This window comes from Carex rostrata, chromosome 10 (genome assembly GCF_964058835.1).
Source record: "Carex rostrata chromosome 10, lpCarRost1.2, whole genome shotgun sequence".
In the NCBI taxonomy this organism is placed as follows: Eukaryota; Viridiplantae; Streptophyta; class Magnoliopsida; order Poales; family Cyperaceae; genus Carex; species Carex rostrata.
This window is the reverse complement of record NC_135927.1, coordinates 12,326,471-12,398,559: the sequence shown is the minus strand read 5'-3', so window position 1 is coordinate 12,398,559 and position 72,089 is coordinate 12,326,471. Positions and strand designations below refer to the sequence as shown.

The 72,089-nt window shown below is 32.9% G+C and overlaps 5 protein-coding genes and 1 non-coding gene across 7 annotated transcripts; 2 read left to right on the top strand and 4 right to left on the bottom strand.

Annotated features, from left to right (window-relative positions):
• Positions 1–14,025: 14,025 nt before the first annotated feature.
• Positions 14,026–20,518, bottom strand: LOC144561070 (putative LRR receptor-like serine/threonine-protein kinase At1g67720). Its single transcript, XM_078310279.1, has 15 exons — positions 20,372–20,518; positions 19,396–19,933; positions 18,477–18,982; positions 18,248–18,380; positions 18,015–18,086; positions 17,697–17,765; positions 17,529–17,600; positions 16,961–17,029; positions 16,683–16,828; positions 16,159–16,388; positions 15,825–15,951; positions 15,652–15,717; positions 15,227–15,410; positions 14,919–15,054; positions 14,026–14,575 (listed from the first exon to the last, which is right to left on the bottom strand). Exons 1-15 carry the CDS (start codon positions 20,439–20,441, stop codon positions 14,258–14,260), a joined length of 2,736 nt encoding a protein of 911 aa, XP_078166405.1. The 5' UTR covers positions 20,442–20,518; the 3' UTR covers positions 14,026–14,257.
• A 10,883-nt stretch (positions 20,519–31,401) lies between these two features.
• LOC144561143 (small nucleolar RNA Z199) lies at positions 31,402–31,480 on the top strand. Its single transcript, XR_013513625.1, has one exon. It is a non-coding gene; the product is annotated as a small nucleolar RNA Z199 (small nucleolar RNA).
• Positions 31,481–39,839: 8,359 nt separating this feature from the next.
• Positions 39,840–41,164, bottom strand: LOC144561069 (uncharacterized). Its single transcript, XM_078310278.1, has one exon. The coding sequence runs from the start codon at positions 41,052–41,054 to the stop codon at positions 40,386–40,388; it is 669 nt and encodes a 222-aa protein (XP_078166404.1). The 5' UTR covers positions 41,055–41,164; the 3' UTR covers positions 39,840–40,385.
• A 1,414-nt stretch (positions 41,165–42,578) lies between these two features.
• LOC144560984 (uncharacterized) lies at positions 42,579–44,338 on the top strand. The gene is made up of 2 exons (XM_078310203.1): positions 42,579–42,974; positions 43,908–44,338. The coding sequence occupies exons 1-2, from the start codon at positions 42,688–42,690 to the stop codon at positions 44,176–44,178; spliced, it is 558 nt and encodes a 185-aa protein (XP_078166329.1). The 5' UTR covers positions 42,579–42,687; the 3' UTR covers positions 44,179–44,338.
• A 7,895-nt stretch (positions 44,339–52,233) lies between these two features.
• On the bottom strand, positions 52,234–57,921 carry LOC144561067 (uncharacterized). Of its 2 annotated transcripts, none has more exons than XM_078310276.1 (8): positions 57,669–57,921; positions 55,896–56,672; positions 55,396–55,675; positions 54,720–54,923; positions 54,106–54,279; positions 53,426–53,638; positions 52,879–52,992; positions 52,234–52,743 (listed from the first exon to the last, which is right to left on the bottom strand). In XM_078310276.1, exons 2-8 carry the CDS (start codon positions 56,630–56,632, stop codon positions 52,411–52,413), a joined length of 2,055 nt encoding a protein of 684 aa, XP_078166402.1. In that variant the 5' UTR covers positions 56,633–56,672; positions 57,669–57,921; the 3' UTR covers positions 52,234–52,410. The 2 variants fall into 2 exon arrangements, with proteins under 2 accessions (XP_078166402.1, XP_078166403.1); XM_078310277.1 differs by having other exon boundaries at positions 57,678–57,796.
• A 12,640-nt stretch (positions 57,922–70,561) lies between these two features.
• LOC144561066 (uncharacterized) lies at positions 70,562–71,250 on the bottom strand. The gene has a single exon (XM_078310275.1). It carries the CDS (start codon positions 71,158–71,160, stop codon positions 70,816–70,818), a length of 345 nt encoding a protein of 114 aa, XP_078166401.1. The 5' UTR covers positions 71,161–71,250; the 3' UTR covers positions 70,562–70,815.
• Between the last annotated feature and the right edge of the window lie 839 nt (positions 71,251–72,089).

Here is a 72,089-nt window from a genome sequence, read left to right as displayed (position 1 = left end):
GAATAAGGAGCATATTAAGAAGGTGAAAAAACAATTAAGCTCTCAATTTGAAATGAAGGAGTTGGGGCCAGCTAAGAAGATTTTTGAGATGGAGATAACGCTACTAATGATTAAGGTACGGTTCAAACTCGGCTCAGCTCAATAAGACAAGCACAAAGATCCGGCTCTTAACTCGACTCGATTCGGCCCATATAAACACTTGACTCAACTCGGCCCGGTTCGCAAGTTCACGACTCAAATTTTTGATACATATTTCGGCTCATATAAACACTAAAAATTTGGACCTAGTCACCAGCGTGACTGCGTCTAAATTTGTGGTTTTTGTTTTATGTGAATTTATCTATGTTACTTCCGTGCAACAGATGACGATAAGGCAACATCTCACTCTGTGGATTTAGAAATGTCGACCCAGCAGATATAAATTAGAACACAAGTTAGAGTCATCTATCTTTTTCAGCTCAGATGAAGTGAGAATTCGAACTGGGAATTCTTTTTCGATTGATAGATTGAAGGAAGATGTGGAGATTGTTTGGCTCATGAGACACGTGGATGGAAATGAATGGCTAACGAGGAATCCCCTGTTTACAACAGTGTACCCAATTCATGCACTGTCTCATACTCTCAGGAGCGTATCTAGATTAGCTTTGAGAACCAAACAAAACAGTAATCAGATTTCATCACACACAAAAAAAAAAAAATTCATCAAAAAAAAAGTTTCAATGGATTTTATTTATTATAATTTTATACTTATTTAATCATTTCTATGCGTACGTGGAGTGGTGAGTTGAATATCAATACGAACTCTTTCTATGCGTACGTGGTCACGCTGGTGACTAGACCCAAATTTTGAGAGTGTTTACATGAGCCGAAATATATATGTACCAAAAATTTGAGCCGGCTTGTGAGCTGAGCTTAGTCAAGTCAAATGTTTACATGAGTCGAGCCGAGTTAAGCCGAGTCGACCTTTTTCTTTCAAAATCGAGCTGAATCGAGTTTGGATTTTTTTTCAGTTTTGAATCCGATTCGTTATGAAATATTGAGCCGCTCAACTCATCGATTCGCTAGCCGGTTTGACTCATTAGCAATCCTAGATTGAGATCATCAAAGATAGAGCAAATGGGAAATTGTATCTTTCACAAAAGGGCTTTATTGAGAAAATATTAGATCACTTTAAGATGAAAGATGCGAAACCAGTATCTACTCTTCTTGCTGGAAAATTCAGATTGTCAAGACAATTGAGTCCAAAAACTGAGAAGAAGATGAGCTACATGTCAGGAGTTAATTCCATACTCTAGTGCTGTTAGGAATATTATGTACCTGATGGTCTTTATCAGACCTGATATTGCTCATGCTGTCATGCATGTGGTAAGTCGCTACCTGTCATGTCTCGGTAGAGTGCATTGGGAGGCAGTGAAGTAGATTCTTCGCTACCTGAAAGGTACTGCAAATTTTCATTTGGAGTTCGGGAGATCCAATGCAAATCTGATGGGTCATGTTGATTCTGATTTTATGGGAGATGTTGATAAAAGGAGATCATTTACAGCTTATGTTTTCACTTTGGATGGATGTGCAATTAGTTGGAAGGCTACTTTGCAATAATCCACTATTGTTTTGTAAACAACAGAGGCCGAGTACATGGCAGTCATCGAAGGTGTTAAGGAGGCAATTTGGCTTGAAGGCTTGTTTGGAGAAATTTCGGCAAAACCTGGTCCTATTACTGTTTTATGTGATAGTCAAAGTGATATTCACTTGGCAAAGGATCAGATGTATCATGACAGAAGTAAGCACATCGATATCAAGTTTCATTTTGTTCGGAAGGTGACTTCATGGGGCATAGTAGAGATTAAGAAGATTGCTACAACTCACAACCCTGCTGACATAATGACGAAGCCTATTCCTACTACAAAGTTCAACTATTGTGCTGAGTTGATTTCAGTTTGTTCTTAGTTTGGCTTCTGTGTTTTGTTTTGTTGTTGTTTTGTTTATCTTTAATTTTTGGGTGAGATTTCGAGCCAGGTGGAGATTGTTGGAAATGTCTCTTATCTCACCTTTATGCAATTAATTTTACTTATAAGCTTATATTTGTAAGTTTCTATATTTTAGTCTATAAGACTTCTCTGAACCAAATCAAATAAAGAGAGAGTTATTCTATTAAGTAAAATAACGTCTCTTTGTATTCCTGATTCTCCTCCCATTTTCTAACACCAAGAGTAGTAATATAACACAGTGTTTTAAATAGCGCGCTATAGCGTTTTCCGACCAAAAAAGCTATGGCGCTATGCCCAAATAGCGCCGCTATAGCGCGCTATTCCGCGCTATAGCGCCGCTATTTGAGCATAGCGCGATTTTTTTAACCCGTACGCTATTTCGCGATAAACGCTATTTAAACCATTGATATAACATCATGATTAAATACCAAATTATTAAGAGGAGAGCACCAAATGTATGTTCTTTTATCATTTATGTACTGCTTTTTATCATTCATAAGAAAAGATGATTAATTCTACAAAATATCATTTTAATTTAGTTGCAAAAATTCAACAAATTAATAAATGTCAAGATTATATGCACAGAATAAAACTAAAAGAATAACTTTGAAAGGATGAGTTAATTGGCGCTTCATAAGAACAAAGGGAATTGGATAACCGAAGGAAAGATGAGATAAAAAGGTATTTTAGTTTTGTCATTAATTTGTCAATAATCTTTTAAGAAATCGGCACTAGAAACTACATGTGCAGAGTTAAAGACTTAAGACTTTCTTTTTTGGAAATAAAAGATGTGCCAAAAAAAAAAAATTATGCAACAATATAGATTTCAGATCCTGCACCAGGCACTTGAGCTTTTGTCACCGGCACTAGAAAGACTAGAAGAATAGCCAGAAGACATGAACTCTCCATTGCTCTTCTGATCTGTCTCTCCCTCTCCTCGATCTTTCTCTCTCTCTCTCTTTGTTTTGAAAATAAGGCAGGACCTGTGTTATTTTTTGAGAAATGTAAAGCTGAGTGACAAGAAAATTTGTATATTTGAAAAGTTGTATATTTTATGTTACACAGTGCCTATATATATATATATATATATATATATATATGTTACAGAGTCAATATGACCGTTGGAGGCTATCTCTATTTTTGCTACAGTAACTGTCTAAATTATTCTATACATTTTACATATAAGCCCTCAACTTATAATAAATTGTTTCTAAGATCATTTATTTAACAACCTGCCTTATGCTTTATGCATAGAATTCTCCATTACTATCTTTGCCTAAAACATGGAGAGGGCCAAGGGCTGCTCAGTGATTGCCTCTCTCTCTCTTTGTTTCTATAAACTATCTTTCAATTAAAAACAGTGTGAAATTAATAATTTGTTTGTATTGTACAGTGCATATTGATTTCTTCAATTAAACAAAATATCTTTGTAGGACAAATAATATATTTTTTTTTCCTAATTTGACTGCTTTAAAAAAAAAATTATTCAACTTTATCTAATCCATCTATGAAAGCCATGTTTACTAAACAAAGAGTATCATTTTTGTTAGACAAAATGATATTAAATATTTCAAATGTTTCATTTTCACTTTTTATTTTATTTTTTATGGTGGAAGGCATAAGCCAACAACAGATATATTGATAAGAAAACAAGGTTTATATCCAGATACAAAAAGTGAAGTACAGTAAAGTAATACTAATTCCTTTATGTACAGATACATTTTCACCTTTAACTAATACGTCTACAAAAAAAATAAAAAAAACCATGTTAATAAACTAAGAGAATACCATACATTGCAATGCTAGTCATTTTTGTGCATTCTACTATAAATCATGAGATTCAAAGTCCAAATGACCGATCCAAACAGTTCATCTTGTTCTCCATATTAATATGTGTTTGGAGACCAAATTTTATTTTTTTTCAGAAATTTTTTACTATTTATTAAGCCACTTAAAAATCGTTGATCCAGCGATAACAGTAAAATCAAAATGCACCGCTTCAATTGTCTGGAAGAGAAAAACAGTGAGAGAATGAGAGAGTGACAATGGTCTGGAAGAGAGAGATAATGAAAAATAGAAAGACTGAAAACAATGAGAGAGAAAGTGAGTAAAGAGACTTCTAGAAAAAAAAAAGGGCAAAGAAAAGAAACTGGAGTTTGGAGTTTTTCAAAGAAAACGAAAAATGCTGAAAAATAAAAAGACTGAGAGAGATTTGAGATGACAAAATCTAGAAAGTAAATAAAAAAAAAGAGGAGGGTTCAAATGACTCCATTTTTTGTGCCTCTATCATGCCTCCATTTTTAAAAACTTTAATAACTCAAAATTTAAATCTTAAAATACAAAATAAAACCATTGGATATGAACTACATTTTATCTATGCACATGTAAAAAATTATGGCATTTCAACTTTGTTTTGGTTGTTATCTTGAGCTTGTAAAAATGTATACTAATGTAGATAATTTCAAGACGTTGATTTTTTAACTTATTGATTCATATAAAAGCAAAATTAAGATGTGATAAATTTTTAAGAGCACATAGAGAAAATAACATAAATCACATCTAATGGTTTTATTTTAATGTTTAAGTTTTAATCTTTGAGTTATTTAAGTTTTAAAAATAAATGCATAATAAAAGCACAAAAAATAAAGACATTTGAACTCTCCTCTAAAAAAAAATCCTATTGTTTAGGGCCGCATGTAACTCTTACGGACTATAGAATAGACTGATCAAGATTATATAATATAATATAATACATATGGAGGCAAAAGTTATGGAGCAAAAATCTTTTGGAGTGATTTAAAAATGATAGGGACCAGCGACATGTCTATTGTTTGTTTGTTTGGTAATCTTAAGGCCCATAGGCAAACACAAATGATATGCTTAGTTTGGGCCGGGCCTAGCAGGCCATATACAGAGAAGTCAGCTCTGAAATAAACCCAATTGTTGCGTCTTCTATATGTGATATCTGCACGGAATACACCAGTGTTGTAAAAAACGTCCGTTTAGGCCAATTAATCGTTGTTTAGTCATTGTGGTGATTAAATCGTTATAAATTTTTCAGACAAATCGGTCTAATTATGATCAATTATTTCCGATTAATCGCTTGGCGATACCCAGTCCCTCCGAAGACCACATACCGTTATTTACAACACTGAATACACCTTGGTTTCCCAAAACATTAAAATATAGATCAAAATAAAACAAGAATAAAAGATAACAAGACAAAACAACAATCATAAAAGTTCATACGATATTGTAAATTGGTTATTAATATGCGAACTAAATAGAAGGAAGTTATTACCTTCGTATTGCATTGGATGTAATAAAATTGAATGTACATAGTTGATATTTCATACCTTTTTTAATTATGTCTAAAAAATTTATAATCAATATATACAGGAAAAAAAAACATTGCAGGTACAATTCACATATATCCAGGACGCATAGGTTGTTTGTGTTTGTTGATTTTAAACCTACATAAGGCTAGGACGTTGTAACCAAGTGGATCGAAATTAAAGAGCAAATCTTTAAACTGGTGGCGAAAAAGGAAGCAAAGTGGAAGCAGCATTCGATCTTTGTATGTAGCTGCAGTTGGGCGACAAAAATACAAAAAAAATTCATGCAGTGACAAATGGAAGAAAGAATGCCAACGCAGTATCAGCTCTGAATGATGGTTAGTGCTTGGGTTTCCCAAGACATTAAAACAAATAACAAAAATAAAACAAGAAGAAATTATAACAAGTCAAAATAGCAATCACAAAAGTTATATCAGTATTTTTAAATAGGTTATTAATTTGTGAATGGAGTAAAAAAGAAGTTATCAATAACCTTCATATTGCATTGAAATCTGAGTCATCCTCATAAGAAATCATATAAAACATAAAATAAAAATTTAATTTTTACATGGTTAACATGTCATACATTCTTTTAACTATGTCTAAAAAGAAATTCATAAGCAATCTTCACAGGAGTCTTTCCGTATCATCTTAACCTATTTATATTATTCCTTTAGATTTCCAATTCACTACTACAATAATATTATTCGGTAAATTGCTGGGTATATATCAAGGAGTTGTCATCAGTCACTTCCACGGTCGTGTCCCAAGAAAGTTGACTATCCCGGATTATCTTGATTGTGATTCCAAATCTTGCACGGTAGAGACGGAATTTGCTTAAGGACAGTGTTTTGCACAATCCGGGTAACTCAATTTTAATTATAATTTATTTTCTGAAAATTATCCGATATCTTTTATTATATTTTAAAGTTAAGAAAAAAATAACATATAGCACATATAAAACGGTCTCCTGATGTGAGGGAATGGTACTCACCATAAACCGTTCTCGGAAATTTGAAGCAACTGCGAGAATGCCGATTGCATCCATATCGACACCATAGGATCATCATGTCATCTCCGTTGATTGCCGCGGCATGTCGTGCTCCCACTGAAATCTGTCTCAGCGGCATTGGGCCACTGTAGACCCGCTTGATTCATTGTTGGATGCCTTCCCAACAGAAGGAGGAGGAGTCTCCTGACCTGATACTACAAATGGAGTTTTGCCCACCAGCAATGGAGTCAGATGATAATGTCGAAGCTTTCAGAACGGAAGTATTATCTTGAAACATTGTACAATGGAAATTATGGTTTTGCGAAACGGCGATGATATCACAAACAATGCTGCTCTCTTGGATTATGGCAATCGTTGTAGAGGCAGGGTCCACAATGCACTGGCATGGGAGGAAGATGTAGAGAGCAAATATAACAGCCTATGAAATAGCAGCATTTTCATTTTCTTGGATATTCTTGGTGTAAAAGAGAAGAGTCAGAGTGCGAAATAAAATGGATATTGCACCCTCCGACACTAATATAAAAAATTGACCGTCTGATCACAATTTAGTCGGATGGTGTTAAAGACGGTCCGGATCTAAACTCAAAATTTTAGATAAGAACAAAATTTTCTTTAATGTAGAAAAACTTTATAAAATATTTTATTTTATGAAAACTTGAATTTGGTAGTCAAATTTTCCTAATTTCATTAATTTTTGTTCAGTCGTTTACTAATCCAAAAATCCTAATAGATATTTAATGATCATGATTTTCTCTAATATCTTATTATAAGATTAAAAGATGTATACAATTACTAGAGCCAAGTTTATTTATAATATTTTTTAGAACATAAAGATATATTTATTTTCTAACATTTTTTTCTATATGCAAATTAATAAAGTTCACATGATACAAATTATGCATACTTATAAACAATACACAAGTAAAAAATGCATGATAGATCATGCAAAACACCTTTCTTCTCTCTATCCACATGTTTATTTTCTTTTTATGTTAATTTTTAACGAAATAAAAATGTTGTTCTCTAAAGACACCTGGGGGGTGAATATATATGGTGATTTTAAGATTTTAATCCTAGATGATTTGATATTTACTTAATTAAAATATATCTAACATGTGTAAATAGTGGAATTAAAAGACACTTGACACAAGATATGTTCTTGAAGAAAACAAGAAAACTTATATAAATCAAGTGCGCGAAAAGTAATTAAATAGTAGAGTTAAGAGATAATTAACACGAGATATGATATATTACAGAGTCCGGCACTAACGCCTCTATTCCTCTATGTGGATGACATATTAATTGCAACATTTAATAAGGAAGAGATTAAGAAGGCGAAAAAACAATTAAGCTCTCAATTTGAAATGAAGGAGTTGGGGCCAGCTAAGAAGATTTTTGAGATGGAGATAGCGTTGCTAATGATTAAGGTACGGCTCAAATTCGGCTCAGCTCAGCTCAATAAGATAAGCAAAAAGATTCGGCTCTTAACTCGACTCATGTAAACAATTGACTCGACTCGGTTAGGTTTGTGAGCTCACGAGCCGACTCAAATTTTTGATACATATTTCGGCTCATGTAAACACTGTGAAAATTTGGACCTAGTCACCAGCGTGTCTGCGTCTAAATTTGTGGTTTTTGTTTTATGTGAATTTATCTATGTTACTTCCGTGCAACAGTTGACGATAAGGCAACATCTCTCTCTGTGGATTTAGAAATGTCGACCCAGATATAAATTAGAACACAAGTTAGAGTCATCTATCTTTTTCAGCTCAGATGAAGTGAGAATTCGAACTGGGAATTCTTTTTCGATTGATAGATTGAAGGAAGATGTGGAGATTGTTTGGCTCATGAGACACGTGGATGGAAATGAATGGCTAACGAGGAATCCCCTGTTTACAACAGTGTACCCAATTCATGCACTGTCTCGGACTCTCAGGAGCGTATCTAGATTAGCTTTGAGAACCAAACAAAAAACAGTAATCAGATTTCATCACAAAAAAAAAAAAAAAATCATCAAAAAAAAAAAAGTTTCTATGGATTTTATTTATTATAATTTTATACTTATTTAATCCTTTCTATGCGTACGTGGAGTGGTGAGTTGAATATCAATACGAACTCTTTCTATGCGTACGTGGTCACGCTGGTGACTAGACCCAAATTTTTAGAGTGTTTACATGAGCCGAAATATATATGTACCAAAAATTTGAGCTGGCTTGTGAGCCGAGCTTAGTCAAGTCAAATGTTTACATGAGTCGAGCCGAGTCAAGCCGAGCCGACCTTTTTCTTTCAAAATCGAGCTGAGTCGAGTTTGGATTTTTTTTTCAGTTTTGAATCCGATTCGTTATGAAATTGAGCCGCTCAACTCATCGATTCGCTAGCCGGCTCGACTCATTAGCAATCCTAGATTGAGATCATCAAAGATAGAGCAAATGGGAAATTGTATCTTTCACAAAAGGGCTTTATTGAGAAAATATTAGATCACTTTAAGATCAAAGATGCGAAACCAGTATCTACTCTTCTTGCTGGAAAATTCAGATTGTCGGGACAATTGAGTCCAAAAACTAAGAAGAAGATGAGCTACATGTTAGGAGTTAATTCCATACTCTAGTGCTGTTAGGAGTATTATGTACCTAATGGTCTTTATCAGACCTGATATTGCTCATGCTGTCATGCATGTGGTAAGTCGCTACCTGTCATGTCTCGGTAGAGTGCATTGGGAGGCAGTGAAGTAGATTCTTCACTACCTGAAAGGTACTGCAAATTTTCATTTGGAGTTCGGGAGATCCGATGCAAATCTGATGGGTTATGTTGATTCTGATTTTATGGGAGATGTTGACAAAAGGAGATCATTTACAGCTTATGTTTTCACTTTGGATGGATGTGCAATTAGTTGGAAGGCTACTTTGCAATAATCCACTATCGCTTTGTAAACAACAGAGGCCGAGTACATGGCAGTCATCGAAGGTGTTAAGGAGGCAATTTGGCTTAAAGGCTTGTTTGGAGAAATTTCGGCAGAACCTGGTCCTATTATTGTTTTATGTGATAGTCAAAGTGCTATTCACTTGGCAAAGGATCAGATGTATCATGACAGAAGTAAGCACATCGATGTCAAGTTTCATTTTGTTCGGCAGGTGACTTCAAGGGGCATAGTAGAGATTAAGAAGATTGCTACAGCTCACAACCCTGCTGACATAATGACGAAGCCTATTCCGATTGCAAAGTTCAACTATTGTGCTGAGTTGATTTCAGTTTGTTCTTAGTTTGGCTTCTGTGTTTTATTTTGTTTATCTTTAATTTTTGGGTGAGATTTCGAGCGAAGGTGGAGATTGTTGGAAATGTCTCTTATCTCACCTTTATGCAATTAATTTTACTTATAAGCTTATATTTGTAAGTTTCCATATTTTAGTCTATAAGACTTCTCTGAACCAAATCGAATAGAGAGAGAGTTATTCTATTAAGTAAAATAGCGTCTCTTTGTATTCCTGATTCTCCTCCCATTTTCTAACACCAAGAGTAGTAATATAACATCATGATTAAATACCAAATTATTAAGAGGAGAGCACCAAATGTATGTTCTTTTGTCATTTATGTACTGCTTTTTATCATTCATAAGAAAAGATGATTAATTCTACAAAATGTCATTTTAATTTAGTTGCAAAAATTCAACAAATAAATGTCAAGATTATATGCACAGAATAAAACTAAAAGAATAACTTTGAAAGGATGAGTTAATTGGCGCTTCATAAGAGCAAAGGGAATTGGATAACCGAAGGAAAGATGAGATAAAAAGGTATTTTAGTTTTGTCATTAATTTGTCAATAATCTTTTAAGAATTCGGCACTAGAAACTACATGTGCAGAGTTAAGACTTGAGACTTTCTTTTTTGGAAATATAAGATGTGCCAAAAAAAAAAAAAAAAATTTGGTAACAATATAGATTTCAGATCCTGCACCTGGCACTTGAGCTTTTGTCACCGGCACTAGAAAGGCTAGAAGAATAGCCAGAAGACATGAACTCTCCATTGCTCTTCTCTGTCTCTCCCTCTCCTCTCTCTCTCTCTCTCTCTCTCTCTTTGTTTTGAAAATAAGGCAGGACCTGTGTTATTTTTTGAGAAATGTAAAGCTGAGGAGACAAGAAAATTTGTATATTTGAAAAGTTGTATATTTTCTGTTACACAGTGCCTATATATGTGTGTGTGTTACAGAGTCAATATGATCGTTGGAGGCTATCTCTATTTTTGCTATAGTAACTGTCTAAACTATTCTATACATTTTACATATAAGCCCTCAACTTATAATAAATTGTTTCTAAGATCATTTATTCAACAACCTGCCTGATACTTTATGAATAGAAGTCTCCATTACTATCTTTGCCTAAAACATGGAGAGGGCCAAGGGCTGCTGAGTGATTGCCTCTCTCTCTTTGTTTCTATAAACTATCTTTCAATTAAAAACAGTGTGAAATTAATAATTTGTTTGTATTGTACAGTACATATTGATTTCTTCAATTAAACAAAATATCTTTGTAGGACAAATAATATTTTTTTTTCCTAATTTGACTGCTTTAAAAAAAAATTATTCAACTTTATCTAATCCATCTATGAAAGCCATGTTTACTAAACAAAGAGTATCATTTTTGTTAGACAAAATGATATTAAATATTTCAAATGTTTCATTTTCACTTTTTATTTTATTTTTTATGGTTGAAGGCATAAGCCAACAACAGATATATTGATAAGAAAACAAGGTTTATATCCAGATACAAAAAGTGAAGTACAGTAAATTAAGTAAACCTAATTCCTTTATGTACATATACATTTTCACCTTTGACTAATACATCTACAAAAAAAAAAAAAAAAAAAAAAAAAACCATGTTAATAAACTAAGAGAATACCATACATTGCAATGCATAGTCATTTTTGTGCATTGGACTATAAATCACCGGATTCAAAGTCCAAATGACCGATTCAAACCGTTCATCTTGTTCTCCATATTAATATGTGTTTGGAGACCAAATTTTTTTTTTTTCGGAAATTGTTTACTATTTATTAAGCCACTTTAAAAATCGTTGATCCAACGGTAACAGTAAAATCAAAAGACACCGCTTCAATTGTCTAAAAGAGGAAGACAGTGAGAGAATGAGAGAGTGACAATGGTCTGGAAGAGAAAGACAAAGAAAAATAGAAAGACTGAAAACAGTGAGAAAAGAAACTGGAGTTTGGAGTTTTTCAAAGAAAATGAAATGCTGAAAAAGAAAAAGACAGAGAGATTTGAGATGACAAAATTGGAAAGTAAATAAATAAAAAAAGAGGTGGGTTCAAATGACTTCATTTTTTGTGCCTCCATCATGTCTTCATTTTTAAAAACTTTAATAACTCAAAATTTAAATCTTAAAATTCAAAATAAAACCATTAGATATGAACTACATCATTTTATCTATGCATGTGTAAAAAAATTATGGCATTTCAACTTTGTTTTGGTTGTCATCTTGAGCTTGTAAAAATGTATACTAATGTAGATAATTTCTAAACGTTGATTTTTTAACTTATTGATTTACATAAAAACAAAATCAAAATGTGATAAATTTTTAAGAGCACATAGAGAAAATAACATAGATCACATCTAATGATTTTATTTTGATCGTTTAAGTTTTAATCTTTAAGTTATTTAAGTTTTAAAAATAAATACATGATGAAGATATAAAAGATGAAGACATTTGAAATCTCTTCTAAAAAAATTCTATTGTTTAGGACCGCATGTAACTCTTACGTACTATAGAATAGACTGATCAAGATTATATAATATAATATAATAGATATGGAGGCAAAAGTTTTGGAGCAAAAATCTTTTGGAGTGATTTAAAAATGATAGGGACCAACGACATGTCTATTGTTTGTTTGTTTGTTTGATAATCTTAAGGCCCATAGGCAAACACAAATGATACGCTTAGTTTGGGCCGGGCCTAGCAGGCCATATACAGAGAAGTCAGTTCTGAAATAAACCCAATTGTTGCGTCTTCTATATGTGACTAGTATCATACCCGTGCGTTGCAACGGGGACATATTATAAGGAACAAATATATCAATGAAAATAATAATTATCTAAAAATTAAAACACATGTTAATAGAAAATTTATATGATTATGTATTTTTAATTAACTTTAATCGTGATCTCTGATAACAATTTGATGATGTGATGATTCTTTATTTTTAAGTACCAATGATATCAAATAATAGCTCGATTCAAATCTAATATCAAATATCATACAACAATTCAATATCAACATATAATATGATATCAAAAAACATAAAAAAAAAGTGTTATCGTTTGTATGTATAGGATGTATACACACACACACATATTATAAGAAAAATATATATTCACACACATGTTCCAATTTATATTCTTCTTTGTTTCCAATTTAGAATACACACACACATACACACATTGATATATTATATATTGAAAATATATTTTAAATTGCCCACACCAATATGTATAGAAACAAAAAAAAGAAAAATAAGGAAATAAAAAAAAATGATTTCCATTGTGATTCGTATAGAAACGAAGAAGTAAGGAAACAATAAATAAGAAAATGGAAGGTGGAGTCTTCTCAATTGAAGAGGAAAAAAATATGGAAATAAAGGAATAAGGAAACAAATAAATATATAGCTATATTTCAGAATTTGTTCATTTTAAATTGTAATGTATCGTGTGGCAGCACATGTGGTGGGTATGTTTTTAACTAAATTTAGACTTTTATACATAAAAGAGATGCATTTAATCAAAAGAAGACAAATTATGTAATTGGAGAGCTGAGATCAAATCCGAAGTTTCATCTCTCAATCGTAGCCGTTGGCAGATCGGGCACCCAACGTGCATAATAATAGAATGGAGATATCTGCACGGAATACACCAGTGTTGTAAAAATCATCCGTTTAGGCGCTGTTTAGTCGTTGCGGTGACTAAACCGTTATGAATTTTTCAGACAAATCGGTCTAATTATGATCAATTATTCCCGATTATTTCGAATTAATCGCTTGACGATACCCAGTCTATCCGAAGACCGCATACCATTATTTACAACACTGAATGCACCTTGGTTTCCCAAGACATTAAAATATAGAACAAAATAAAACAAGAAGAAAAGATAATAAGACAAAATAGCAATCATAAAAGTTCAACCGATATTGTAAATTGGTTATTAATTGGTTAATATAACCTTCCTATTGCATTGGATATAATAAAATTGAATGTGCATAGTTGATATTTCATCCCTTTTTTTAATTATGTCTAAAAAAAATATAAGCAATAAATGCAAGAAAAAAAATAAGCAATTCACATATATCCAGGCCAGAGCTTGTTCGTGTTTGTTGATTTTAAACCTACATATCGAAATTAAAGAGCAAATCTTTAAACTGGTGGCGGAAAAGGAAGCAAAGTGGAAGCAGCATTCGATCTTGTATGTAGCTGCAGTTGGGTGACAAAAATATAAAAAAATTCATCAAGTGACAAATGGAAGAAAGAATGCCAACACAGTATCAGCTCTGAATGATGATTAGTGCTTGGGTTTCCCAAGACATTAAAAAAAATAACAAAAATAAAACAAGAAGAAATTATAACAAGACAAAATAGCAATCACAAAAGTTATATCAATATTTTTAAATAGGTTATTAATTTGTGACTGGAGAAGTTATCAATAACCTTCATATTGCATTGAAATCTGAGTCATACTTATAAGAAATCATATAAAACATAAAATAAAATTTAATTTTTACATGGTTGATATGTCATACATTTTCTTAACTATGTCTAAAAAGAAATTCATAAGCAATCTTCACAGAAAACAAAACTTCAGATACAATTTCACATATATCCAGGTTGCAGAGCTTGTTCCAACTGAGGTATTTGCTGATTTCAAACCTACCTAAGGCTAGGTAGTACCAGTGATTCAGTATACAAGGCCGGGTTGGACAAGTCGAATTTTGAAAAAGATTCTGAGGAATTTCTTTCAAGTATATCATTTGATTCGACTCTGCTTGTCGCTGCCTTTTGCTCGATCAGAATAGCCTCTTGGATCTCCTTCAAGACTTCTGAAATCGACGGCCTCTCCGCTCCTCTTTGTTTAACACACATCAACGCAACTTCCATGATTTTCCATATTGATTGTATATCATAGGTAGGTTCCAGTGATGTATCTATGATGGCGTCTATGTTGCCGTTTTCGATATGATATCTTGCCTGACATTCAATTAGCACAAGTTATTTATCTCATTTTGATTTGTACCACTATTACTATACAAGGGACCTAGATTAGATGATCATGGTGCGTAATAGTGTGTGCCAGTGTACCTGACAATATTAGTTTTGTACCGTACCCAAGGATTTTTCAGTAGATTCTGTTAATAGGCCTTCGATTAACAAGTGAAAGTAGGAGTATCATTACTGTGTAAACTTGCTGGTTGGAAATTGCTGAATTAAAATTCAACAAAAAATAAATTTGGTTTTATTGAAACAATTGCTCCAAAAAATAGAATTAAGGAGGAAAACTTTGACAGTTGCCACTGGTAAAAAAGATACTAACCCAATTAGCTATATACTGAAAATCATCACCAAAATGCTCCATGGATATGGGACCACATCCCGAAATCAATTCAAGAAGAATAATCCCAAAACTAAATATATCAGTCTTCACTGTAAATTGTTGAGTAACATAGTACCTGTCCATTTTCAAAGCATGCAATTTAGCAATTGATATTTGAAAAATCAACATGCACGCGTGCACACACACAAACAAACCCGTATTGGCAGGGAAACAACTTAACAAGGTAAACAACTTTTCAATCGAGGATAAATTTATATGCTGGAAAATAAGTAGAAAGTTAAGCTTACTCTGGGTCTAAATATCCAATTGTTCCTTTAATCATGCTTGAAACATAGGCACCATTGTCCATGAGTTTAGATAGACCCAAATCAGAAACCTTAGCTCTCATGTTCTTGTCTAATAATATGTTGCTGCTCTTTAAATCTCTGTGTATTATTTCTGGCGAGCAACCTGTGTGAAGGTACTCTATACCTAAATTAAAAAAAAATACAAAGGAGGTCAAGTTTATTAACTAGAATAAAACCATAATTCCTTGAAGTGCATGTTGTCTTTTGAAATAAAATGGAAGTCAAGTCTTTTAACTTGAAATTTTTACAGGAAACTTTTCAACCAGATTTTGATCGTGCGATCTTCAACATAAAGAGTATTACTTCCTCTAGCTAGACCAAAGTCTGGTTATATGAAAAGTAATAACTTAATTGGGAAACCAAACCTTTGGCCGCATCTTCGGCTATCTCCATTCGTTTGACCCAACTGGAGATCTTCTTCTCTAATGGTCCTGAAAATATTTTCCATTATATATTTATCAAAACAAAAAGGAATGAGAATCTTTAAAATTTATGTATGAAAAAGTAAAATGATCGATGTTCTGAAATTGTGACCTACCACGCAGGTGCTCGGCTAAGGTTCCCTCATGCATGAATTCATAAACAAGTATATTAGTGTCATCTTGTTGACTATATCCTAAAAATTTCACCAGGCGTTTATGGTGTATCCTTGACAACAAAGTTACCTGAGTTAGTAAGATAGAGCAGTCCAGATATTAGAGTTGCGTAATGTTGTCTATTAATCATATTAACTAGCATGTTTTATTCAGATAACTTGTGTTGTCTATTAAAACAGAAACCAACCCTACGCTGGCCATAACCTACAGTGGCCAAAATCATTGTACCAATTATTGTTAAATTCAAACTGGTATGCAATCTCAACATACACATACCTCATTTATGAACTCACGTATCCCTTGATTGGACTCAGTATTGTGAACCTTGACTGCAATTTCGCTGCCATCATTTAATTTCCCATAATAAACCGAGCCGAAGCCACCCTTTCCTATCACCTTCTCAAACTTTTTAGTTGCATTCTCAATTTCTGACAACTCAAATCTTTGTGCTGGTTCACTATCTAATTCGCTCAGTAACTGGGAAACTGGCAAACGCCCAATCGTACCTGAAATTAATTAAATAATAGAAGAATTTCAATTAAAAAAAAGAGAGTAAAAATATATGAACTTCAGGAAAAATATCCATATAGCACTAAATCTGACAAAGAGCACTAATTAAGTTAAGAATACATGAAATAAAAAATAAGTCAGAATATAACATGTAAAAGCCATTTGGTCTGCATCTAATACAGTTAAATCAGGATTGACTTAACGAGTTAATCCTTATTAATTTAACCATAAAACTGGAAGTAAACATTAGAAACAACAAAAGAATTTTTGGATTGTCTATAAAATTATACCTCTTTTTCTCCCCTTTTTCTTGTATTTGCACAAGTAGCATGCTGCAAGAAATAAAAGCAGCAATACGGCACCTGCTACTGAGAGGATAATTACCAAATTGGTCCTTGTTTCTCTGCTCGGGTGGAGACCTAGGTTTCCTGAAAAGCTATGCAATAAATAAGGTATACAAATGTTAGCATTGTTCGGTACACATTTCTTTTTCCTCCTTCAGGGTAAACAAAATAATCAACAAAAATCTAGCAATAAATGAACAAGTAATAAGAAGGAAAGTACATACTTGAAAGCAATATTTTTCCTAAGAAGTCCTTTTGGTATTACTCCAGACAATTTGTTGTTCTGTACATACCTGCAAAATTAATGTATATGTATTATGAGATTGTACACACATCAATTTTAGAAGGTGCTCAAAAAAAATTACTAAAACTTCTCTATAAAAATAGTATAACTTTGTTTCCTACAAAATTTTGATAGACTTTTTAATAGTGTCAAAATTTTGATATTTATATGAGTATCAGATTATATCACATTTAGCAGCTTGGATTGACCGTTAGGACATGATAATGCATGATCCGGACAGTTAGTATTTCGAACAAAATGTTTAAGTTCTCATATTAGTAGCGAAAGTCATCTTTCTCTGTTTTTTTTTTTTTAATTTATTGATAACCCAGTTATTGGAGAAAACATTTTAATTGCTTAATTTTTCAGATTGTTCTTTTTCTTGGTAAACACAAAAAGGTATTGAGTCAAGACATTCATAACTTGCTCCTATTGCAACATAATAGAAATTATTGAAGAGTAATTGAAAAATATATGAGATGAAGTTGCTAATTAGAAAAACAACTTACACTTCCTTTAGATTTGGGAGGTTGGCCAATGAAGAAGGCAGTGAACCAGTAAGGCCATTGTTTTCAAGGTGACTGCAACAGAGAACAAAATATATGTATATATCAATCTAAATCAGATGCCTTTATGATCTTATTTGCAAACAAAGATTGAAATGTTTGTTCTCTTACATAATTTGTAAATTTGGGCTCCCACTAAAGTCAGGTATTGAACCAATAAGTGAATTGCCATTAAGGTGTCTGCATTATGAGATCAAATCCAGTTAGCTGAAAAATAAAAATAAAAATAAAAACACATTGAGGCAGATCTTGAAATTGAAGCATAAAAATATTAAGCTCCGAATTATGTCCTCTGACATGAAAATGGACCAAATGAAGTTTTTTTAAAACAACGAAACAAAAAATAACATAGACAAAAAGCAAAAAGTCCACAAGTTGTTGCAAAAGATAAAGATGTAGTGAAAGGAAGAAGAAATGCCTCAGTCTTACAGTTCAACCAAGCCTGTTAAGCTTGTCAGTTCCTGAGGAATATTTCCAGTTAAATTCTTCCCAGACAGATCTCTGTTTTAAATTGGAAAAGAAAATTAAAAAATAAGAGGGTTAGTTTGGCAATTAGTCATGAAAACAATGATCATATGCGCAATGCCACATGATCGGCTTTGAAAATGCATACAAAATTGGATAGGAAAAAGTAAGTTCCATCTGGCTAAAAGATCTTATACATTGAAATTATTTTGGGTCGGCTATTGAAATTGCATTCAACCCAAGACCATGAAGCTGGTAAACATGGGTCACCACCTTCTTGGGCCCACACAGCTTTCCGGTAGCTTGCTACGAGACTTCCCATTGCAGTTGCTGAGACTCAAAAAGAGAAATTTTCAGGAAAATTTGAAAATTAATATAACACTCCCTTAGTAGCTTTTCAGCTCAAGAAAGAGTACTGTATCGTACCATCGAGAGATCCAAAATTGATCAGCACATACTTGAAAACTTCAAAGGCATTAAGAATAGGACCCCGTGTCGAATCATTGGTTTGTCTAAATAAAAGAGATGCAATGAAAGGCAAGGAGACATTATTAAACCCTGGCTCATAAAGCCGGTAGTTCCCATTGGCATTTTCCTGCACATTCACGACGGCTCCATTGACGGGTGGGCCATACGGAAGTACAACATTAAACTGTCTTGTTTCATTTGGGCCCAACTCTTGGATCTCTGCCATGTACGTAAATGCCCATGCATTTCCTGGAAAGTTATCTAGGTTCATGCGGTATGTTAGCGTCCCATTATTTCCCACTACGGCAGTTTGCATGACCTTCACTGGGGGCATCTCATAACGGTCAACAAATATTGGTTTTGTAGTTGAAACTTTTTCAGTACCAGGTGCCACATCAACTAGGTAATTCTGTTTTTTAATGGCGTCAGATTGCCAGATCCTGTCAAACGGGTCATCAGGGTACCTAAAGAAACAAGAAGCATAAATTGTTATCAGATAAAACATGACATCGCACATAACTGAAATTAATGACTAAGCCATCGGTTGTACTATAGAGGTCAATAATCTCCAATTTGCTAATAAATGTATGTGAAATCTTTATATTTTCAGAGGGGCATACAAACATATTTGAAGTTCTCCGGGTGTAAATGAAAACTGAAAAGGCCATTTTAATCTTTTAGGTTGGATGGGGATTACCATCCAACAATCTGTATATAAATCACATGAATATTTTACAAAATTCACAGAGAAAAATAAAATTGTGCTAGGTAAGGTCCAATTTAATTTATGTATACAGTACACACTAAACACTTAACATTGAGCCAACAATGCACTCAAGCTAACACTTGTTAATAAACAAGCACATAAATATGTTACCTTATTGAAGCATTACTCAGTGCCCCAAAGTTTACTCTAGCAGCCATGAACAGGAAGTACTGAGTCTCAAACATGGTATTATACATAGATCCATTGAACTGCCTAAGCTCAATCGTAGATATAAACGGCACACCTGACGAAGCGTTGTACAAACAAACACTGAGAGACGGAGATGGAGCCAACACCACCATCTCACTCACCACCAGTGTGATGGGATCATTAATTACGATCGTGTCCCAATATGTAGCATCCAGAGAAATGACAAATTTTGGGTACACGTTGGTGTTGTCAAAGTTGCCATAAAGAAAGGTAGCTCTGACAAGGTACCGGAGACGGGTTGTTACATTTAGGGTGTAGCAGTATTTTCGTTCGTCTGCCGGAAAGAAACGCACTGTGTTGTACTGTGTTTTCTTGTTGTTGTTCACAAGTGAAGAAGTGTTGGCGCGTTGGCCGAATGTGTAATTACTGTCGGGACTCCATTGGAGACCGATATTGTCGGTATGTGCACTGCTTCCACCACAATCAATATTGACAAAACCTAGAGTAGTAATATCATCATGATTAAATACCAAATTATTAGAGGAGAGCACCAAATGTATGTTCTTTTATCATTTATGTACTGCTTTTTATCATTCATATATAAGAAAAGATGATTAATCCTACAAAATGTCATTTTAATTTAGTTGCAAAAATTGAACAAATAAATGTCAAGATTATATGCACAGAATAAAACTAAAAGAATAACTTTGAAAGGATGAGTTAATTGGCGCTTCATAAAAGCAAAGGGAATTGGATAACAGAAGGAAAGATGAGACAGAAAGGTATTTTAGTTTTGTCATTCACTCATTTGTCAATAATCTTTTAAGAAATCGGCACTAGAAACTACATGTGCAGATTTAAGACTTTCTTTTTTGGAAATAGAAGATGTGCCGAAAAAAAAAATTATGCAACAAAATATAGATTTCAGATACTGCACCTGGCACTTGAGCTTTTGTCACCGACACTAGAAAGACTAGAAGAATAACCAGAAGACATGAACTCTCCATTGCTCTTCTCTGTCTCTCCCTCTCCTCTCTCTCTGTGTCTTTGTTTTGAAAATAAGGCAGGACCTGCCTTACACTTTATGAATATATAGAAGTCTCCATTACTATCTCTGCCTAAAAGTCTAAACTCTAAAACATAGAGAGGACCAAGTAGGGGTGTAAACGGTCGGATACGGATCGGATAGTGGTCTTACCGTATCCGTATCCGTTATAATTTTTCGGATACGGATACGGATATTTTTCATAATTAGCTTGTTAGTTACAAAACATCTATTATATTATTAAAATATTAGTCACTAATTATGTCATAGTGTTATATTATTCATCAAAATATATATATCTATATGCAATTTAATAAATCAATTTAAAAACATATATCACATTTGTTGTGGTTTAAAGTATAAACGGTCGGATACGGATAGTAAAATGCCTTACCGTATCCGTATCCGTTATAATTTTTCGGATACAGATACGGATAGTCTTAGATACGGATAGTCTCAGATACGGATACGGATCGGATAATTTAAGTACTTTTCCGGATTCGGATTTGGACGAAATCAGATATTATCCGATCCGTTTACACCCCTAGGACCAAGGGCTGCTGAGTGATTGCCTCTCTCTCTCTCTCTCTTTCTGTTTCTATAAACTATCTTTCCCGGGTGGTGTGGTTAAGACTTGCAATTAATTGTGAAATTTATAGCCGCTACCAACTTTATTTTGATTTTATGTGACGATATTTTTCCTATTTTTTAGTTTTTGTTTTCTTACATTTCAAAATTTATCACACAACCGTCAAAACTAACGTCTTGTAGTTTCTCTTATATATAGATTTTAGAATACAAATATTATTTTCCTTGCAAATAATAATACGCAGTACTTGCATAGGAAAAACATTGCCGTCAGCGGTGGATCTTCGTATAGTTGAGGAGTATTTAGCCACCTCCATATATATATATAGTTTCAAAAAATTTAATCATATATACTGAAATTTAATTGTATTGTTGTTTTTTAAGTTTTTATATAGTTGAGTCCTCTCATATATATTATCACATATGTACTTGTAGCCTAATGATTAGAGTTTTATTTGTTGTTGTGAAAACTTGAATTCAAATTTCAACCAAATAATATTATGTATTTTAAATTTTAGTCTCTTCTATTTGAATTTTTTAGTTCCAAGCTGTGCACCTTATTTTCTAAATTAATTTTTGATCGTCAAATGTTCAAAATATATATGTTTTATTTTTTATATTAAATGGGCGACATAAAATCAATCCAAACACATCTTCTTATTGCATTCATATCAATAAGAACATCTTGAAAAAAAGATGGGTATGATAGTTCTTTTTATTTTCTAAAATTTAAACAGGTCATGTCTTTCTTAGTGTTTTATATAACAATTTATACAGTACAAAAAGAATAAGTTTGTACATATATATTATCATATTACTTCATGTTAATTATAAAATATAGAATTAAAAATTTGTTTGTATTGTACAGTACATATTGATTTCTTCAATTAAACAAAATATCTTTGTAGGACAAATAATAGATTCTTTTTTTTTCTAATTTGACTGCTTTAAAAAAAATTACTCAACTTTATCTAGTCCATTTATGAAAGCCATGTTTACTAAACTAAGAGTATCATTTTTGTTAGACAAAATGATATTAAATATTTTAAATGTTTCATTTCCACTTCTTTTTTTTTTCTGATGAGACATAAGCCAGCAACAGAAATATTGATAAAAAAAAACAAGATTTATGTCTAGATACAAAAAAAAGTAAAGTACAGTGAAGTAAACCTAATTCCTTTATATATGTACAGATCAGGCTTCTAAATAGCTAGCTATAGCGGCGCTATAGCTACGCTATAGCTTTTCCGGACCATAAACGCTAAGCTATGAGATAAAATTGCGCTAACTCAGCTACGACCGCTATAGCTATAATAGCTGACCGCTATTACCGCTATATGAGACCCGCTATAGCTACCGCTATGCTACATGGTTTTTTTTTTTGCAATTTATATGAACTTCTGTACTTCTATTCTTATTTCTAATGCTACATGGTCTTCTACGATAAGTATACTAAACCAAACTATATGCTTCTATTTTTATTTGTGATTTATTCTATCATTCTATATCGAGAAATATTCAAATACTAATTATTCATTTTGATTACTCTTTTTATAGTATTCGTTTGTAAAATTATTATCGTTCGTTTCAATTGAAAGCTGATTTTGATTATTATTATAATTATAAAATGTTTAAATATGTATATTGACTTCATTTACCTTATAAAATTAATTGCTCTTTGTCTATTATAATATGTAATACCATGAAGTATAAACTATTAAATAATGTTACTTTTTAGATTTTTTTCATTCTTATTTGCGTCATTGATAAAAAGTATAGACTTAGATTAGTTGTCATTTAATTGTTACATCAATTCTCTAATATTGATTATGTTGATAATTAGTAGAAATATAGAATATAAAGTTTGAAAAGGGCAAATCGCTATGTGTGATAGCTTCCGCTATAGCTACGCTATTCGCAATAGCTTTTTTTTTTTGGTCTCCCCGCTATGCCGCTATAATCGCTATTTAGAACCTTGGTACAGATACATTTTCACCTTTAACTAATACATCTACTCACAAAAAAAAAAAAAAACCATGTTAATAAACTAAGAGTACCCCTTTTAGATAAAATGGTATAAAATATTCAAACATATATGCCCAAATTATGTTACTAAAAACCTCCGAAATTTTTTAGCTATCATTTAATCAAAAAAAGAAAAAACGAAGTTGTCACAGCATTAAAAAAAGTTTCATTTTAGCTGCGTCCTGGTCAACTATTCCCTGGTAAAACAATGAATTTTTTTTGAAAACCATGTTTATTATTTTTGAGAAGTTGGTAACTAAAAAAATTCTGTAAAAACTTGACGAACTCGTATGGACCTTGGTAGTCTTTGCTTGAAATTAAGATTATGTTTTGCACGAGGTACAACAAACTAAACCATGCATGCACATTATTGATACAATAAGTCTGATGATCAGTGTCTACTGTCCAAGTCTTTCTTTAAACACATATATATATTCTCCCATTGTGGCCCACTAAAACCCGTCACCGACTCACCGTGTGGTGACTGCGGTCTGCTTCTAGTTGACTGTTCTTCCCACGCGGGTTGTACCATGTTAATTAATGATATGTTATGAAATATGAATGAGATAAGGATGCAAGGACAAAGTATATTGTTTAATTTATATGAACCGACCCACTATGATTTAACACGGTTAAGTCAACTAGCTAGTCAAGAAGAACCAATGATTTAAATATTTAATGTACCAATTTTTTTAAATAACCCGGCTTTTTTTTTAAATTAGAAGTTTACAACACCCTCCAAAAATTAGACTACAAGTAAAACTTCTAATCACCCCCCAAAATGTCTTATTCATATGTATTATCACATTTAATCACCCCCACATGTAAGGTTCATTCTTGTAATATTTTGTTCTTTTTTTTTTCCCATGCATGTGAGATTAGTTGTAAATAAAAATGAAAAAAAACAAAAAAAAACTTTGATAGTCTGGTATTTAAAATTTTCAATTTCTAGGATTTCAAATGTATATACAGTGTGAATTAGCTGAGTTTGGTCTTTCAACAACAAAATTTATCCCCGATCATTTCTATCTTTAATATTTTTCAAGTAGCAGGAAAAACAGCTAATTATATATATTTTAAAGTTCAATAAAACTTTTGAAGTAACAGGTAAAGCGCCTAGCTACTAATTAACAAACTATCAATAAAAATTGCTGCATGAAAACCCATTCTTTCCAGAGTCATATTTGACTTCGAGTAGTTTATTTTGTAATCGTTTGAAGTTATTTTAAATTAAGTTTTTTAATCGTTTGATAAGTTTTTAATTAAGCTCACAAATTTCTTTTGTAGTTAAGCTTAATATATAACACCGTAATTCTACTAGATAGTATAAAAACAAATTAATTAAATTATAACATTAATTTAGAAATCTAACACTGACGCTTCAGTGTACGTCAGTGGTCTCTTTCTATTACGAAGGACACCTCGCCTGCTTAAATAATTTTAATATTTAGCAATTTTGCAGTCATTTTTATCATCATACTTCTTACTAGGGGTAGCAACAAAGTTCGTATGTAGTTCGTGATTCGGTTTGAATTTGACTTCAGTTTAGTTCAATTCGAAATTAGTTCGTTCTGAAACAAATCAAACCAATTCGATTTGAATCTTATTCAAATCAAACTCAAACTGAGCATAATTAGTTCGAAATTGATTCGCGAACTATTTAGGTTCGAATCTCAAATAATACAACTAATGAATTCAACCATTGATCTTTAATAATGCAGGAACCAAACTTATATCACAGCTCAAAATTGTTAATATAATGATAATTTATAATAAGAAAATGTTCAGCAGCGAAACAAATTAACAATGTAATAAATTTCATTTGACTAGGTCCATGTTGTGATTTTAATCAATCCAGCAGCGTAAAAGGTAAGGAAATCTTGAAATAGCATATAATCCAGTGGTGTAAATTCGTGAAAGGTAAAAGGAAACCTTGTGAATTTTGTTCCGCGAAAAGAAAACTAATGCATAAACTACTGGTATAACTAGGGCTGCCAAAAAAATTTGTAGTTCGTAATTCTATTGACTTTGATTCGAAAAATGTGTAGTTCGCAATTAATTCAATTTGAAATAACTCAAACTCAGTTTGATTCGAATCTTATTAAAACTCAAACTATAATAAGTTCGATTCGGTTTGATTCGTTGACACCCCTACTTCTTATTATACTAGAAAAAATAAAAAATAAAAAAACACTCGAGCAGTAGTCAACAAACAAAAAATATAATTGGAGTAAAGTTAGAGAGATCAATATAAGCTACCTAATTATTTTATAATATTCACAAATGATTTTTATCTAAATTTTGAACTTGCGGTCTCTTATATGGAAAGCATTGCAATTACCACTGGACTAAAAATTAATTCTCCAATAATAAAAATTTAAAAAATAAAAATTATATAATCACTAAATCTCAAATTTAATTTTGTAAATATTTTAGAACAACATAGTAATAAAATCATAATTTTGAAGTTCTTTTTAGTTAGGAGGAGGCATTGCCTGAGTTCAGATCCACTAAAGTAACTCAAAATTTGGGTTTTAAATCGGGACACTCCGGTTCGAATTCGTGATAATCTATCCGAAGTGGAGCACACACATCTCGAGTGATTAATTTGAATCACGAAGCAATCTTGAGTGACAGATTCGAATTGGACGGTCTCAATCCCAAACCCAAAGATTGAGTTACTTTAGGAGATCCAGACCTGCATTGCCGCCCCTGCACAAATGGCAAGGGCCACAAATTCAAATCCTCTGCATTAACTCAAAAAAGAATCTTTTGAGTTAATGAATTAAGATCATTCAATTTGCTTTAAGATCCGGGTAAGCTAAATCCACACTAATAGTAAAGGACCGTCTGAATTATAATTTGTAGTCAAATTGAATCCGTTTAAAATCAGACAGCCGAGATGTATTATTTTAAGTTAATGCAGACGATGCGGACTCAAGGGCCACTTGGTTTTTTTTTTGCATGATATCATATGTACCTATGATTGTGACATCATGATGACCTCCTAAGAAAAACAAAGCGGGTGGCTTAATTTAGTGTAGAGTGACACCGAAGCTGGATTTCTTATTTCAAAATAAGCTTTGCTTTGACAGATTAATATCAGACTAAATTTTATTTGATTTTCAATCGAAGCAGTTCAATCCGCGTCACACGAATTTTGAAGTGGCCGGTTTTGATCGGATATCGGATCGAATTTAGTACAATGTTCATTGAACACCTCAGTTCCATGCTTAATTACCATATACCATCTTATATTTTTAAAACGAATTTCAAAAGTCCTGGGGACCTGATTAGCTTAACTTAATGTGGTCCTCTAGGGAACCTCATTCGGTGTTGACCAGGTAGATCCCGTACATTTGTAGTCAAGAGAATTTCAAGTTTACAATGAAAATTGTTCCTATTGATATCAAGAAAATTGTTCCTATTGAAATATTAAATAGTTTAATGATTTCGCCTTCAATCTTTACCAAGAAAAATATCTTTTACTAATCACTGACTTTATAGTCGTTACTCGTACCAACTATATTCCATATTTTTAAATTACTAATCGTTGAAGCTACCGATGAAGATTTCATTTCTTTTCCCGTGGAATAAATTATTTGTGCAAAATCAGAAGTCTGGTTGATATTATCGGTATCATACGACACCAACTCTCAAACGTATTGAATAGACTTCGAACAATTAATTTAAACTATTTAAACCGAATTACTTTATGATTGATACGTTTATATACAAAAAATATTATTTTTTTAATTATTTTAATATCAAATAAAACGATAAAAAAATATTAAAAAATAAATACATTAAATTTAAAAATTCTCACGTATGACCGTCCAATAAGGAGGCCTTCGTTATCTCCTTCAAATTCTTTATTGCTCAAACGTCCGTAAAAGAAATAATTGCTAAATATTATAAAGTAAAATGTCTATTTGAAGGGTAGGCATATTGACACCACACACATTTATATTAACACAACATTTTTAATAAAATTTAATGAATGGACAATTTTAACCTTCTTTAAATATTTTGCTGATTACCATATTTTTTCCATAATATAATTAATGTAGTGACCACTTATTAAATTATTCCATATTTGTTAGATATTGTTTTCCTTTTTTAATTTATTTTATATTGAGGTAATCTTTTTCTGCTTCATATTTTCTCATAAAAAATATATATAACTACAAACTTTACAAGAAAACTATCAATTCATTTGAAATTCTAAGCACTAAGTGATCCATTAACAATTTTGAGCTGTGATATAAGTTTGGTTCCTGCATTATTAAAGATTAATTGTTGAATTCATTAGTTGTATTATTTGAGATTCGAACCTAAATAGTTCGCGAATCAATTTCGAACTAACTATACCCAGTTTGAGTTTGATTTGAATAAGATTCGAATCGCATTAAATGAATTGATAGTTTTCTTTACAATAAAAATTGTTTGCATTAAACTTATAATTTTAATGGTTCATATTTGAACCGCTGTACAATTCATCATGTTTAAAACACTTTATCTTCTATACTTAAGCAGAAATGTCGTGAAGATATTAGAATTTTGAAAAGAATTATTAGCGTTTGAACTCATTAAAGCTTTGTTTCTAGGCTTCTAGCTCTTCAATAGGACAAAAGAACCATTAAAATTATGGGGAAATTAGATCCATGCCACCCCAAAACTTTAAATTTAGAAATATGCCACTCCAAAGTTTTGATTTTGTTAAATGCCACTCCAAATCTCACTTATTAAGAATGGAGATATACTGTCAAATAATCTCACAATATTGCTTTACTCGTTAATAGTTTTAAAGGTTTTAAACCTTAATTTTGTTTCCTTTATTCAATTTTTTATTCTTATGTCTTAAGTCATGTTCGGTTGTATAGTGAAATAAGGCTTTAAGTCTCACTTATTTCACCAAACGTGATTTAATTGAGCCAGATAAAGATGGAATTAGCCAACCTTTAAACTAGCCTAACTTGACCTAAACTAATCCACCTCTTCACGTAGTTTAATTTTATTGAATATGATACCTTACTTTTCATTGTTTTTATTATTTACAATCACTTTTTAAGGAATGTAAAATAAGCAATTAATTTTGTTGCATTTAAGCATAAAAAACTTATAACTTAATTATGGATGGTGATATTAAAACAACTCAATTTTATATTAACACAACATCATCAAAATGTTTTACTACAGAAGAGACAATTTTACCCTTCATTAAGTGTTTTCTGTAAAGAGTTAGGCTGGGGTGCTATGGATAGCATAGTGGCCTCTATGCTACGGCTCAATATTCGAGTTTTCAAAATCCAAACGGTCGATCCGAACCGTTCATCTTATTCTTCATATTAATATCTGCTTGGAGACCAAATTTTACATTTTTCTGAATTTTTTTACTATTTATTAAGTATTTTACAAAATTGTTGATCCAACGGTGGCTGCACAAAACAGTAAAACCGTTGGATTAGCAATTTTCAAAGTGGCTTAATAAATAGTAAAAAAATTCAGAAAATTATAAAATTTGGTCTCCAAGCAGATATTAATATGGAGAATAAGATGAACGGTTCGGATCGACCGTTTAGATTTTGAAAACTCGAATATTGAGCCGTAGCATAGAGACCACTATGCTATCCATAGCACCCCAGCCTAACTCTTCTGTAAAAACTAATTCTCTCTCATTTATTAGTACATAATTATTTTCCTTAAAAGTTACGATTTATAAAGTATGTTAATTTGTTTAAAATATATCTTTCCTGTTATATATTATTTTAAAATTTGTTCTTTAAAAGTTACTATAAAATATATTTATAAATTTTATGTTATCATTTAATTAGTATCCATTATTTATTTTAATCAAATCTTTAAGATTTTTTACGGGAACTACAACAGTGAATTAATTTTATTGTATTATTAAAATCTATCAACCTTGTATATAACTATACATCGATTTATTTTGTAAAACTTCACAATTTTTTTTAACAATCTGCTATAAAAAAATTATTTTGTCTATTAATATTTTATCTTCTTTTTGACACAATAACACTAAGAAAACAACATTATTACTATTAAAAAAACATATTGAATGCAATTTATCATGAATAATTTGGCACTTATGATTAAAATAATAAATTAAAAGTACATCAAAACACTACAAAATAACAGATTTATTTGGTCGCTAGCCGCGAGTTGTTAGCATACATAGCCTTTGGCACCATATAAATCACGAACAACAAGAGCATATGATTAGAATTTTCAAACTTCAAATTAAGAAGTTGATTGCCTTCATTTGCATAATTCAAAACTTTATTTTCAAGGTTTTCTTCTGGCGGGTTAGGAGATTGATCCGTCTATTCAATTAACAAAAATAAATTCATTACAAAACATGAATAAAAAAAAATTCTAACAATTTTATTTAAAATAGACTAATAGATTATAAGTATCAAAATTAAGAGAAAATATATATAAAAATTAAGAAAATATTTGAGTTGGAATATATCACATATTAAAGCGAGTGTATCTTAAAATAAATAAAAAATTAAATTTACAAAAAAGAAAGTTAAATACATATTTTGACTTGATTGCTTTAAACCTTAATTGAATTGAAGGTGCTCTTTTGTAAATTATGCAGCAATATTTCCATGAGAAAAAGGGAAGATCAACGAATTTTTTTTATTTATTTAACATGAATGCAAAATATAAAAAGAAAAAGAAAAAAAAATCTAGCAATTATGGAATTCAAATGATTTAATCATCACTATATTAATTACATTATGAAAAAATATAGTAGTTAGAAAGACATTTAATGAGGGTTAAAATTGTATATACATTAAATTTTTTTTAAAGATGTTGTGTTAATATAAATGTGTGTGGTGTCGATATGCCTATCCCTTAATTATTTATAAAATCAACATTTTTTAAAAATAGTTTAACTTTTTTTAAATTAACAAAATATGCTATCTAAAAAATAATTTAATAAAATACTTTTTGAAATTATACTATCAATATATATTTTGTTTGTTTAGCAATCCAGTATATTTTTAATTTGTACATAACTAATTTTCTTGTACAATTTCTTTTCAATCAAAAATAATAATATGAAGAACAGTTTTATTATTAATACTACAAAATTTGTAAGACAAAATAATTTGTAATATCAAATCATGCCTTAAACTATCAAATTTGTATCAAACAAAAAATAATTTAAGTTAAGGTATAACTTTAAGCATCATCCAAACATGAATAATTTAAATTGACCTAAATTGGAATAACCAAATTAAGACTCATTAACTTTATTCCACAACCAAACACTACCAAACTCTCAATATGAGAAATACAAGAAATATTTTATAAAAAAAAAACAATCTTTTTTCCCTTTTCGGGGAAAAATAATCAAAAAATCAAACCCCAATTAAATTTTCACCACAAATATTCCTCAAATTTATTTGCTAGTTGGAGCGAGACGGGTTATGATTTCCATTGCACCGTACGGGTGGTATTTTTATGGGCCTCTGGGCCTCGTCGCATGGCATTTTTGGACCTTATCGGGCCGTATTTTCTCTACTCATTCGGCTGAGGCGCAACTTTGAAAACCTTTATGTTCACTTATATATGATGCAAAACCTCTCTTTAATCTCAGCCGCACTATCAAAATAGGGTTTTTCACTTTTTTTGGGAGATGCAAATGGTCGAGGGGACAAGGAGGCGGTGGCGTCCCTTGAGTGCACCATTAACGACCTCCCCTATGAGTTTCCTTTGGTTGTGATTATACTCATTTTTGTTTAAATCTTTCGTTCGTTCTTTTCTTCTTGATTTGAAATATACTACCAGATCGGAGGTAATGAGTCGACTAAAACCCTCTAAACTTAGTCGTCGCTGATATCACGGGTTTTGGATCGTTAGAACTATGTGGTCTTTCATGTGGCCGAACACCTTTGATTTGATTTTTTTTAATCCATCAGCTAGATCTATTTATGGATTGCATGACCGAGGGGGGTTCTGTTCTTTGTTCCCTCGCTCTTGTATTCGATCCAACATTATAAAATATTTGATGCTGAATTGCGTCTTTTTTTTTTAATTTTTGAGTGTATATTAAGTACTGCTAATCCGGGTTTAGTCAGGTGTCTGATTTGATGAGTGGCTGATACAGTTACAAATCTGGTAAATCAAACCGTGTTCTTTTCGTTACACGTGTTGCTCTTACCTCTGAGCTACTTGCGTGTTCCATTGGAACAGTACATGTACTTGTTGTATGATCTCTCTCTGTGTTATGTTTTGCAAAATTTACCAGTATGTGATTTTTGTTGTGTTTTGGGTCAAGTGATGAGCAAAAACTGCAACAATATGATAGAATTTTAAATGATTCCTCTTGTATTTAAGTCTCTGATGACCCTTTGATTATATTTCATTCAATTTGATGCTCATAAATTGTGTACTATTGCCTGCTTGAGATGATGATTAAATCTTGGTCTGTGTTTCTGATTTATAAATGACAGAGAACATATTGATTTTCTGATCAAGTAGGCTTTCTTGTTCAAGTGAACCCCCAATTCGTTGTTAACCTTGAGATGGATTGATTTAACCTTCGTTTGAGTTTCTGATTTAGAGCTGCCAGATGCCGTATTTAAATTCTGATCACATAATCCTTATTTTGATACAAATATATGAGTATTGTATCTGTTTATGATAGTAAGTAGATCAATTTTGTACTCTTGTAAGCAATTAATTTTTTATGACACATTCATGCCCAAATCTTAATTATTTTTCAAAAGGAATCATAATAGTAATGCTGGTGTTAGTAAAATGCTAAACCTATTGCTAATAATTTTGCTGCTACTGATTCAAATCCCTTACAAGTTACAATCTACTTGTAAAACATTTGCACTGGAAAAATAAAACCACTTTAAAAAATACGATCTGCTGAATTCTCTGGTAAATGAATATGCCCAAGGGCTTTTAAACAAAAAAAAAGTTCTCTAACGTTGGAATGTTAATAAGACATGAGAACCATTGCCACAACTTAATTTTACGCTTTTTTCTAACATTGTGTTATCATCGTTTTTAAATTTTAATTGGTGTTTGCTTTCTAAGTGATTGCTATCCTCGATCTTTGTTGTGATTTTCTTAGTGCAGATCTAGTACTACAAGGGGTGGATCTACTGTAGTAAGGAGGCAGCACTTGCTACAGTATTGTTTTAGATCTAGTTCTCTGTTCTTAGAAATATTTTTGCCTCTATGATTAAATTTAGTATTAAAATCAAAATAATTTTTTTAAATTATAATTGGTAATATTAATTATAAGTTATAGGATCAGAAATTATTAGTTAGGGTGTTTATTTTTTTTTATCGAGTATTCAATTAGTTAATAGATTTAAATTTGACAAGTTATTTAAATCTGATTTGAAATTTTTTTGTTTCTCCTTGAAATTTTTTTTTTTTTTTTTTTTGAATGAAAGCCCTTAGGCATTTGTATTAATCATGGATAAAGTACTATTACATACTACAGGAAATTACTGGCAAATGACTATAACTACCTGATTTAAAAGAAAGAAAAAAAACAGTAAATTAAAATGACTAAAACTACCTGATTAAAAGAAAAAACAGTAAATTAAAACACCTAAAACTATTGGCATAAAACAGTAAAAACCTTATCTAATTAAGAAAAAAAATTACAGCTTATGATCATAAAAAACCTTGTTTACAAGTATGCTAGAAGAAATACCAGAAAAGGCATCCTCTGCTGTTTTTTCTCTTTGGTCCTCTTGAAGACCATCAAATTTTTTCATTGGATCTGAAGACCTGCATTACTTTCCAAACTAAAGAACTTGTTGCTAAGCTTATGCTCAATATTCATACGCCCAATGTGACACTGTAGCAGTGTTCCTTGTTCTGATTTTCCTGATTTCCTTGCCCAGTTTGCTAACTCATGGGGTAAACCTACGGCTTCCCTTGTGATGAACTGCACTTGGATTTTTCCTGGGTGCATCTGTTTGAGGTTGATGCATTCTTTAACTTCCTCAGCAGCTTGCCATGATGGAAGTCCCTCCACATTCTCATTTTGTATCGCCTGTACCGAAGTCTTACTGTCTGAGCAACATATGAACAAGCCTTCATTTCCCCCCTCTGTCACATATCTCAAAGTATACACCATTGCTCTTGCTTCTGCTTGAAAAGGGTCAATTGCCAACACTTTATCAAACCTCACATACACCAAATCTCCCCTCCTATTATATATTCCCATTCCTCTGGAACTCTTATTAGATCCGGGTCTGCCTTGTTTTTTAGACCCGTTTCATGTCTCACTTCCGTCTCCATTGTTTTGGCTTGAGCAATTATAGCATCAGGTGTAGGTTTCTTTGATGCAAAAAGTTCCTTATTCCTTGCTTTCCATAAAATTATTGACGAAAATTCTGAATCCGCCCCGTAAAATTGAACTTTCATTGCAGTGAAAAGGTTGTGTATGTTTAATTCTAAGTGATACCTCTTGTTGTAATTTTCTTATGGCAGATGTACTACTACAACTGGTCTTGCTTTACATTTTCTAACAATCAATTTTCGTTTGTTAAAATTCTACTGATTTGTAACCTCTCTGTTTTAATTATTTGCTTAGATGTACTACTTTAATTGGACATGATTTGTAGTGAAGGTTGTATTGGATTTATGTGCGTTTCACAACATGAACGGGCTAACTCATGATTGGCTCGACAAAAGTCAACCTCGACTCGACTCGGCTCGTTATTTTCACAAGTCGAATATTCGTTAAAGGTCCTATGAAATTTTCAATCCATGTGTTTTTCCGTTTACCGTTATTTGTAATTAATTATTTTTCAAGTTTCATCCCAGTCTCCAACGACCCAACAAGTGATTAATTAAGTCAATTCAATGCATTGATAGGCATTTTAATTAACATGATATATATATATATATAGAGTACGGCTAACGCGCTTCCTCTAGCATATGGGCCGAAATGCTTCCGGTGGAAAGTTGAAATTTCAAAATCCAAAAAGTCGATCTGAACCGTTCATCTTCTTCTCCATATTAATATCTGCTTGGAGACCAAATTTTACATTTTTCTGAAATTTTTTACTATTTATTAAGCTATTTTGAAAATCGCTGATCCAACGGTAGCTTCTGATTTTTACTGTTTGGTAAGCCACCGTTGGATCAGCAATTTTCAAAGTGGCTTAATAAATAGTAAAAAATTTCAGAAAAATGTAAAATTTGGTCTCCAAGTATATATTAATATGGAGAAGAAGATGAACGGTTCAGATCAACTTTTTGGATTTTGAAATTTCAACTTTCCACCGGAAGCATTTCGGCCCATATGCTAGAGGAAGCGCGTTAGCCGTACTCTATATATATATATATATAGAGAGAGAGAGAGAGAGAGATAGGCTAATGTGCATTCGAATGTATATGGTCCGAAGTGCTTACAGTCCAAATTTGATTTTTCAAAATCCAAACGGTCGATCTGAACCGTTCATCTCGTTCTCCATATTAATATGTGCTTGGAGACCAAATTTTACATTTTTCTGAATTTTTTTACTATTTATTAAGCCACTTTGAAAATCGTTGATCCAACGGTTTTACTGTTTTGTGCAGCCACCGTTGGATCAGCAATTTTCAAAGTGGCTTAATAAATAGTAAAAAAATTCAGAAAAATGTAAAATTTGGTCTCCAAGCACATATTAATATGGAGAACAAGATGAACGGTTCAGATCGACCGTTTGGATTTTGAAAAATCAAATTTGAACCGTAAGCACTTCGGACCATATACATTCGAATGCACATTAGCCTATCTCTATATATATATCCGAAGTGCTTACGGTCCAAATTTGATTTTTCAAAATCCAAACGGTCGATCTGAACCGTTCATCTTGTTCTCCATATTAATATGTGCTTGGAGACCAAATTTTACATTTTTCTGAATTTTTTTACTATTTATTAAGTATTTTACAAAATTGTTGATCCAACGGTGGCTTCACAAAACAGTAAAACCGTTGGATTAGTGATTTTCAAAGTGGCTTAATAAATAGTAAAAAAATTCAGAAAAATGTAAAATTTGGTCTCCAAGCACATATTAATATGGAGAACAAGATGAACGGTTCAGATCGACCGTTTGGATTTTGAAAAGTCAAATTTGGACCGTAAACACTTCGGACCATATACATTCGAATGCACATTAGCCTATCTCTCTCTCTATATATATATATATATATATAGGAGTTAGGCTGGGGTGCTATGGATAGCATAGTGGCATCTATGCTACGGCTCAATATTCGAGTTTTTAAAATCCAAACGGTCGATCCGAACCGTTCATCTTATTCTCCATATTAATATCTGCTTGGAGACCAAATTTTATAATTTTCTGAATTTTTTTACTATTTATTAAGCCACTTTGAAAATCGCTAATCCAACAGTTTTACTGTTTTGTGCAGCCACCGTTGGATCAACAATTTCGTAAAATACTTAATAAATAGTAAAAAAATTCAGAAAAATGTAAAATTTGGTCTCCAAGCAAATATTAATATGGAGAATAAGATGAACGGTTCGGATCGACCGTTTGGATTTTGAAAACCCGAATATTGAGCCGTAGCATAGAGGCCACTATGCTATCCATAGCACCCCAGCCTAACTCTATATATAGAGTAAGGCTGGGGTGCTATGGATAGCATAGAGGCCTCTATGCTACGGCTCAATATTCGGGTTTTCAAAATCCAAACGGTCGATCCGAACCGTTGATCTCATTCTCCATATTAATATCTGCTTGGAAACCAAATTTTACATTTTTCTGAATTTTTTTACTATTTATTAAGTATTTTACAAAATTGTTGATCCAACGGTGGCTGCACAAAACAGTAAAACCATTGGATTAGCGATTTTCAAAGTGGCTTAATAAATAGTAAAAAAATTCAGAAAATTATAAAATTTGGTCTCCAAGCAGATATTAATATGGAGAATAAGATGAACGGTTCGGATCGACCATTTCTTAGATAGGTACAAAATCAGTAAATCTAAACCATCTAAAAACAATATTATTTTACCTATCTAAAAAAATAGTAAAAAAATTTCTAAAAATATAAAATTTGGTCTCCAAACATATTTTAGTATGGAGGTTAGGTTGAACGGTTCGGATCGACTGTTTGAACTTTGAAAATGATGGAGAGAGATGGAGGCACAAAAATATGGAGGCATTTGAACTCTCCTCTATATACATATAACAATTGTTTATCATTGCATTATTTATATTTTTGTAAAATTTGTACAGGACAACCCTACATCTTTATAATTTTAGTAAACTTATCGTACAAAAATTAAATTAAATTGTGGGATGCTATATTTTCTCCTAAACAAATTATGTTCGTCATAGTTTTATTAGTATATTTTGAGATAAACTTTTAATTAATCTATAAATTTATAATTATTATTTTATATGTACGTGTAATTTTCAATATAAAAACATTCTCATAAATATATAAGTATTTTACAAAATCAGCGATCCGACCGTTTGACCTCCTGGTTCAACCAATGAACCATTAACTCAAAAATATTATCGGGTCGATATCCAATCCAATTATGATAACATTGATATATACAGTAACAACGCTAACGTGTATTTCTAACAACCAGACCAATTAGTGTTGACATATATAGCCTAAATTTAATTTTTAATTTTTTAATTTAATTTTTTATTTATTAGTCCGCCATGCAGTGATGCAGAAGCCCTACATAAGAGCATGATCGATAGATCCAGATTCCATAACAAATCAAGTGTTTACATAAGGCACGGAAAGCCCAGAAGTGTTTAAACTATAATTAAGCTGTAATTGTAATGTCAATGGTTAGTATATGAGCTTTTTTATTTTATTATACTTTCTCATATTTCAGGCTTTCCATAGATATATAATAGGGAATAAGACGATGGATCTTGCGGGGTTTCTTTATTACGTGGGATTAATTTGGTGAGTGATATTGACTGAATCTCCTATCAGGGTATATTGCGTGAAATGTTGGATGATCGGATTTTTGGTTGGGTTCAGGTCAGAACACAAAATACCAAAATACATAAAAAAAATTTCTCCCGACGAATTAGAGCATAAAAGCAGGTTGGATCTAAAATGATCAGATACGTTGTGACACGACACGATTCAGTCACAGCACAATATGATTCCATCACGACATGACATTGCCAATTACTATATAAACCAGTACTTGAAAGCCCTAATTAAATGCTGAAATTGGTTTATGGGTTCTTCTTAAGCTTGAAGTTACTATATAAACCAAATTAACTGCTAGTTACTCCGGGACTGAGCAAACAATGGGCCATATTGTATTCTGCTATTGGTCTATTGCATTGTTCCTTGTTGCTTCCGTCCTTGCTAATTACCGTTTGAGAAACCTTGTTCAGGCCTCGGAGTTGCCATTTAGATAAGCTATCTTGGGCGGCTTGCATACTGAGATCATCCTCAACTCATGCTTTTTTGAACAATTTGTCACAATTGGTTGTAAATTCTGTAATTTGCCTCTTTTAAATTGATCTTTGGTCTCAGCTGACCTTAAACCCTGCAACTAAGTCTTATTTTGTTTCAGTTGATTTCAATAAAACTACTCTATTTAAGCCTCTGGTTAAATAAATATGGCTCAATCTAACAATATCTTGAGCCATTTATTTTTCAATTGTCAATGGAAGTTGGAAGTTGTTATTACATGGGTTATGACTCAGTTGTTGAAGGTGTAGCTCTGAATTTGATTCACAGGTCAATGATGATTTAGTCATTTACACCATTGTGTATTTAATTAGATTCTAGAGGAATGTTATCATATATGCTTGTCAGTAGAAGAGATTTCTTCTGAGGCCGATCCAATCTGCAGTTTTTTAAATTAAATGAGGTTTATTTTGGTTAAATGTATGATAGTTGGTGTGCACTGGTACAATATAAAGACTACAAAAGTTGTTCTGGATAGTGACACAGAGCTAGAACGTGATTTGACTAAATTTGCCAGACAAGCAATTTTCCATTTCGGGAGCTACAAAATGGAGGCATATTTTCTTGCATTTTTCACTGGTTTAATGTGAAGTAGGTGTTTTGGTTTTTTTATGGGTTTTCTGTAAATTAAAGGCTTACCTGATCCACAATTTTAAGCCATTTCTTTTCCTCGGATGATTTTTAAAGGTATGATGTTCAAGGGCAAGAAGCTGGCTGATATGTTCAATTTAAAGGCATGATGCTGGAGCGAAATAAAGTTCTTTTTGTTCACCTTTTTCTTTTTCTGGTTGATTAAGACATTAAGTATTCACCAAGCGATGTGAATTGAACCTGTACAGTTTACTATTGCCCAAATTAGCACATGAGGTACATTTGCAGTTTCGTGCCTTTTTTTCTACTAAATGTGTTTTGACTTTTGAGTGTTAAACAGGGGCGACAGTTTTAGTTCTCCAGCTCTGACACATGCTGAGTCAGGTCGGATTGTAATCTGATAGGTTCCAGTCGTGTTAGAGCATCTACATCCGTGAAACTCTTGAAGTTTCTAAATAACTGTTAACTAATTTTTAGAAATTTTGTCTCTGAAAGTTTTTAAACCCCCACATCTCTGAAACTAAAATTAGAGTTTCTTAATTGCCACATCAGCAAATAAATTACAAGAGAAAAAAATTTCAGCGAATTATTTGGCCACGTCAGAGTTTATAAACGGTTTCTTATTAAGAAACTTTGGAGCAAAGTTGCTAAATAAGAAACACATCTGCATCCCTGAAACTGGTTTAGAAACTGCCACATCAGATTAGAAACTCCAAGAGTTTCAGGGATGTAGATGCTCTTATATCTCTGTGTGGTCGGTAGTGTGAATGTCGCCTTTGACAATTACGTGGAATTTTCTCTTTTTTTGTCCAATAAAAATGCAAGAAAATATGCCTTCATTTTGTAGCATGATTCCAAGTTCAGTGATTGCAAGGAAATGGAGACATATTTTCTTCCATTTCAGTGACCATGATCAAGCTGCAGTAGCATGCATTTAGGGCTTTATGTTTTGTTCCTAATGATTCATAATTACAAAATTTTTGTCTTTGTTCAGAGTTGTACTTTTAAAATTTAGAATTTAGTACCAGATTTTATGAGTTAATTCGCATAAAATTTAATTGTAAAATGTCAAATTATGAAAAGTTTGAACAATTATAAAAATTGTAAAATGTTAATTATTGAAACTAGCATAATTAAAATTGTAGGAGAAAAGGAAAGGAAAGGAAAAGGAGAGTGTGGGTGGGGGCTTTGAAATATTGAGTTAATGTGCCCACAAGAGCATTTTATTAAAAGAATTAGAAATAGGATGTTTTCTGAAGAAAATTTTATAAAATTATCAGTTATTAATCCAATTGTCTTGAACTTGTTGCATGTTTCAAGTTAAAGTGTTAAACCCAACTAATTAAGACTCGGTGGCTCATACGCAAAATGATCCATTAAGATTCGTACTTTCAGAGGGTGCCATTCGATGTTGGTGTTACTGACACCTGACGATGGCATCAAGGATCCAATAGTCCAATTAAGCGCCTTAACATGGGTTTTGATCTCGAAATCAGGTAATGATGGGACAAAATATTTTAATTTTCATATTAATAATTGCCAGACTTTATAGAACACTACTTTTCTAACTGAAGAGTAATCAATCATATCAAATCCTAGATGCAAATAACATAAATCCTAATACCCTTTTACAAGCGCTTTGATGTAGTAAAATGACAGAATTGCCTGATAAATAAAATTTAAAACATGATCCTTCCATTGCATATCGTAGTTGAAAAAATAGGGGAAAACAAAAAAGTTAAACCAGAAAATCAACATTTCATTGAAGAACTTGCACAATAAAATATAAATATAACAAATATGCATGTTTAGGTATTTCTCTCAGCATGATGCTTGGCTGTCTCCGGCCAAATGATGGTCCACTACAGAGTGATCGAAGATGGCAATCGAAGAGATGATTTGGAAGAGTGCCACTACAAGCAGTCAGAGAATAATGATTGAATAGGTTCTGAGCATGCTTACTGTAAATACAAACATTCTTTTGGTACATCATCTGTTAGCACATATTGAAAAGGAGATACCACCCTCCCTTATGCTGTTGATGGTGCTATGTTCGGGTACTTATTTATGATCCATTTATAGTTTCAACTAATAAATTGAACCCCATTAAACAGGGCCAGAACCAAAAATTTACAGAATTACAGATTATTGACAGCAAACCAACACATGTAACTGGATGAAGGAAAGACTACAAACAAACAAACCTTTCTGTTAAAACCTCAACTCTTCCAAACAGCAACCAAAGTCCCAGCTGACATGCCAAGAATACAACACACCCCAACAATGCGCGTACGCCGCAACATAAGATCCAGCCACTTCACCTGTTGCATCACCGATGTAAGAATCTGTAGCCTCCCCATTTCTTCCATTTTTTTAAAGAAAAGCATTGGCTTTAAGGATCGCCTCATTAGAAAAGCCGTAGCGAAGGGGAATGCAAATGCCGCAACCCCCTGAATAGAGACCTCTTGTGGTGATCCCTGTGGCAAGGTATACACAAGCCACGCACCAATCCCGAGATGAGCCATGCCAAGCAAAGCAAAAACCGTGCTCAGGTCGTGGATTGACTTGCGCATTTTGTCAAACACCTCACGGGTCTCATTGGCCAGGGGAGACAGATCACGTTCCACTGTCGGCCCCTCGATCTCCTGGTGCTTAAACTTTTCAAAACCGGTAGCCGGAGTTGTACCAGTACTGGAGGGGTCCGGTGGAGGCGTAGAGGAGAGGGCCCTGGATGTGAGAATGAAGGGGTGTGGGATGGGTTTGTAGAAATTGGTGGGGGCAGAGATGAAGGGTTTTGAAGTCGGAAGAAATGACCGGGGAGAAGTGGATTTGGGGATAAGAGAGAGGAATCTAGGGTTTAGGAGTCTACGTGTGAGAGTAGTCGCCATGGTTGAGGGATCAGATAGTGAGAGAAGAGCATATGATACGAAAGGGAGAGGTCAGAGGTGTAGGCGGAGACGGCCAGAAGGATGGAAACGGATCGGGAAATATCCGATCCGTAACCGGAATTTAAATACGAATCCGATTTTTTTTCTTAATATAGGAATCTAATTAATATATATATATTTTTTTATAATATTTGCTATTTATTTTGTTTGAATTTTATATCTACAAAAATATTTTTTTATATTCGGATTATATTCATATGCATTAATATTAGATCTAGTGCTGGCAAAAAAATTCGAGGTTTGTAATTCGATTCGGGTTTGATTCGGGTTTGATTCGGTTTTGATTCGGGTTTGATTCGAGTTTAATTCGATTCGAAATGGGTTCGAATTGAAACGAACCAAACCAGGTTCAGTTCGGAATTAATTCAAACCAAACCCAAACCTAGCATGGTTCGATTGAAATGGGTTCGATCATTTTTATGGTTCGAATCTCATAATAACATCGGCCGTCCATTTACTTGATGAAATTAAAATCCAAGATAGAGAGTCATAATTTAACTTAGCCGACACTCCCTCGCTCTCAAATCTCAATAACCTAGTTCTCTCTCCACCTCTCCCTAACTCACTCTCCCTCTAGCTCTAAAATATAGCTGACGCTCTCGGCGACTGGCTATCTCTCCAGCTGTCACTCCTCTCTCCGGACTAAATAACTCTCTCATTTCTCTTCGGTCGTCTCTCATAGTTCATACCAGGAAAGCCGTCTCTGATGTATTTTTTCATGAACAATTTTTCAACTTAAAAACACTCATTTCATAGTTCATACCGGTAAAAGGAAGCCATGTGAATTGTCCTGCGAGAAAAAATTAATGTATAAACTACCGGTATAACTAGGACTGCTAAAAAATAATTTAGTTCGTGATTCAATTCGGATTCGATTCGAAAAATGTGTAGTTTGAAATGGGTTCGGTTCGAAATGGGTTCAGTTCGAAACGAATCAAACCAGGTTCGGTTCGAAATTAATTCAAACCAAACTCAAACCTAAGATAAGTTCGGTTCGGTTCGGTTCGTTGCCACCCCTAATTAGATCCACGGAGGCGCATTTGTTTCAGCGGAGGATCGGGGTTGACCAATACACGCGACTTTTAGTGCGGTGAAGGCCCGTATTTCATATAACACCTAGGGTAACAGAATATTTATATTTAGATCTGGACCATCAGTTCAGAATCAGCACGAATATTAGAGGAACCCCGTGCAAACCACTTCTGACTGGATTGGCCCAGATTCTGATCATACGGTCCGTATTTAAACAGAGATATTCCGTTACCTCAGAGGATATGGACTCAACTGGACATGTCTTCTTCCCCAATCCAATTGCTGCCTCGCCGCCCCCAGAATTGATTACATTATATACATCTTAATCTGTGTATACTTATCTGTAGCAAGTTGATTGAACGGCACTTTTTAACTTACCACACCTTTACAAATAGATAAACTTGACGCATAAATTTTCATTTCTTCTCAGTACCCCGGATTCCAACGTACAAATCCGGAACTCCCTCAATTTGTTTTTCCTTTTCGCATCTTCCAATTTGCAAAACCCTACCCGAAAAGAAAATATTTAACAAATAAGGAAATGGTGCTCTCGTACAATCAAGAACATGTTTACCGCCACCCTTGGGATCGGGTCACCGCCGCCGCCTGGCGGAAGTACACCGATCCGGCGGCTGGAGCCTCCTTATCGCACATCGCCGACGTCCACACGCTCTCCCGACAGCTGGATCCCGGTTCGGGTCGCCTCATCTCGACCCGCTCCATTACAGTGCGATCTCCTATCCTCCCCTTTCCCCTTCGCCGTTTAATTGCACAGGATTCAGTTGTCTGTCACTGTGTTGAATCCTCCATTGTCGATGCCTCCTCCAGGTAATATAATAGATTATTTGATTTAATAGTTATGTACATTACAGCTTTTGTTGGAAACTTGGAATCTCAAGTGATCTGGGAATTTAATTCTTAGTAAATAGATTTCCTATACATTTTATTTTGAAGCAATTTTAGCTGATGTAGATCACTACTGATAACTATTAACTAATTAAATTACAGGAAGGATATTGTTAATAAAACAGTATGCAAATGACACCAAACTGGTATTAGATGTCACTGGTGTCATATAGTGTTACTTCACCCTTTTGTGCTATCGCCCAGTTATATCTGTATTAAACCATAGTGCCTCATCTAACCTTCAATTGCTTCTCAATTACCCTTCTTGATCTAATTCTTGTTTAGGACATTATTAAAGGGAACTAAATAGTGATCAAGCTCATTCTCTTAACTGCACAGGAACCCATTCTGGCTGGTACATTCCTGTGCTGGCTTGATTGAAACAATTATGTTATAAGTGATCCTTTCAATTATCGTTGTGTTGATCTGTCTATTGTTAAAATCTGAGCTCTAGATTATGTTAGAATTAGAAGCTATAAACATCCCAAGTAACATTAAACAACTTAAATCAAGCCTGCGTCAAAAGAAAGTAGAATATGGGAAAGTTTGAATAGTGTTATAGACTATAGTGCATTTGCTAGTAAGACCAGTTCCATATATTTTACTAACATTTTTTATGTAACACCTCACTGTTTAAACAAAGCTTAAGTCGAGCAATTATCAGTGACTGCCCATGTATTCTCTACATTAACAAAACCCAATCACTTCATAACTAATTATGCATTCTTATGACAATGTTGAAAGCCACCTATCTTAATCTTTGAAAACATGGTGTTATGGGTAGTTTAACATAAAAAAACAGATAACTATATCATTTAATTGATCAATTCGTCCTATATGTAATAACCAACACAGATCGATGGATGTGGTGGTAAAGAATGTAAGCCTGAGAGGACTCATAGAGGTGGAGGAGAAGGCAACGTACTGGCCACACCCAGAGAGGCCCAGTGACTGGACAGCGTTCAGGCAGGAGACGAGCATCCGTGTAAAGCCGCTCTCAGCCATTGCCAGTTTGGCAGAGCGCATTGAGCGCCGCTGTGCTGATAAGTTTTTGCAGAACAGCATAAAGGGTCGTGAGGTTGTTGAGCGCATTTGCAAGTACCTCGAAGGGGGAGAGGCCGTATGAGCATCTCCTCTCTTTGTTTGTTTCATTCTTTCCTTCTTTTTCTTTTCTATTTGTTCCTCTTTTTATTTTTCTCCCTTGCTGATTTTTCTTTGTTCCAATGGAAGGCTGTGTATTAGTTTTGGCTGGAGGATGAATAACTTGTAAGATAATAAGTATGCATTCCTGTACTGTGTTCTGTGGTCCACTACGCCAATTGTATATTTTTTGAAATAATATAGTATTTCTTGCCCCAGTTTGATATGGATGGATCTAAGACCTGTGAATAGAGAATATATATTGACTCTGCTGAGAGAAATGAGCTTCTGATGGAAATGAAGTCTACTTGAATTCAGTCATTAGCTGATAATTACCGAGTAGGATTGTTACCAGGGCAATGATGCGAGTTTTTTTTTTTTTGGTATTTTTCATATTTTGCTATTTTTCTGGTAATAGCACTGCACTGTATGTCATATGACTGAATTTTGTCATTTGTACTAGACTGAGCCCGCAAATTTATTTGAACAAACTCTACTGATGTATGCTGCTATGAACTTGGCATTTGGGTATTGTCTAGTACACAGATTCAAAACAAGCAAAACCACAACTATCACTTGCTATATGTGGTATTTATTGACATAAAATAAACATTTGTGCTATGAGTAATTTTACATTATTTTTTTGTTGACATGTAATAACCTGTAAAATAAACCAAGAGAACAATCAGTTCCAGTTTTTGCTGTCTCGATCAAATAAATAAAATTTTGGCATTTTGGAAACCTTTGCCACCCATTATTCCTCGAGGCGTTTAATCTGACACTGTACATGCATCATTTTTAAGTTTTTCAGGAAAGCTGATCAAGTTGCAACTCTATCACTAACAGTCTATGAGTAAGTTTACACCTATACATGAAAATCAAGTTGCAACTCTATCACTAACAGTCTATGAGTAAATTTGCACCTATACATAAAACAAAGGCTTGGAGATGAACTGGCATTGCAACACTTTTGTCATATTCTACTTGTACTATGGGGGACTGGGGAGATTCACCTTTTACTTCACTAAAAATCCAAGAGTATAGTCACTACCAAAGCTATATGCTCCCTACACTAACAATGATACCTCCTAAGTCCTAATTGATAGCACAAATTAAATGAGATAATTGTTATTCAAGATTCATAAAATTCACACTTTGGTCCACTTAATTGAAGACGCATACACACTAAATTTTGTGCTTTAATTTGGAGCTAAAAATAACTAGAAGTTGCTCTACAAGAAGTTGCTCTTTCTCATAGTTATATATGTATGGCCAATACTGGCCTTTTTCAACGTACATTGTGGATGCAAGGGCCAAATGGTGACAAATGATTAACTAAGGACCAAATTAACATAATAAAAAATGAGCAGACATTGTAGCTTCTCTTAACTTGTCTTTTGCATAATTCATCAATAGTAGCTTATTGGTTCAATTATCAATAGTTAAATTAACTTGTCTTTTGCATAATTCATCAATGCTTATCTAAACCTCATCTGGTCTTATAAGTATACCCCAAGAAAACAAGAGATCACCATGAGTTCTACAAATATTTAACTAGTGTTCTTTAGTGATACAAAACTCTCAACTTAGCTTCTTTTCCAGGCATGCTGTAATATTTTTACTTATGTTGGAAACAAAATTCTGATGCCACACCGGCGGTATCCCATCCGAGCTTTTTGTGAATATGTGTTTGATGCGATCTCTTCGGCATCAAGCTGATATTTTTCATCTGATGCAAGTTCACTTTCTTGACCTTGCAAGGCTAAGGTTTGCGTTTCGTTTATCCCTTCTGAGCTTTCATATTTCGGTAAAAGTAGTCATCACTGGCATCACAAATTCATCAGAATATGTTGTAATGGTGTGGTTTTTTTTTTTCTCATGCTTTATTCTTGAAGGAATGGATCTCATTTGGAGATTATGATATTCATTGATGTAGTACGAGATCTTTTTTCCAGTGACCTTAATGTGTGTTTTCTTTTTCTTTTTTGGTTTTTTGTGATGCTTGTGAAAAAAATACAAAAGAAGAAAAATACATTCTTTTTTTTTGGCTTCTGGTATGGAGAAATATATGTACCGTACGGGATACGTTCAGCCGAGTCAAACTAAAATGAACTTGTCTTAGATGCACGAGATTTCTTTGAAATTTGTGCCATATTAAACGAACAGTTCAGATCTCACTCTATGCCTTACGGTACCTCACTAATTCTGAAAAAAAAAACTTCTACAAAAAATCCCAAAAATAAAATGGCCGGAAAGTTAAAATTATAATGTACACGTGTGTGTATGTAGAGAGAGGAGGTTCTAATACCTCATATTTTTCATTATCTCATCATACCTCATATTTTATATCTTTGTTTTCAAAGTTCAAACTTTTAATCCGAACCGCTCAACATGATATTTATACTAAAATGTGCATAAAGATGAAATTTTATAATTTTTGAAAAAAAAATTACTATTTGTTAAGATAGGTACAAAATCACTAATTTTGGACCGTTCAAAAAATAGTGATTTTTCACATATCCTAAAAATTATAAAATTTCATTCCCAACCATATTTTAGTATGAATATCATGTTGAATGGTTCAGATCGACGATTTAGACTTTGAAAATAAAGATATAAAATATGAGATATGATGAAGTATGAAAAGCATATCAGAAATCTAATCTGACAAGAGATGGCGACAGATCTTTTCCGTAAAAAATGAAAATCATTACAACAGGGAAATAAAATTAGACCTACCGTACTGTAATAAATTTGAGCAAATTTGTTGAAAAATGATTAAATGAATAGACGCACGTAATGTGTTGGAAATGTATTCGAGTACATTTGATTTTGCACTTGTATGTGAGAATTATTTTTAACTAGTTCATATGGACTCACGAGTATATAAATAACAATATGTAGATCATATTGTTGGTTTTGATGATTGATGGAAATAAAATTATGGACCCGATTAATTTAAAAAATGAATAGACGCATACAATGTTACTAGTATAGTGCCCGTGCGTTGCAACGGAGACATTATAAGAGAACAAAGCTTATAGCATGAAGTAAGCAGCTCAAAGGAAAATATATATATCATAGTTTTGTCACAGTGAGTAAGAACAACAAAAACATGCACCGGTACACCATTAAGTGTGCAAAAAATAAATGTCAAACCGGAAAGGTGAATCCTGAAGTTAGTGTATGAAAGTATAAAGACAGAAGAAAAAGTATCTTGAAGCTAGTGTGTGAGACACAAGACTTGCCACATAAGAAAATTACCATGTCAACATGTATCACAATTCTTTTCAAACATTCCATGTTAATATTAGAATTGTTATTTTTGCTTGCAGTTCCATATAAAAATTGCATAAGTGATTGGAGGTACTGGTTCATTCATGTTCCAATGAATTGATTGGCATATTCTGAAAATTAATAAGAAAGAACAACAAATAAATAAAAAATCAAATATAACATGAAAAAAATCTTGAAATATCATTGCCAGTATGATTATCTTCGATGTACTCCAATATTTTTGAAAATGAACCATAAAAATATGAAAAATAGATTATAATTTCTCCAATTGAAAAATTAATAAAATTAAAAATATTAAAATAATATGATTCATACCTTATTCCTTGTTTAAGACTTCCCGATAAACTATATTTTTTGTATAGACTCCGGAGGCATCAATTTCCTCCTTCCGTTTCACCATGACTTTTGTTGTAGCACGTGATGTACCTCTTGACAATGCGACATATAACTGGCCGTGTGAGAAAACATGCTCGGGTAAATAGATGCCAACGCTAGGAATTGTTTATACTTATGCTTTATTGATTGTCATGGCAAAACTCAGACGAATAGGAAATTGCTTTCGTGTAAACTTGAAAGGGAACATCTCATCATCAGATGGACACATCGGAATTCTCGATAGAAAATTCATTTGCCATCATGTTCTTCAACAACAATCTCTGCATCTATTGCATTATTTTGAAATTTTCAGCATATAAGCCTTGTACCATTACATAGGCCATTTGATGGATCAAGGTTTCATATTCAAAGATGTACATACAAATAAAAAAATATATATAAATTTGTCTTAAAATTTATATTACCGTGCAACGACTTAGTAGCATCATGCGGAGTTGATGAAGCTACATCTATTTTCAATGGAGTCTCTGAAACTAATAAAATATTTGACCTCGCAAGAGCATTTGGTTTTGAATTATTGCTACTATCTCTTGTTTTGAGTTGCTTAGTTGCACGGTTTTTTTTATCATAAGAGCTTGCTTCTTTTCCCAACTCATTTCTTGATATGTAGCCCTTTTCTTGTAACTTCTTGTTTCATTCAGTCTTATTTCTATTATTACAAATATAATAATAATATAAGTTTGCTTCCTTGAGAAATGTACATCAATTAGTGATAGAGAAAAAAATAGAAATAAATATTTTTTTGTAAAAACCTGATGTTCTTGGAGTGGTTGAATAAGAATCCTCATTTTCATTAGTTATACTTTCTTGAACTTGCTTTCCTGTAAAATGTCTCGACATGAAACAGAGGTAAGATGATTGAATAATGAGTGGTTCTCGTCTAAGGCATAAGCAAAAAAAATTGATACAAGAGTTCCAAAATTATTTTGTGTTCCAATACAAAAAAGGAGTAAAATGGAAATTACAGGGGGTCATTTTTTTATTTACCGCCATTTTCTTAATGTTCATAGACTCACAGAAAATGAAATTGATAAATTGGGTAAGTGCACATGGCGCCATTGATGTTACCTAAAATAAGAGATTTTTAAATCATGTCATATGGATGTAAAAAAGTCCAAAAGTACATATAGATATGGATGTAATAAAGTCCAAAACAAAAATATCTCAATAATATAGATATGGTCGTAATTGATTATTCAATCTTATCATATAATTATATTGATTTATTTTATTCCTTATTTGATTTTTTTTAAAGTGAAATCTGTAGGTATAGTAAATTAAAAATTGAAAGATTTTACAATGTTGTAAAATAAAAAAAAAGCTACATATGGCCATTATTGATTGTTCAATCTTATATAGTATACTTATTTCTTATCTGCGTCTATTTTATATAGTATCTATAGAAAGAAAAAAATAGAAATAAGGAAGTGAAATAGGGAATGACCATTGGAAAGAAAGAAATAGGAAAAGTGTTTTGATTTGAGAGAGAGAAATAGGGAAATAAAGAAATGGAAAGTTCAAATTTCGGATCCGTCAACGAAGGTGTTTTGATTTTCATTGTCATCGGAAGAAATGGAAACAAAGAAATAAATTATACAGATGGAGTCGTATCTAATTAGAAAGAGATAAAAAAAGGGAAAGAAGTAAATAAGGAAACAATACAGTATAGTACGTTTCAATTAAAATTGAATTTGAGAATATAATTTTTTGAGTGGCGGTACGTGTAGCAGGTATGTTTTGAGTTAAATTTAGACTTTTACACATTATTCAGATGCATTTAATCAAAAGAAGGCAGATTATGTGATTGGAGGGCTGAGATTGAATCTGAAATTTGAACTTTCAATCGTAGCTGTTAGCGGATCAGACACCCAACATGCTTAATAATAGAATGGAGATGTAGCATTTTTTTCTTAATATTTGATGCATCGATTTGAATTTGTGCGCATATATATTTATTTTGATAATTATCAGGCTGTGTGTTTCCAATTAAACAAAAACATGAATTGAACATGAATAGATGCAAAGTCGGAAACAAATGTAATGAATGGGATCAATTGACCTTCATTCTTTTTTTTAAAAATATATATATAATTTAGAGTAAAATGTTATGTGCACCGTTAATTTAACCCTTATCTCAACATAAAAAATCTATATAATTCTTTCCTAATGTGCGTTTGATATCCTCATAGTTTGAAAGTCTGACTCCATCTCTAAATAGCTACATATGATGTGATGAAAATGCAAGTCTAACATATTTATTTTTTTTCATTATAATTGATGCATCAATTTGAATTAGTGCGTATAAAGTCATTGGTAATTAATTGACAAAGATGTAGATCGTATCTGCTGGTTTTGCTGATGAGCAGGTTATGCAAGGCCGGTTAATTAAAACATAGAGAGACACATCCAATGTAGCAAGTTAGAGTTTAGAGTTTATCTGTGAATTATATCTTTTTAATTTAGTACGAATAAATTTATGCAAGTTAGAGTTTAATTGAAAACACATTTCAAGTCTGATAATCATCAAAATAAACATATATGCTCTATGTATGTACAAATATTAAGCAAAAGGAATCGCTACAGTACATTGTATGCAGCTAAAAAATCTCCTATAAAAGATGTTCTTAGACATACATGAAGCAGACACCACCACCATATATTCAAATATTCAATTGAGAAAATGTAGATTCTATTATTTTCAAGGAGGTTGATGGAGATTTTTGCAACTTGTCGGTATCCACATCATTAATCTTAGGGGGCGTTTGGTTTGCGCTTTTGGAGATTGATTCCCTGCTATCCTGATGCCATTACCATGTTTGGCGAAAAGGACAAGGGCATGAAAATGGTAATCGGTCATTCCCTGCCATTTCAATTCCATCGTTTATGGCTATTACGATTGCCACGCGAGGGATGGATTTTTTCTATTCCCGTCTCACGGTAATCGCTCCATTCCTATCGGCGCCAATATTTTTATTTCATTTTCGCGGAGCGCCATCCTTTCTCTATTAAATCACTTCTCAATTGAAAACTTTACACTCCGCGCAGAGAAAAAAAGGCCATACGCGAACCAAACATGGTAATAACATATTCCTTGGCCTTGCTATCCTTGGAATCACATTCCTGGGAATCCTCTATTCCCTGGCATGATCTATAACGCGAACCAAACGTCCCCTTAAGGTTTTTTATAATAGCTAGCTTGATGGTTGAGAGTTGTTATTATCTCAAGTGATTTGGGTTCTTGTACCAAATCAATTCATTTTCATTTGATAAATGGATGGGCAAATATGTACTGGTTGGGCTTTTATATTATATTTCCGAGACTTAGGAAAATTTGAGATAAATTTTGATTTGGTAGCCTCATCTGTCTTTACTCTTTACTATGATTTTGTTTCAAGTCCATCATACAAAATTAGTTCTTAGGACACTTTGTGCATTAAAAGCTTTTGAATAAGGTCAAATTTTTAATCTCTCTTCTATATACACATGTAAAATTATTAGAGAATAATTAATTATTTTGTAAATAAATATATGTTGTGGTTTGTATTCCCATGAATGTTATGAAATCGTAGTTCACTCCAACATCTAAAATTATATAAATAATAATGTGAATCGTTTCTGCAATGTTGGCTACAATATATCAATCAATAAATCTCCATGAAGAACATTTTTCATATTACACTGCAATTTATAGGCGGGCCGAGTTTGATAACCCGTTGGTTCATGCAAGATATGAGTTCCATACATGCATGTATAATTGATTATTAACAGCAAAAAGGAAATGCAAGCAAGGTGATAAATGTAATTATATTTTGGCATCACCAAACAAAGCAATAGATGTATGATCAAATCAATTAGATGATTATCACTCCTAATATAATATACCACTTTTGGCGATTTGCGGTTGCATGTTACTTTGTTTGTTAATCCTTGTGACCTAAATATATTTCGAGTCAGCCATCTAATTTCTATAGTTGTCTTGTTCTACTCTAATTTTGTTAATTAGGTTGATAAATGCATTGGTTCAACTCCCTTGACATCCTGTCATCTCTATTACCATGGCACATCAAAAGCTATTGCTTGTATCAATTCATACTATTACCCCACCAATGTTTGCACAATATAACATGTTTTCTGAAAAGTTACAGTTGTAGTGAAATGAGATTATTCTTGTTGCAGTACAATTGTAACTTTTTAGAGAACAAGTTATATTGTGCAATCTTGCACTTGCCAAAGTTAACATTGATGGTGTATTGCCGTATTGGGGTAATAGTATGAATTAAAAACGTGATAAAACACTATTTTTTTCCTGGAGCACAAGTAAATAGAAGTTATTTACAAAATTCCAATGTTTCCCAGCCAACCTACTCTTAATTAATAAAACAAAAATAACAGTTTTACACAGGAAAAGAATAATTATTTTCTTTGAACAAGTTTGGCAGGATAAACAGACAACACATATAACACATTTTCTTTCACACCGTTCCCAAACTACACTAAAATAGCTTAAAATCTCACTAACATAACCTCATTCACACCACACCTCTCGCAATAGTTTAAATCTTGCATTCCCCTGGGACCCTTCCTCCAGTCCAATAGCCCCCAAGCTACCATTACTGGACGGCGTAACTGGAGGGGTTCTCTCTATGATGGATGCAAGGGGAGAACCAAGGTCATCCAAATCGTCATCACTGGTGTAACCTCTCCTCTGCACCATAGATGCCCTCTTATCCAGTGTTTTACCTCCAGTATCAGCAGCTTTCTCTGCCACATCAACTGGTGGAGGACAGTATACAACTGGAGAAGCCACATAGGGGAAGATGCTTGATTGACCTCTGTCTGACAATCGCTCTACCATGCTCTGTAATTGTGTTGATTTGTATAAATTTAGACTGCTCAAAAGTAAAGCCAGTATGCATTGAACTTAGTCATCAGAAATAAATTTCTAATTTTTCTGTAGAAACAAAGTTTTATATTACTCCAAAGAAAAAATTACCTCAGAGTTGAGTTCCTCAAGAACAATTCCAGGGACAGGATCCGGGCAAAACTCATCAGGTGTGAAGTTGCACAGTATGCGGATCACTAGGCTCAGACCAATTGAAGGACATACCTATCATTACATTAAAGTAAACAAAATCACTTCCTAACAAGAAAATAAATAAAGAACATATAAAACAAGCACAGGAGTAAAGGTGGCAAAATGAGAGTGAAGGTTCAATTCAAATTGGGCCACATTTCAAACCATCCTAAATTTTGGGTTGCTTTTCAAATCTAAATTCATTTAAATTGAATCTTGTCTAGGCTTTTACCTAAATTTGGATTAGTTAATGTTCACATCATTATTGTAATCATTATAATAATATATTTTTGTTTGCTTTCCAATCCAAATTAAGACTAGCATTCACGTGAGCTTCAATTTTGGGTCTGTCACGTTTTGGGTCACTTTCGGTTTTAGATCGTTCCATCAGGTCATTAAGGTATACTTAAAAGCTTCAGATCCAGGTTGGTGCTAATGACAGATATAAAGAGAGTCGAGAGCAAACCTCTTTTCTGATGGATTTTTCCAGAAGCAAGTCCTTGGGGAGCATCAAAAGATCACTCAGTTCATTAAGTAGTTTGAATGTTTTCAATTTGTTACGATCCAATGCTCCATCAGATTCTAGGTCAGTCTTGGAATTTGACACCAAGTCTTCATTAGCAGAATCATCAGCATCCATGCCAAATATGTCAGATAAATATCTAGACCAATTCCCTATCTGTATTTCAAACCAAAAATTTGATTGCGATTTAGTGCTTTTGTGGATATTGTTCCATCAAGCAAAGATACTAGACCAGTAGACTGACACCTAAAAAATTACAATGGCCATCAATTACTACAATGATAGAACTACTACCAAAATATACAAAATACACATACCAATTGTTTTAAAATGTTATTAGTGTGTTTATTTATCTTTTACTTCCTTTGACTAACAAAGGAATTCTCCTTTTCAGTTTTTCAAGTTTGACATTAGCATAATTCAGTCCGTACATTTTTTCTCCCGAAAATATTGTTCTGGTACTTGTCAGGTGTCATGGCAGTACTATATTAGCATTGGTCGAAAATCATACACTGCACCATTTAAAATCATTGGTAGTTTCTTAGTGCAAAATTTTTAATTGCTTAAATAGTGCAAAGTATTTTATATCCTCTAAAGAAGATACGCAGAAGAAATTGTCTTACCGAATTTTTCAGCTGTGCTCCAGAACCAAAACTCAAATCACCAGCAGATATAGGGAGAACTTTTGTGTCAAGAATTGGGTCAGATACCGGATCGGTTGGTATCTGACTTTCAGACTCCCGCAAAATGGCATTGAACATAGCAGTGTCGAGTCGAGCTACGCATTGTTCCATAACCTAACGAATTAGTAAAAAATATACACAACAAAAAAAGATAAGTAAATATTTAATGTCAAATAAGGGTAAACATTCAAGCTAAAATTTCTTTAAATTTACATGATGGAGCTTGTATAAGTCAGACCAATATTTTTTGCACCTTCCTGTCCATAAGAGACCAGCAAAGGGGCATGCCAATTGGTACAAATTACCATGTAGAAGTGCTGAACCTAACCACTTCATTACCATTATGTAGTGGTATTTACTATAACAGCATTACTGAGGATGAATAATTTTCCTTATGTACTGGTATTTACTAAACTAACAGAAACAAGAGAAATCGCCACTTACTGGTGCATAACTACTAGTGCATACTGTTTCATACAGGTATTAAGTAAAGCCACCCTAGTTTAACTTTAAATTAACATCTAAACCCGATTAAAAGGCAGAAAGGAGGATACCAGTTTAGCTAAGACAGGTAAACAGCCACACTCATGACCCCCAGCACGTAATGGGCACAGCTTTGCAGAAGCATCTTGAAATGCCCTCTTCCATAGATCAATAGAGAAGTTTCCCTGCTCCAAATCCCCCAACCCAAGCCCTGATAGTTTCACAATGCTCTTGGTTGCACTTGCATCAGGAGATTGCATGTGTGGGGTCAGTGCCTGAAGGTTAAAATTAAAGAGAGATGAAAAAAGAAGGCAATGCCTCTGACCATCCATCATTAAATAGAACCCATAAAGCTTCATATGAACATGTATGCTGATATTTTGGCAAGTACTTGTTAGTAGTTGATTCTACACTTATTTACTTTAATTTTTTTTCTAACTATTTATTTTCTATTGCATTTTTGTCTATAGTTGCTTAATGTTGCCCATTGTGAGGCCAATTGATGTTGAAAGATCTAGGTATGTAAACCAAAAAGTAATCCAAAAGTGGACCATACCATACTGCTATGACAGCCATTTTTTGGTGGGCAACTTGGGTACTGGAATAGCTACTTTACCAACCTGAGTTCAGCTTACCAAACAGAATTGCATGCCTTATCACCACAATTAAATATCACCCATACTAGCTGCATCAGGTTCTCTTCAATATCAATATGAAAAAAAATTATGGATAAAGAGCATTCTCTACCTGCCACCACACAGACTCAACAATGCGGGAGAAAATCCAGGACTCGATCTTCTCCAGTGCAGTGGTAAAGGTGCAAGTCTCTGTCCAGTCCTCTACAGGGAGGAAAATACCGAGGTTCTTCCCATGTTTACCTGGCATTCCATTTTGCCATTTCATATTACCGTTTGAACCAGAGTCAACTACCTTCACAACCTTCGGGCTTAATTGGGATGATATATTGCCAAATATTTGAGAAACGATCTCTCTCAGGATTACTGTGTTTGATAACCAATATGTCAACCTATTAACAACAAAAATAATAAACAAATGAAATTATATAATATTCTTATAATTACTCAGAAAATTGAGCAACTCCAATCTACATGGGTAAAACAAAACCTTTGTGCATTTGGCTAACTGTAGATCAGTTCAAATATGATAATTAGTTGGACCTTTTGCAGTTACAAACAGATTTTCTGTCCAGATCAGAGCCGAAATCCAATATTATACTATTCATTTACCTCGAGACATCATTTCCACACGATTTTGCAACCAAAACAAGCCCAGAGATGATGTTTTTAGCAACAGTTGCCTTCCTATTAGCTGACCAATACTTTGAGGCATGTATGAAGAGCCTTGCAAGTCTGCGTGCAGGCGTGTGTACCTTATGGGCAGAGCTGCCATGCTCAGGGACCACTGAGTAAATGGAGATCTCCAGTGCAGCCACCTCCCTCAACTCCTGCTCCAGCCTCTCTATCCTTTCATCCACTTCTTCCATTCTATGACTTTTATTACTCTCTTCTTCTTCGCCATCTGTTCCATTGCTTGGGTCACGAGCCATTGGTTCATCAATGGTGATCTCCATTTCAATGGTTCTCTCATCTATTTCTTCTGACACCTCAGATGGTGCCCGGATGCTGTTACCATCTATTGTTTTGTTTTCTGAATGTTTTGTACCAATGTTCCTCTTAGGCTTTGGGGATTTCTTTGAGGTATCATTGTTGGAACTTCTATATTGCAATTTGGGAGTGTTTACCCGATTGGAGCTACTCTTTGTGGCACGGAAAAGGGAGCTATTATTTTCAGTTGTTGGTTCTTTTTTGGTGATCTTTTTGGGGACACGAGAGGTAAGTTTTGGGGTTTTTGAGGCAGCGTCTTCTTGAGAGGAGAGAGAATCTCTGGCTGGCTCAAAGTCTTCTTGGGAAGAGAGAGAGTGGTCATCTCTGTCTCTTTCCTCCCCATTTTCTTTTGACCCCATGTCCGGAGAAATCAGAGCAGATAATAATGCCTCTTGATATCTGAACAAAGTTAAAATCACAAGACTCAGGCAAGATGTTATAATACCTTACCAGCACGGATCTTGTGTCAATTCCCTCCTTTATCAGCACAAGTGGGACTAAAACATCAAGTTAAGAAACTAAAATTAAATGGTACAATGAATTGTTTGTCTACTATTTAAGTCCTGTACCAGTTTGTGACAGTACAGTGTGTGCTACAATGATGAAATGGTCCAGTTTGGAATTGTTGCCTCTTAATTGCACATATAGAGGAGCATATTTAAGAGATTTAATTCAAGCCTTAAATATCAAAGCTAAAACCATACACACTCATATGCTAATAAAACAGTATATGATGCAAACAAAATTGGTATGAATTGTAGTGGGACAATTTGGCGTGCTGTCAAAGTATTAATTTAGTAGTAACAGATGATAAACGCAAGAGTTATAGTAAAACAAACAATCTGAATGCGGAAGTGATTATTAAAAAGTAATTGGCAGAAAAAATAAATCACGGAAATTTAGTACAATAGATAATTTTGTAACAGTGTTATAGTTTGTTTAGGCCGCAATTGTAAGAATTAAAAAAGAAATAGAAAAAAAAAAAACACGTTACAGACCCTAACTGAAGTGTAAACCAGTGAGATTTACGAAAGGTAAATCTGATAGGAAATTCATCAAAAATAGAATAAAACTGAAATTATCGGAGTCTGATTAATGAGAGGAAACGAAATTGAACAAGTCAGATCCAAAATTTTCACACTAAATGAGAAGAGCACGGAGAACCGTACTGCGAATCGATACATTCATCCCTTCCATCGAATATACCCGAGATGGAGTCATGACTGGGGCGATCAAAGGGCAAACATCTGACAAAGCTGACAACACAACATCCCAAACAATCGAACAAACAGGTTCGATTTCTCTTCATACAAAAGGCAAATTATGACAATAAACCACTACATTGAGGAAAAAAAGACTGAAAAAATGAGGAGAAAATGCATCAAGTCAACTTACTTCTCTAACCTGTTTGAGTAGATTAAATTTAATAAACGACAGAAGCGATTCGTTTACTCGGTCGAAATTCGAATTATATATCAATATTTTTCCCAGATTTCTCTTGTGATGTGCTTCCCACGTAGTATGAAACTGTTTCGATTTTCAATTTCGTTCCTTTCTTTTTTTTTTCTTTTTTTAGAGTAGTTCTTTCCTTGTATGAACTTGAACCAGTGACAGTGAGAAGAGGGGCCGAAGGGTTTCCGTGGGAGAGTGGTTTTATTTCGAAGGAAATCTGAGAGTGCTTTCGATTCGAATCTGGTCACCGCTTTCGAACGTGGCTTTGCAATTGGAACATATTATTGTTTGATCTAGACCGTCCATTTTACCACAGTACAATAGATCTCTGGTTCAATTGATCGGTTTCTACTTTTACCACAGTCACTCAAAGGTACAAGTTAGAACAGTATTACTATTTGCTTTGTGTTTTTAGTTCAGTAATAAATAGAGTAGAACTAGGCACCAAAGTTTTGGTAAGCTTAATTCTAAAACTCATCGAATCGATTTCAAACGAGGAATCTGAACCGTTGAAACCCGCCTACCTTACGTGTGATGCATCTACATGTGAAATTTTTAAACATTCGAATTAATTTAGTATAAAGTCAAGCGGTCAAAATTAGAAGGTTAATAAATTAATTTTAGTGCATTCATTTTTTGAACATTTTTGACCGCTTAACTTTATACTAAATTAATTCGAATGTTTAAAAATTTCACATGTAGATGCATCACACGTAAGGTAAGTGAGTTTCAACGGTTCGGATTCGTCATTTGAAATAGATTTGATGAGTTTTAGAGTTAAGCTCACCAAAACTTTGGTCAGCTTAAGAGCACTCTAGTTCTACTCGTAATAAATAATAACAGATGTATATTATTATTATTTTTCTACTTCATGTTAACAAGCATGGAGTATTATGTTATTGAAAGATGGGTGTAAATTAATTGACAAGACGTAAGTTTGATATTTTTGACAACCGTTCTAAAATTAATTTGAAAATAGGTTTTACAACATAAAATTCTGTGAGATGCTGTTAGTATTATACTAATAACCAGTGTTCTAAATAGCTAGTTATAGCGGCGCTATAGCTACACTATAGCTTTTTCGGACCATAAACGCTAAACTATGAGATAAAAGTGCGCTAATTCAGCTACGACTGCTATAGCTATAATAGCTGACCGCTATTACCGCTATATGATACCCGCTATAGCTACCGCTATATTTATATGAGCTTTTGTACTTCTATTCTTATTTTTAATGTTACATAGTCTTCTACGATAAATATATTAAATCAAACTATATGCTTCTATTTTTATTTGTGATTTATTCTATCATTCTATATCGAGAAATATTCAAATATTAATTCTTTATTTTTATTGCTCTTCATTTGTAAAATTATTATTGTTCGTTTCAATTGAAAGCTGATTTTGATTATTATTATTATAATATATAAAATATTTAAATATGTATATTGACTTTATTTACCTTATAAAATTAATTGCTCTTTGTCTATTATAATATATAATACTATGAAGTATAAACTATTAAATAACGTTACTTTTTAGATCTTTCTTTTCCTTCTTATTTGCATAATTGATAAAAAGTATAGACTTAGATTATTTGTTATTTAGTTGTTATATTAATTCTCTAATATTGATTATGTTGATAATTAGTAGAAATATATAATATAAAATCTGAAAAGGAAAAATCGCTATGTATGATAGCTTCCGCTATAGCTACGCTATTCGTAATAGCTTTTTTTTTGTCGCCCCGCTATGCCACTATAATTGCTATTTAGAACCTTGCTAACAACACATGTAAATTTTATTATTTTTCATGTGAGTGATATGCAGAAAGCTATATCACGTTATAAGTATCATATTTTGAAAGAACATGGTTCAAATGTTTTATGTCTTTCATGTTATAATTGTGCATTGCATTTCTATTTATGAAAATATAAATAATTGATTTGAACTGCTTAACATGATTTCCATATTAAATTATTTTTGAAGACCAAATTTTATATTTCTTTGAAAAAAAAATTACTATTTAGAAAGGTACAAAATCATTGTTTTTCAAAAGATTTTGTACTTGTATAAAAAAATAGTAAAAAAATCTTAAAAAATTTCAAATTTGATCTCCAAACACATTTTAATATTGAGATCACATTGAGTGGTTCCAGTTGACTATTTAGACTATGAAAACAGAGATAAAAACGTGACTCGTGGGGCATTTGAATCCTACTTTTGTACTAATAGTTAAGAATTAATTTTTATAAAGATAAAAATAGTATGAAAATGGTTGAAAAATAATCGGTAAAATTAAGGGTGTCAACGGATACGGTAAGGGTCGGGTGGAAGGATTTTCATACTCGTACCCATTACAATTTGTTCTTGTCCGTACTCTATCTTTACCCGCTACAAATCATCTTATCCGTACCCTACCCTTACCTGTTATGATTATTGGATAACGAAATGTTAGCGGATAAATAATAGATAATACTAATATAATAATTATTTTTATTATTTATTAAATAAAATATTTAAACATATATATTCATTTCACACATTATGTATAGTAAAGTGGTATGTTGGTACTTTATTTCATTCATAAAAGACTATGATTTTTGTGGATACAAATGAATTAGTTTCATTACTTACACAATATGCAGTATATAATCATTTGTTCAAATAATTAATACTCTTTTTAATGCTTATTAATATATATAATATTAATAATTTTTTTATAATTATCTAATCGGTTAATGGATACGAAATAAACTTTATCTATACCCTTACTCATTTAGATAACAAAAATAAATTTTTATTTATATCCGTATCTGATAAATTTATTAAAAAAAAAATCTTACTCATACCGTCTTATTAGATACGGTACGGATCAAATAAACGGTGTTAAAAAATTGTTATTATGAAATAGGATCCTGATAACAATCCCCACAGTCTCAACCCCGCAAAAAATCCTGTACAAACTGCCAAAAAATTCATGGGGGGACCGCTCAATCATTAATACTCTGCAGAAACTGTTAGTATTTAACTTGAAGCATCAAAGTATTTATCTTGAATTTGCAAAGTATTAATCCCTATACAATGATCTCTATTTATGACTGAATAAATCAATCCATCAATTGTCCCTGCACAAAATTTTCTTTTATTTTTGAATTGTCCCCACACAACTGGGGACCATTAAATAAACAATCTCCTCATAAATACTTGTCAGTTATCCCCGCACAAAATTTCTTTTTTTTTTTGGATTGTCCCCGCACAACTGGAGACCATTAAATAAACAATCCCCTCACCCAATGATAAATACTTCTCAGACATAATGATAAATACTTTATGCTACATGAATAAATACTTTATGCTACATGAATAAATACTTTATGTTACATGGATAAATACTTCACAGACATAGCTGCAACTTTTAGTAAAACATCAATGATAAATACTTCTCAAGTATAATGATAAATACTTTATGCTACATGGATAAATATTTTATGTTACATGGATAAATACTTCTCAGACATAACTGCAACTTTTAGTAAAACATCAATGATAAATATTTCTCAAGCATAATGATAAATATTTTATGTTACATGGATAAATACTTCTCATACATAATTGCAACTTTCAGTAAAACATCAATAATAAATACTTCTCAGACATAATGATAAATACTTTATATTACATGAATAAATACTTCACAGACATAGCTGCAACTTTTAGTAAAACATCAATGATAAATACTTCTCAAGCATAATGATAAATATTTTATGTTACATGGATAAATACTTCTCAGACATAACTGCAACTTTTAGTAAAACATCAATGATAAATACTTCTGAAGCATAATGATAAATATTTTATGATACATGGATAAATACTTCTCAAACATAATTGCAACTTTCAGTAAAACATCAATAATAAATACTTCTCAGACATAATGATAAATACTTTATGTTACATGGATAAATACTTCACAGACATAGCTGCAACTTTTAGTAAAACATCAATAATAAACACTTCTCAAACATAATGATAAATATTTTATGTTATATGGATAAATACTTTATGTTACATGAATAAATACTTTATGTTACATGCACAAATATTTTATGTTACATGGATAAATACTTTATGTTAGCGGGAATTGTTATTAAATGAAAGTATAATTAATGCAGGGATTGTTATTTTAGGACAATATAATTAATGCGGAAATTGTTATTAGAGGATAACATAATTAATGCAGGGATTGTTATTAAATAACAGTCTAATTTAATGTGGTGATATATGGAAATTATTAGCGGAATAAATGGGAGAGATAAAAGCTGTTAAGGAAGTTAATATTGAGAAGAGAGATTGCGGAAAAAAAGGGACAAATGTGAGAAAATTAGTATAATTATTCTATGAAATATAATTCCTTGTGCAATTCAGTATAATTATTCTATGAAATATAATTCCTTGTGCAATTCAGAGGGTCATACTCTTTAAAGTTCAAACCTTCTTTCTTACCAAAGTTGCCGCTGTTTTTTTTTATCGGCTCTGTTCAACCGTGATCTTGTCGGAACCGAAGTTTCCTTTTCATTCCAAGCATTTATCTCTCCATTTATTATTTTACTTTGAACGAAAGCGTTAAACAAAGAAAACAGAGGGTGAACTCACCGACGGATGATCCTAAACAGGCAACAGTAAAACTCGGATAGTGTGGTCCCCAGTAGCCGGTGACAGGTGACCGGAAAAGGGCGTCGGTGTTCGGACGTCACCGGGTGATCCCGGTCACCCCGTCACTCGACTACCGATCGAGATTCGAGACCAGACAAACCATGTATAGCAAATATACCCCTCGAGGTGCAGGATATTATACTGAATGCCACTGAGTCTGAGCTAGTGTAACTTTTGGCGGGATATGGATTAGGCCAGTTCAGTGCCTGGCTGCATGCTAAGCGTGTGCTGTCGGTGGGCCCCACCTCACGTCATGGTCCCACGCCTCTTGCCATAAAAAGATCTCCATTGCAGATATTAAAAGTAGATTAATATATTGAGTCCTAGTTCAAATATTGTATAAATTTAACTACTTTTTGGTTAAAATTATTTCATTCAATTTGAATGTCATAGAATGTTATAATATTCCATTATTAATTCATATTTACCATTCAATATCATACATAATGTTCATTTGACATGACTTATACTGAATAATGGATGTCTCCAGTTTCTCTAACAATAGAGAGTAACATCTTCCTACCATCAATATTATACATTTAAGTTCTTAGATTTGGTTCCATCATTTTCCAAGGGCCCATGGCATACTCTTATTAATTACTTGCAAAATTACCAATGGCTGCATGAACCTAACATACCTTTTGTTATACTTTTTTGGTACAATATGTTCTTTTTAATTCATTGTTGTCAAAAAAGATGATCAATTTTACCTTTTCTGTGGTTCCCTACATCCGAGGTTTTAAGTGTTTTTGAGATGTTACCATCTGAAGGCCAATAATTAATCATTACTAATTGCATAGTTTTGGATGATTCCATCTGGATTGGGTATCCTAAAATCATACCTATGAAATCATTTTGGCGCTTAAAATATTCTTAGTCAAATTTTGTTAGTATATTTATAGCATGCCTTTCCTTTATTCCATCGTATACAATTTCTAGTTGTGAAGGGGACATTTATTTAATTTATCATTTAAGCGTTGAGTGTATAGTAGACTTGGATTCAAATTGTATGAGGTGATTATTTTATCTAACTATATATATATATATATAGAGTTAGGCTGGGGTGCTATGGATAGCATAGTGGTCTCTATGCTACGGCTCAATATTCGAGTTTTCAAAATCCAAACGGTCGATCCGAACCGTTCATCTTATTCTCCATATTAATATCTGCTTGGAGACCAAATTTTATAATTTTCTGAATTTTTTTACTATTTATTAAGCCACTTTGAAAATCACTAATCCAACGGTTTTACTGTTTTGTGCAGCCACCGTTGGATCAACAATTTTGTAAAATACTTAATAAATAGTAAAAAAATTCAGAAAAATGTAAAATTTGGTCTCCAAGCAGATATTAATATGGAGAATAAGATGAACAGTTCGGATCGACCGTTTGAATTTTGAAAACTCGAATATTGAGCCGTAGCATAGAGGCCACTATGCTATCCATAGCACCCCAGCCTAACTCTATATATATATATATATATTAATTAACTCAAATTTTGAATTTGAAATTCGACCATTAATAGAATTCAGACTAATTCGATTGAAATTCGGACCATATATTCGCTCTTTAATATTTGTATCGATACATATCGGACGTTCCAGATTCATCCTGCAAAAGTATTCCATAAGATGTAATACATCATTAGTGAATTTAACACGTGAGCTTAGTAAAACATGTAGCATTCTTGATTGAAAACCCTTTTAATTGTCCAGAGAATCTAGCTAAAAATGATGGCTCAACTGGCAGATTTTGGAAGTTATCTGTGTATTCAAAGACAAAAATTATTATATTTTATCTATTGTTAATACTAATTGTCTCCTTCTTGCTATAGCTTCCCAATTTTTATTTATTTATTTTAAAGATGAAGATTATGTCTTCAAAATTTATTAATAGTGGACATGAGAAGTGTTATTTTGTTATTTTCATACATATCATACACATCCAGAGGCGGAGGGACTAAGAGAAAATGGGAGTCAATTGATCCCATTTTTTTTTAATTTTTTTTGCATTTAGATATGATTTTCTATATAATTTAGGGTGAAATGGCTTGATATTATAGAATTGACCCCAATTCTTCGTAGAAAAATTGTATATGATTGATCTCCATATATTTTTGACCCTTATAATTCGAAAGTCTGAATCCGCCCCTGTACACATCATTATTAATTTGTTATTTTGTTACTCATATTTCGTGTTGGTTGTGTCTATAATTTTTTGTACCTGTAATTCAATTGTTGGTGTTGTTTAATTTTTTTTTTTAAGGTTAATTGTTGGTGTTGTTTTCAGTTTTCCTTTTCCAATTTCCAAATAAATAGAACTTGATTTCGGTTCTTTTGACCGGTACTATATGGAATTATGGGAAAGAGGAAATTTATATTTAATTTGATCCTTGAATTTTCTCAAAATCATCAAGTTTATTTCTGAATTTTAGTTTACATCAAGTTAGCCTTTAAACTTAAAAAAAAAAAAAAAAAACTTTTTACTCTTTTCTCCTCTAGTTCATTCTTCTCACTCGTCTAGATTTCACCTTTTACATAGCTTCTCCCCTCTCTTTCGGCTCTACTTTCTTGAGTGGAGAGAAGAATGAGAGAGAGGGGAGGGACCGGAGCCGAGTGGAACTGATCGGAGCCAAAAATGCGGTATCGTCAGAGCTCGGAATATTAAATCTCTACGTCCTCTCGATTGGAGCGCGGGTGAGTAGATCTGGATGTCGGAGCACAATGGCAGTCAAAAGAGCAGATCCGATCAAAGAGAGCGATAGGGTTTAAGGTAATAGAGTAATTATGAGTATATATAAGTGAGATTACAATATTATAGTTATTTTGAGTAATTTTGTGAATTTTGTGAGAATAAAAGATTAGATTTTGTATTGGGGAGTCATTTGACTCGTTATAATTTCATTTTTCTTATCAATGAAATTGTTAGTCGACACTTAAAGCTACTAACCTTAAAAAAAAAATTCAAAAATAAAAAAAATCAAGTTAGTCTTTGAACCGTGACAATTGGACATAGTTAACCCCTAAACTTCTAATCAGGTTAGTTAACACTTGACAGCTTCTGTCAAGCTTTAAAAAAAAAAAAAAAAAAAAAAAAGACTTTTGAGAATTGCTGGGTCACATATTAGGTTTTGGGTAATTTTAGTGTTAGATTATGTCAGGATTTTGAGCGTGCAAGTTTGTTTTGAGTATGGATGGATCAAACATTAAGACTTAATATATTACATCATCTTGACATGTATTTTTTTTTAAATCGTTTAACCATTAAATTCTAAAAAAAAATACAAAAATTATAAAGACTTCTAAACTTGCTACAATATTTTGAATCATTTTAATTGAAGATCTATTGATATTTAAGTGGTCATTTCAAATTTAAAAGTTGAGGAATTCAATTAAGTCAGAAGTAATACTTTAGAGATCAAAAAATTAAATATTTGTAAACACATCCACCTCCTGGATTTTTCTGCATTTCTAGGTCTTCTTTGTAATCATATAATGCGATCGATCAACCGCAATAGCATCCATTTTCTTGAAATATTATTTGTGCTTTCAAGTCAAGATATGATCAGTTTGATCATCACAAGTCTACAAATTACCTGAGGATAGCTTAATTTTATTTCTATTTAACTTTTGGGAAAGAAAAGGTAAGTTGTCGCTTTCAAAGACTTTTGCAATTTGTCTTCAAGAATTAACTGGTTCTTTAAAAAAAGGAAATTCCAGTCAACTTAACAGACTGAAGATTATATATATATTTTTTAAATAACTCGCTAATGTCATCGCCTTATTAGGGCCTGTTCGGAAATTACTGTTCACGTGGGAAAAAAATATTCACTCAGACTGAATTTTTTTTTTCCCACGTGAACAGTAAAAATCAGTTCAAAAATTATGCATTCATATTTCTATTCCTATTCCTACGTGCATGCCGAACACACCTTAGAGAGGTTCTTTAACAGATTTTCCTTCAATGTAAAAGTGGGGGTTGTTGTAGCCTAGGAGGTAAGCAATTATATAAGGATATATTATGAGGATGGTTCAAATGCATTTATTTTTTGTGTCTTTATTATGTCTTTATTTTTAAAAATTTAAGTAATTCAAAGTTTGAAACTTAAATGTCAAAATGAAACAGTTAGATGTGATTTATGCTATTTTCTCTATGTGTCCAATAAAAAAAAATCACATTTTGATTTTGTTTTTATGTAAATCAATAAGTTAAAAATCAACGTCTAGAAATTATCCACATTAGTTTACAAGCTCAAGATGACAACCAAAACAAAGTTGAAATGTCATAATTTTTTACACGTGCATAAATAAAATGATGTAGTTCATATCCAACGGTTTTACTTTGAATTTTAAGATTTAAATTTTGAGTTATTAAAGTTTTAAAAAATGGATGCATGATGGAGACACAAAAAGCGGAGGCATTTGAACCCTCCTCATATATATATATATGGTTCAATTTTTAAGAATTGGTAAAGACATGAGATTCAATTTTTTAAGAATTTGTAAAGAGATGGAAATGAAAATGTGAAAAAATAATTCAATCTCATGCTAGAAAATGATATCCAAACACTTTTTAAATTAATTTTTCCGTTCTCATCCAATTCCCATTAATTCCCATCCAAACAAACACGAGAAGTCTAATTTTTTTTTTTTTTTAAGGTTAAAAGAAGTCTAAATTTTGATGGCAGGTGATCTCCATTATCAGTAAACTGGAGACATTGCTCCAGTTAAAATACAAAACGGGGTTGTTAGATCTCGGGTAATTATAATTCTATAACAAATCAGATCTCGGATTCTCGTCTACATAAACGGGAGAGAATTTTCAAGAGCAATTTATTGGATGTCCGATTTAAGTTGTTAATTCGTGTTTTTTACATTCAGAATTAAATCTGTACTGATTTTAACCATCCAGTAAATCTAAACTATTTGTTCAAATTTAGACACGAATATTTCAGTTTGATGCTCATTAAAATTCCTTATCTCCAAGAATCAGTTTCGAGTCCAATGACATTCTCTAATTTAAGAGATTATGAGTTCGAAATCTGATTAAAGAATATTCTATATTGTTAATAATATAATTTAAAAAAAAATGTTGGATGACTTCCTTTCAAGTTTCAACCCTCTCATAAAAAAAAATCGCTCCTCTCCCTTGCATAAATAAAAAAAAAAAATCCGACATCTTTTAATAGTCACAAAGGCTCCTTTATCCTCCAAATTATTGTGAATTTTTTCACAACCAGATGGCGTCGTGCGTTAGATCTATAAATTGATAAATGATAACTGCTATTTGTTATTCCATATATCTTGACAGAATACATCCCGTCTTCTTTTTGTAAAATACCAAAACTACATGATTTCTAAAATTGTTAAATGTGTAACAGTAAGAAGATTATAATATATGTATAGCTTCAACTGATATTAAATCGCATGACACCTGTTGAGAAAAGATAAGTATTTGTGCATATACAAAAAGTGTGTATTTAAATTCAAAACTTATTAAGCGAGCTTTTGAGTTGATTAATATTTTGCATCACAATTTCTTTCGTAAATTTGCCAGAATATATCGTAATTGTGTTTATATCTTCAAAACATTACCTACATTAAAAGAATTGAATGGTATTAAAATTCCCAATATCAAAAGATGATAATGCACGGTACAGTGGCACGCACCAATTATAAATAGGCAACCATTTTGCCACATTGGCATGTTCGTTGTGCCTTGGCACCAACCGACATCATGTGCTTAGGAGTGATCAGCTTTAATCTGCTGATGTGTGATTTGATCTGACAATTAAAATGAACCACGTTTTGTAACTTCTTAAAAAATGGTCCTTTATTTTAAACTTCCTTGAATGGTCTTTATACTGATACTTAAAAGCTATAATGCGCTGGTTCACAATTATGTGAAATAACGTGGGCATTATGATGAAATGCTCTGCCCCACAGCAAAGTCATGGTGCACAGAGTTTTAGTTAGCCATGCTATACTGGCAACAAATTGCAAGGCTAAAAGACTCAGGTTAACAACAAATCTTTTACAGTAAGTATGGTCACGTATTCATGACATATAATTGATTATGAATTTGACAACATGCAAGTTCTTGGTTCTACTTCTAGCAAAGGAACACAAGTGTGGGGAAAATGCAGCATAACTGAGCAAAGTTTTTTTTTTTTTCCAAATTAACCAATGACAATGCGGATGTTCTATTTGGCACCCAATATCACCTAGTAGTTTACAGAAAAAAAAAACCGACTCTATCAGAAAAAGCAAACCATAACACATACCAAAATGTTTCAATTCAAGAACATTGAACATCTTAACATCATACAAGTCTCAACATCATTTTTTTTTTGTTCCAACTGAGAAAAAAATATAGCTGATTGCAAACTTACCCAGTATAAAATTATCATATCATAATAGACTCACTTCAAAGAATATACCTTTTATATATCTAAATAGGACTATATAAGTAATCTTAAAAACAAATATATGATGGGTGTCTCACCTTGTTCAATTTATTTGCCCATTTAATGGCTACCATCCAGGACTAAATTATCCATAACTATGTCACAACAATTAAAAAAGCGATAATACAAAGAAAAAAGAAGAAAAAGCTAATGGTCTGGAGTCAGCACTAGACCAGACCCAAATGACACCAATGTTCCAACAGAAGCAAATTTTCCCAATCATAAATCAGAACAAAAGTGATAAAAGCTTTCAGCTTCATCTGTTTTTAACAAAAGTACTATTTATTTTCTTTTCACTTCCTAATATTTTTGTCTGTTTCCAAAAGCATTGATGTTTCTAATCAAAAGAAGAGTTGCAAACTAGGCAAAAGTAGAAGGCCTTGATGTGTTTCACCTATTTTATTGATTTTTTCCTCATTATATTCTCCCCTTTTTGTTATACATTGGCTATTGCTAATTTTTTTTTTCCCCTGTAGCAAGCACTCAACTTTTTGCTAAACTATGTGTTGAGTGTTAACAGAGGATTCAATTTTCTGCTCCTACCAAAGTCTTAACAGAGGATTCAGTTTCTTTTATTTTGGTATGGTACACAATTAAATATGAGAAATTGGCTGACTTTGGTAATGCTCAATTCAGGGGCAAACACAAACACACAATCCTAAACAGACCATAAGTAAGCATCGATATTCTGGTACAATATCAATGGTACAATATCAGCTTATCAATGGTACAATATCAGCTTTTAGGATCATCAAAAGTACCTTCAACAATATTTCTCGAAGAAAACATTAATTAATATTGTGCAAGAAAGCTAATATATGAGCCATGAGCTTAAGTACACAAGGATTATCATAGTGACACCAGTACATGCTGCGCTGGACTTACTGGAGTTGGTCCAGACAAGCCCAGTCCTAAACCAGTGCAACAATGAAGCTCAATATTTGTTATAATTCAATGGAAATTCCTGTTTATGTTAGTTAAGTCTCAGATATTTGTTCCATAGCACTTCCTATTTTCTTCTAAAAGTTATAATTCAATGGAAATTCCTGTTTATGTTAGTTAAGTCTCAGATATTTAGTAGAGAGGGAAAGAGGGAAGGGGAGTGAAAGGTTGAGGATGGAAGGGGACGGTTGAAAGTATATCCTTGCTCCAAATACGATATCCCCTCCTAATCACAATTTTGCACAGAGAAGGGGGAATGGTTGGTAACATTGGTCTCTTGAAGGTAGACAAGGTTATATCTTCCCCCTTAAAAGATCTCATGCCCTTCCTTCCCCTTGTACCCCTGATTTTAGTACATCCTTGACAGTGTGCTATTAATGTTGGTACGTCACTTTATATTGACGGTTTTGCAAGTGTAGAAACCTACTGTCCCATCCTTGCAATCTTCTTTCTCGTTCACCTTTGGTAATCACCAAATGTTTAATGCTTATTCCACCTTATTTGCAATTTTCAATCCATTTCATAATTCCATGCTAATGAGAAGTGAAAGCCATTCTGATAATATTTACATGGAAGTAGTTCAGCAGAGAACAAAAACTTACCAAGTTTTTATTCAATATATACAAGTGCTAGCACAAGGCAACACAATTGGTAGCTGCATTTCAATGTTCTATAGGTTAAACATCTCCACATTTAATCCAAAAAGAAATATACACAGAACAGGAAATTTTGAGCTATTAGATATGAACTTGTATCTCACAGATTTCAACAAGAAAAACAAAAATTAGGGTTTCCAAATATCAAATTCATAGCACATCCCGGTGAACTTATTAATAAAGGCTAAATGGTTATTCACCATCACTCTGAAACTAAAACAAAGATTAACACTTTCGACAGCTCCACTTTTAAAACAAAAGCAAAACCACCAGAATCAAAGGTCCAAAAGACGATTCATACCCGATCAATTACTCGGATTCACCAGCAGTGGCCATCTCCTTTTCACGGAGCCTCTCGAGCGCCTTTTCGTGGGCCCAGGTCTCGATCGTCAGATCAGGCTTCGCATTCAGCCCCACACCGAGGATCACGATCGTGAGAAACGAGGTGACATAGCAAGGAAGTTCCCAGTCCTCCCACTTGCGTGATTCGCCGGGCGCCAGAGGCGTGCGGTTCAAGAAGTACGCCTTTCCCTTCTCATCGGAGCCTGGGGAAGTCCAGCGTGCCGCCCCATCGCCGTCTCCACTTCGAGTGCGCACTGCGGAGCGCACTCGCGAGCGCGCCATGCCTGAGATCGCCGCCGCTAGGGTTCTCATCGGAGTTACAATTAAGAGAGTGACTAGATCGAATTTTGATCGGGAAATGGTAAGGGTACCTCCGGTCAGTTGACGCCAGGGGAAGGGAAAGAGCTTTGGATCCTGTCCTTTGTAAGGATTTCATTGAACTGTCCTAGTCAATCTAAACGGTCTATTCAAGATCGGAGGGTCCTTTTGAGCCTGACGGATCACGGGCAGAAGGGGCAGTAGGGGCAGGTTTACTGTCTGAGTTGATAACGACTGTTCGATATAAATGGAGGGTCTAGATCCTCATTAGCAATCAAATGAAATTTGTTTAAGAAGAGAGAATTGGTTTATTGTCTGGGTTCGAGTCGGATATATTTAGATCGATGGGCTACTGCCCGGCCAGGTAGACTAATTTATGGGTTTTAAATAAAGAAAAAGTAAGTTTGGGCCTTCTTTTACGAGGAGAAGATTTATTAAGGCCTATAATGGCCTGCAAAGCTGGAGAACGGATCAACTAAAATAAAACAGAGGCCAGTTTATAATTTCTGTAGGAAATTTCTCATAGCTTGGCTGTCTTGTCCAACATTACATTCCATACCTACGGATTTTTAACCCAAAAAAAAAAAAAACATTACATTCCATACAAATTTAATGTGAATAATATAATTTCTTATAAATATAAATCTTATGGAAATTTAAACCTGTACATGGATTGAAAGCCTTAATATCCTCTATTATGCAAAGGTTTAATAGCTTGGGATCAAGCGGTCATCATCTTATTATAGAGTAGAACTAGGGTGTTCCTAAGTTCGTCAAGTTCTTTTGTGAACTCAACTCTAAAACCTATCAGATTGACTTCAAACGACGAATTCGAACCATTGGAAATCCTTCTACCTTATGAGTGATGCGTTTACATATAAAAAATTTAAAATTTAAAATTAGTCAAGTGGTCAGAAGGCGTC

What these genes read in the sequence shown, in the direction of transcription:
- LOC144561070 (XM_078310279.1), bottom strand. Translation starts at nt 20,441, where the DNA reads ATGGAGAGTTCATGTCTTCTGGTTATTCTTCTAGTCTTTCTAGTGTCG. An exon ending in CTGAGTAATGCTTCAATAAG is followed by an intron (nt 18,983 to 19,395) that starts GTAACATATTTA and finishes TTGTTTCTTTAG; the next exon opens with GTACCCTGATGACCCGTTTG. An exon ending in TTAACAGGCTTGGTTGAACT is followed by an intron (nt 17,766 to 18,014) that starts GTAAGACTGAGG and finishes CTCATAATGCAG; the next exon opens with ACACCTTAATGGCAATTCAC.
- LOC144561069 (XM_078310278.1), bottom strand. Translation starts at nt 41,054, where the DNA reads ATGGCGACTACTCTCACACGTAGACTCCTAAACCCTAGATTCCTCTCT.
- LOC144560984 (XM_078310203.1), top strand. Translation starts at nt 42,688, where the DNA reads ATGGTGCTCTCGTACAATCAAGAACATGTTTACCGCCACCCTTGGGAT. An exon ending in ATTGTCGATGCCTCCTCCAG is followed by an intron (nt 42,975 to 43,907) that starts GTAATATAATAG and finishes TAACCAACACAG; the next exon opens with ATCGATGGATGTGGTGGTAA.
- LOC144561067 (XM_078310276.1), bottom strand. Translation starts at nt 56,632, where the DNA reads ATGGGGTCAAAAGAAAATGGGGAGGAAAGAGACAGAGATGACCACTCT. An exon ending in TGTGGAAATGATGTCTCGAG is followed by an intron (nt 55,676 to 55,895) that starts GTAAATGAATAG and finishes TGTTGTTAATAG; the next exon opens with GTTGACATATTGGTTATCAA. An exon ending in TTGAGGAACTCAACTCTGAG is followed by an intron (nt 52,744 to 52,878) that starts GTAATTTTTTCT and finishes ACACAATTACAG; the next exon opens with AGCATGGTAGAGCGATTGTC.
- LOC144561066 (XM_078310275.1), bottom strand. Translation starts at nt 71,160, where the DNA reads ATGAGAACCCTAGCGGCGGCGATCTCAGGCATGGCGCGCTCGCGAGTG.